The following is a 54,259-nucleotide window of genomic DNA, read 5'->3' as shown; positions in this document are numbered from 1 at the left end:
TTCTTATACTCTATGATTATTTTCTTCTATGATTCTTTGATGATTTGATCCTATGAGTCTTTGATGATTTGATCCTATGACTCTTTGAATATTTGATTCTAGTATTCTAGGATTCTTTAAGTCTACGATTTTTTTAAGCTGTGACTCTTTGATTCTATGATTATTTGATTATATGACCCCATGTGTCTATGATTACTCGATTCTATTTTTGTACGATTCTTATATTCTGTGATTATTTGCTTCTACGAGTCTTTATTATGTGATCCTATGACTCTTTGAATATTTGATTCTATTATTCTAGGATTCTTTGACTCTTCGATCCTACGATTATTCGACTCTACGACCCCGCGACTCCACGACTCTCGGAGTCAACGCCCTCGCTCGATCCTGTGGTTCAGGGCCGGGCGGGCGGCGCGGGCGGGCGGCGGCGGGGCCGGCAGGCGGCGCTGTGGGCGGGAGCGGCGCGGGCGGGCCCCTCTCGGCGCGCGGGGAGGCCGCGGCGCCGGCGCGCGGCGGGCGCCGCCCCCTGCTCGCCCGGCGGCGGCGGCGGCGGCGGCGGCGGGAGCGGCGCGATGGCGGACAGCGCCAGCGAGAGCGACACGGACGGCGCCGGAGGCAGCGGCGCGGGGGGCGGCCCGGCGGGAGCGCCGGCGGCGGGCGGCCCCGCGGCGGGGCCCGGCTCGGGGGCGGCGGGGGGCGGCTCGGGGGGCAAAGCGGGCGGGATCGTCATCTCGCCGTTCCGGCTGGAGGAGCTGACGAACCGCCTGGCCTCGCTGCAGCAGGAGAACAAGGTGCTCAAGATCGAGCTGGAGACCTATAAGCTCAAGTGCAAGGCGCTGCAGGAGGAGAACCGCGACCTGCGCAAGGCCAGCGTCACCATCGTGAGTGCGGGCGGGGCGGGGAGGGGGGGGCAGTGCCGGGGCAGCGGAGCTCCGAGGAGGGGGGGGCGGTGTACGGGGCAGGGGAGCTCCGAGGAGGAGGCGGGGTGGGGGTCACTGCCCCGTGCAGGGCGAGCTCCGCGGAGGTGGAGGGTGAGGGGGGGGTCAGTGCCCTGTGCAGAGCGAGCTCCGCGGAAAGGGGGGGGGGGGGGGGGGGGCAGTGCGTGGGGGGGTAAGGGCACTGTCCTAGACAGGGGGGGCTCTGTGTGCGTGTTTAGTGCCCCGTGCAGGGGCTTGGGTGGGGATAGGGGCAGTGCCCCCACAGGTTGAGCTCTGGGGTGGGGGGGTGGGGTCAGTGCTCACACAGGTTGAGCCCCGTGGAGGGGGGGGGGCAGTGCCCCCACAGGTTGAGCCCCGTGGAGGTGGGGGGGCAGTGCCCCCACAGGTCGAGCTCTGTGGAGGTGGGGGGGGGGTAGTCCCCCCACAGGTTGAGCCCCGTGGAGGGAGGGGGGGGGCAGTGCCCCCACAAGTTGAGCCCCGTGGAGTTGGGGGGGGCAGTGCTCACACAGGTTGAGCCCCGTGGAGGGGGGGGGGGGCAGTGCTCACACAGGGCGAGCTCCGCAGGGCTGGGCGGGGGGGGCAGGATCAGTGCCCCGTGGGTCGAGCCCCGCCGGTGGGGGGGTGTCAGTGCCCCGTCTAGGGGAGCTCCGCGAAGGGGTTTAGGGGGCACAGCGCTGTGCAGGCCCCGCTGTCACCGCGGGGGGAGCGGGGACACCCTTCTTGGCCCCCCTCCCTTCCCCGCGGTTCCCCCGCAGCCGCGTGGCGCGTCCCCCGGGGGGGGGGGCGGGGGGAGGAGGGGGGTGTTTGGTGTTCCATGAAGTTTCTCAAAAGTCGAGATTTTCTGTGGGTAGCGGTAATCCGCGGGGATTACGGATTATCCGTCCGAGAACAGCGAGTTGCGGGGGAGCCCTGAGCCGCGAGGAAGTGTCCGGTTTGTTTGTGCTGTTTCGTTACCGAAGGGGCTGCTTGAAAACTCATTTTAAAATAAAACCCCTGAAAAGCAATGGGAGTAGCACCCCCCCGCCCTGTCCTGGGAAGAGCTCGGCTACTGGTTTATGAGCACCGAGAGGGTAAATTGGAATTTATGGTGGTTTTGTGTGATGCTCTTAGATATCGATCCTTAGTAAAGCACATAGGAAAAATACAATAAATATGACATTGTGTTCTTCCATATGAGTTGAGAGCTTAGGAGTTTTAGTGGGTTTTTTTTGCTAATTCAGCGGTTAGAGAGATCACTCAGGAATTGTAATGATTGTGGCCTGCTTGCAGGCGAAGTAGGTAACGTTTTTTTGAGAGGAATGGTTGGACTCGGTGATCCGGTGGGTCTCTTCCAACCTGGTTATTCTATGATTCTGTGTTAAAGGCCGATTAAAGGTAACCCCAGTGCTTGTATATGCTGTCCTGTGCACCCTTGCCAGAGATTAATCCCACTTGCGTGTGCTTTTTCTCTTCACATCTGATTTTTTCATGGGGGTTTCTTTATTACGAGCGTAACGGCTATTTTATTGCTAATCAGTTTTTTTTCATTGTCAATATATAGCAAAGAAATGGAGCTCGTCTAGGCAAAGCTCTCATCTGTTCCAGTAGTGAGCATTCAGTGTGTAGCAGGATGTGGGCCGGAAGAGTGCACGAAATACAATACAGAAGTAATTTATTCAAGGATGACAAATATAGTGCTAGTCAGGGAAATGTGTGCTTTGTTAATACTTCACGAGAAGGGAATGTGTCTTAATTAGGTAGCAGTGGAGTGCCTTCTAATGTTGAAAGGGGCTAAGACATCTTGTCAGTCAGACATTTTCTCTTTGCCTGTTAGAAAGGTGCAGCATCTTTCTAAGCCTCTGGTAGGTGTATTGTTTGTAAACAACTTGGAAAAAATGTATGTGTGAATTAAAGCTCTTTTAGCCCTGTGTCTGGGGCCTAATTACCTTGTATTTTCATCGGATTTTAATTTATGGAAAGGAAGTTTTTTTTCTTAAATCTGAAACTCGGTCTGCGTGTTTTTGGCATCTTGGATAAAGAGAGAAAAGGTGTTAGACTTTTATAGCAACCTGTAGGCTCTCTGGGAAACTGGCGCTTTTGTAAACACTCTTTGGTATGCTAAACTGTGTGCATGACAGAGTAAACCACTTCTTATTCAGCAAGTGGCAAAATAATGAATGCAGAACATAACTTTTTTTTTCAGGCCACCAAGACTTTCTGCTGTGGTTTGCGTAGCCCATAATGTAAACACATTTGCAGTCAAAATGCTTTGTTGTCTTGCTCTAGTACACAAGTGACTGGAGATGAACTTTTTGGAATGTTGAAATGTGTGCCATTTCCATGTAAATGTAATTAAATAGAAAGTTTCCTGATTTTTCTCCATTGTGACCCTAAACCTTTGTGAATTTGCTCCTTTGCCAGTCAGCTCAAGCTTCTTGCTGTGTTCCTGTGCTGGCAGGCAGGCATTGCGCACCGGTTTCCTGTTGTAGACGTTCTAATGTCACGAATCAGCTTTGATTTTTATCAAGTGATGAGGATGAGCTGTGAAGCGCAAATGAAGCTGTCAGGTAGCCAAAACAGCAGGTGAAATGACTAAACCTGTGTGTGGTAGGTGAGGGTGACTCCTCCAAGCATGCGGCTCTTCATCTGCGAGCCTTTTGCTGTCCCTTCGTTTGAACTCCTTTGTGCAAGTGCTGCAGAGAGTCTTAATTTTCCTTAGCTCCTGCACTGCCTTGAATAGTTTTGAATATTTTCCTTCCAGTTTTACCCAGTAGAAAGCAGTCTTCTTCCTCTTTCATCTTGTATCTGTGCTGGTGTAAGTGTTAATGTGACATCTCCCTTTTTTCTATGTGTGTTCATGGTATAATCGGTGTTGATGTGGATGTGTAGGATTTGGAATTCTAGTAGCCTGCTGCATAGGAACCTATTCTGTTTTGTAGTTAACCCTTGTGTCATAGAGTTGAAAATAGGTGCTAAGTATAGGAGACCTATGTTAAGCAGTTGCACTTGGAAAACTGAGGGAGAAAAGCTGTTGACTTGGCAGGCTTTTATGTTCACTGATTTCTTATGAACTCTTGTCTAAAACGTGTAAAAACAGATGCTACTTTAATACCGAAATCTGTAAAGCTGTCTTGAACCAAGTGTACCTCTGAAAAGGTATACAAACTGCACTCCTCCCAGTACCCTGAAATGCAAACAAAATTATGCCGTGGCTTGTGTGCAGGACTCTGAAATTAAGTAAATATGCATGAGAACTTTATCTCACCTTCTATTATTGGTAACAAACTGGGGTAGAGAGAGGTGGGGAAGGAGCTAGGTAAATTTGAAGTGTTATCTAGCAGTGCAAGTGTATTACATTACATTACAGGATGCAAAGTTTAAGATCGAGTATTAAGAAATAAGTGAGATCACTTGACCCATTTGCATGGAGTTTGTTTGTATGTATTTAGCAATTTTTAATTGTATGAACTCATGGTGTGTTTCTGCAAGATCTTTTAGGAAACAGCAAGGACGGTGTCTAGTTGAGAGAAGTCACACATCTGAAAATCTAAGATACTATGTGTTCGTAATGTTAGGGAGCTAGATTTGATTATACTGATAGGCCACCAAAAGTCAATTTCCTGTATGAGCTTAAATTTTTTGAGAAAAATGTCTTCCAAGGAAACATATTTAATAGACTAGGTCTGGGACAGAATGACTTCTGCAGTTAAATAAGAGTACATTCGATATGTCTGCTTTTCAAAACGTTGAGTTGTTGTGTGTTCAGGTGGGTGTAGATAAGTCTTGGTTGGGAGGTTTCTTTTGAAATTGGTAGAACTTTGATTTCTAACTTCTTTTTAATACTTTTCAGTGTTTTTAATGTAGCCAAATCATCCTATTTCAGTGAAAGCCGTGTAAACTTTAACAGATACTGAAACATTTTGGTTTTCTTTGTTATTATTTTGATCTGACAGGCCTTGTACAAATAGATTGCTCTTAATCACAAGAAGAGTTTTAGTCCCTGATTGCTACAGGTATGTACATGCTTGTTCTTGGGTTGTAGATTCATGCAGTAATTTAACTCGTGTAAATTGGCCTCCTATAGTCAGGCATCTTCTGTAGTGTTTGAAAAATAGTGTGATTGTTCTGCTGTTTATTTTTTTAACTGAGATGAAGATAATGTGTTTCAGAAGCCTTAATTTAAAGCTGTTCCTGCTCCAGAGTGCTTGATGTAGCAGTTCTAGTGCTTGGTAACATAGATTTTACGTGAACAGCTTCTCAGGGTTTTTTTCCCCACTATTTGCTTTGTAGGGAAGGGAGTTATTGTAGAAATCCCAATTTGCAGTGCTGTGTGAATCCTCAGCAGGATTCAGATGACAGTCATCCGAGATGCCAATGGCATCAGTAGCACTTGGATGCTGTCTTTTGTGTGCTTGCTGTGAATTATCACTGTGTGGTAGCGACTGCTACAGCGCTTGCTGGCAAGGGGCGCTGGGACATGGGACTGCTGTACAGTGGCAGTATTTTACTGCAAGACCTCTCCTACCCTTATGTCTGTAGCTAAACCTGTCCTTCTGCCCCTTCCCTCTCAGCTTGGCTTCTTTTATTCCCAGTGTGATAGCAGGGGGCAGCTGAGTCTCCTGGTTTCTCGGTGTCCCCTCTGTTTCTGCAGAGCAGTGTGAACAGCCTCCCACCAGTTGGGAGAAACAATGGAAGAAAAAAAGGCTTACTCAGCTCAGATTTCCTCACCCCTACTCACAAATTCTGAAGAAATTTACTTCCGATAACAGCAGTCTCCTGAAAACAAACAGGCTTTCTGGGAGTTGCAGATTGGAAAATTTCTGTGTGGTATCATAGCCTTGTTACAGTTTTCTCAACAAACAATCAGTTGTAGATGCTGGCGATAAATATCATTTTAGCATTTTGTTTTCAAGGAAGTATGGGGTGGGATTTGTGTGTGAATGCATGAGATACACTGATGTGGGTCTTTATGGAAAACATTAGCTCAAATAGATATTTTTGGGAAGGGAATGGGTGTGCTATTTTGTCAAAAATCGCCTGAAAAAATCATAGAATCATAGAATCACCAGGTTGGAAGAGACCCACCGGATCATCGAGTCCAACCATTCCCACCAGTCTCTAAACCATGCCCCTCAGCACCTCATGATTTTTAACAACTTTTTTTTCTTTTCTGGGGCCTGCACCAGAATTTCAAGGCAGAGCACCTGTTTCAGTACAGGTTGTCTGTTGATAGTAGAAGAAAGGGCAGGATAGGATGAATCAAATATGAGCCTTTTAAAAGTGCTCACTGAAGGGCAGGGGGATGAATGAAAAAAATCAATTAGTAGCTGTTAGAGGTAAAAAGCAAAGCAAGAAAGCAGAGAGATTAATATTTCAAAAGAGGCGAGCCTGTAATTTACTGGTGTGAAAGAGGCTGACTTGCTATTTTGTGATGTCTTCTAGAGGTGTAAGAAACCTGCTGGGGGCTTTTGTATCCAGCTATTGTGTCATTTGTAACTAGTTTGTAGCTAGACTAAAACTCAAAATAACTGATTTTAGAAATGCTTTGCTTACCTGCTTTTTTTGAATACAGATAGTATTGATGCTAAGATTAACAAATTAATGCTCAAGGAAACTCCATCCAAAATTTTTCAGGAAGAGCAGTCACATGGGGAATGAGTGTCTTTCATTTGAATTTTACATTTGCCTTAGTTTCTCAAGAAGTTTCTGTTGAGCTAATACAGAAGATCCATAAAGGAAAAAGGAAGCTTAGTAATATGCCTCAGTGTTAACTGTTTCGGCCTTTAGGCTAACATGGTAAAAGCAGTGCTACTTGCCACACCGCTGGCAGGCTAATTGTAGAAAAGTTTATTATTGTCAGCTTCCATTTGGTAGTTACGCTCAGCCACTAGCATATTGAGTTCCCAGGGAAAACGTGGTCGATGCAGCAGTGACAGTGCATCACCATTTGTCTGTGTTGTAGGCCTGCTTCAATGCTGTTTAAAAAACAAATGCCGCCCCCTAAAACCACAGGGGAAAGCTGGTAATGTTTCTGTGCTTTATAGAACTTGATTCGTAAAGTTAATAAGTGAGAATGCTTGAACACAAGTGCTTGTGGTGTCAGGGAGTTCGAGGCTTCAGAGCATTTCTAAATCATCTGCGTTAATTTGCCTCACATCTTAATGTTTTTCTGAGTTGTTGCTGCATCAGATCTCGTAACTTACCTTGTAATGTGTCTTTGGGAAGGGTATTCAGTTTATTTTGAAGACTCATAGAGGTGAAGAACTGTTGTGCTTGGAAAGGCTCTGGTGTCCTGCCTCTGGTCAGCTTCATTAAGGCTGAGCCATTGGTTCCTGCTGTGCCTTTTGGCTTGGTAAATGAGTCTTCTGGATGCTTTGTTTTCTCCTTATGAAGCCATAGGCTGTAACAGGCACCTTCGAGTTTACATTGACAAACTGAGCTAAGCTCTTGGGTAATCTAATGTGCTGGATCAAAAATGATGCAGGTATATGATGTGCTGATCTAGTCTAAACACACTTTCCTCCTTCAAATTTGCAAAAATGTTTCTGATAGCTTGGTTTGGAGCTGACAGGTGCTAATTTTCTTCTTTTCATGCAGTATCATCAGTTGTCTTCTGTGAGGTTACTGTTGTGTGTTCTGGCTAATTTGGCTGAAATGCAGTTCTATTCAGGCCCGCGTTGTATCACTGGTTGTCCAGCAGCACTTGATTTGGTGCTAGTAATTCTGGAGCCATAGTCCCAGGAAGGATATTTTCCTCTTCTCTGTAAACTCTGTTTTTCTTTATAAAAAAGTACCAACCCCTTAAGTTTCTTGCCCCACCATGTATCAGTTTCATCAATGCCATGTGGAGAAGTGAAGCTGTGCTCTCTCTGTAAGGCCTTGGGTAGCAGTCTGTGTCGCAGCTTCACCTGTGAAGCTGATATGGAGTTGTTGTTTTTTCCTTCTCTCCATGTCCATTCTCTGAGAGGTTGGTCTTTATTTCGAAAACACAGCTTTAGTAGAAGTCTTTTTACTTCCAATGAAATAAAACATGAAGGTGTGTGTTCTCTAGTATTACTTTTTACAGTCACGCTAATCTTGGTTTCCCAGAGTTTATTAGAAGTGGCTTGCAGCAAGAATTTTGATGCTATTACATGCTAGTGTGAAATTTCTAATGAAATTTCCCACTGATGAGTATTTTTGAGGTCAGTAAGCCACTTTGGAAATCCTGGTGTATACTTTGACTATTTTATAACTCATTTTAAAATAAAGTATGTCATGTATTACCAAATCAAAACCTCATATGGGTGCCATATGCACATCCTACACCTTCACTGTTATCTTTATTACAAATAGTCTTTGGCTGAAAGATGAATCTGTGCTTATCTGCCACAACCTGTTCTCTATAAACCATGCTGAATGACCTTTTTTATGTTTCTGTCCTTCGTATAGTTAATTAATTTATTTCCAGTGTTGCCATTGGGTTGATACCAAATTGTGATAACCATCTATATCTTGCTTGCCTTTAAATGTTATGCAGCAGCTCTACTTTTTTTAATCTGTTACTTTATTGGTGTTCCCATGTTTAATAATAGTGGAATGTCTTTAGCCAGTAGGAATACTGGTATATTGCTCTGAGTTACTTTGGGAATGGAGCTGAAATAAGAATTGAGATTTTTAGAGTACGTTTGGGAATTTTTCATAATGCAGATTTCTTGGTGTTTCTGTGGGTTTGCTCTTCTGCATAGTAATTTTGCTGTTCTCTTAAATGAACATCTCATCAAGGTTGTATCTTGAATTGTGCATCAGACCTGGTTTATAGTTAGCTTTTATTTTTTAATTTTATTTTTATTTCAAGAGTTAATGTTGGATTTGAACATTTACTGGGACTCATGGCCATTCTTTATTAGTTTATCTCCGATGGTTTAGAACATTTTGAAGGAGAGAGTTGTTCTATTTTTTCTGCATTGTACACCTAACAGGTTCACACTGACTTACAGAATAATATCATAGTAACGTGTGCTACTGCTGTATAGCTGCTAGAATTTTTTAATGATTTTTTTCACTGGTGCAGTACAGATCACTTACGCAAATGAGTATTCCCAATACCAAAAGTGTGGCATCATTCACAACTGCTGACTTAGATGCTAAAGATTTTTTTTAAATGTTGTAATGCTAATCTCAGTATTGGAAAGCTAGTACGGACAAGACTACAGAATAATTTTTAAATCCTGGAAAGTTCGCTACTTCACTTTAGTTGTGGTTTTGACTGTACAGGAGTTTGAATTTTATTGCTTATTTCAAAGGATGAAGGAAAGTGATTTGATTTTATTTTCTTTCCCAGAGTGAATGCAGGGTCTGTGGTTTTATTGCACTTGTTAATCCTGTTTACTTGGTCACCTTGCTTACTTCCTCCTACTGCTGATACTGACTACACTTAAGGTGGAAGTTGTTGTTTTCAAAGCCCTTAGTTCTAAGTGTTGGTATGCACAGAGTGTATCTTCATCTTATAGACTATTAGTGCTAAATCTCCGTGTGTGTGGCACACAGCTGTGTTGAACAAGCTGACACATCTGCTAGAGACTTCAATGAAACTGTTCATTTTTACGCTGCACCTCGTAAGGTCTACTTGGGTGGGATTTCAGGTGGGGGCTGGAAGACCAGAAAGTGCTTGGAGTGGTCGCTCCCTGGCGGCTGCAGATGAGGGTGGTCGTGGTCGAGCAGCAGGATCTGTGGGGGCGCTGAAGAAGGGCAGAGTGCTAGTTTCTTAGAAACAGATCTTGTAATGTGATTGGGATGAAGAAACAAGGCCGTGTTCCTCCATAGGAGTGAAAGTTGTCAGCAGTAGACATCTGATGTATTTCAGCATAGCTTGGTGAAAGCAAGTGAGAAAAAACAGTTGCTTTGCTGCTCTTTTTTTGGGCTGGGAGGTAGGAGGAAGTTGCTGGGTTTAGCAGCAGAGCAAGAGGTGAATCCTTGCAACCTTAAAGAAAAAAAGAAGAGCTGAAGGAAGAGAGCAATAGGGACAAAATGTACAAATTGAATTGTGAACAGTATTTGGGATCTAAACAGGATGAATGCAAAAGAGGCAAAGACATACTCTAGAAGAGAGGCATAAAATGCAGTACAAAGCAATTTCCCATGGATCTGTAACAGAAAACATTCGTGTGATGCCTTTCTTCCTGTGCAGCAGCCTGGGGATGTCTAGAGTGCAACATCTCAGGTAACACTTCTTTAGTCAAGTCCTTCTGTCTAACTCAAGAGCTGTCTTAGTTTTCATTAGGTGGGCAGTTATTGTGCCATTTCAATGTATGGGATGAGAATAAAAGTAAAAGTGAAGGCAAGACGTTTGAGGAGAACTGTTCCACAGTAAAAAGGCAAGTGTCTAAGTAGGAAACTCCAAAGCACAAATTACAGATGTCCATCCAGATTTCACATCTCTTTGTGCTTGCAAAGACTCCTTAGTGAAAGCTAAAGCAATGTTTACAGAAACGTTGAAGTAGTTTTTAATCCTGACACTTGAGTTTGTAAATTTTTTCAACTTCTCAGTTAAAATAAAGACATTTTAGGCTAGTTGTTGCCCATGGGAACATTTCATTAAGCTCCTCGGAGTCCTCTATGCCTTCGTGACTTCCATTGCAGCAGTTTTGTTCCTGGGAAAGGGAGTATTTCCTCAGCTCATTGACTCATACTCTTAATTGATGAACAAATTCGTAGGATAAGGCCTTTTCTTCCCCTTTCAACTCTGACTTGGACTTTGAAATTTTTTCTTCTGTGCATTAAAATTACACTCACTCTGGTTTTCAGTATGGGTTGATGAGGTAGATGAGTATCTCTTTAGCTCCTCTGTAGATCAAAACAGCCTAGCAGTGTTTTAATTCTTTAAACTGCCTAAAAATGTGATGTTTCTGCTTATTACTGTAAGGCTAAGGTTTTTTTAGTTCCTTTATTGTTGTTGGTGGCAATCATATTTAAAACTCCTACCACGTATATAAATTCCCACAGTGATACGCTTCATTCCAGAACAGAAGTATAAATGCTTCTTAACAATCTTCGTAACAAAACCCAACAGTGTTTAATGGGCTGTAGCATGAAGTTATGCTTCGTTCTGTGTCTTACAGTTTAATTTCTGCTTTCAACAGAGGATGTTGGAAGGGGATTTTTTTGGTAGTGGTGGGATTTCCACTCTGTTTCCCTTCACTTTCAAATAAAGAGCTACTTATGTATTTTGCAAAATGTAGGGGTTTTCAATCACCATTTTTCTAAGAGCTTTAAACACTAACTGTTTTTCACGTCTGTTATAATGAAGAGTAGAAATTTTGTCCTGGCTGGTGTTGCCAGGCATTGATTCACTAGACAAAATCCTTGTCCTCACAGACCCTGAAATCCTGGTTGGGTAAAGAGGAGGGACACCTTCAGAATCCTTTTCCAAGGATAAATTTAATCTGAGATGTAAATCTGCAAAAAGACTCATTTTTCTCTGAAAATTGAAATATGTAACTGGAAGTTCTTGCTCTGTGGGTGGAAAGGGGGTTAGGAATCTCCTAAAATTTTCTCTGTTAGATCTGCTTCTCCAGTTCTGTATGGGGTGAATGTTCAAGTATGCTTGTATTCCCCCCACATCCTACAAACCTCAGAGACAGAGGGTACAGAGCCAAGGAGTTGTTTTTTTCACATTCCACTTCATTGTTTATACACTAAATTGATAAACTTGTTCCTTGATAGCCCGAAAGAGATTGCTCCTCAGATTGCCTTGGTATGTACTGCAAGATGTCCAAACTGTAGAGAAGGGAAAAAATTAAATAATACTCCACTCACTGACTCCTAGGAAGAATAAGTAGAAACATTTGTATGCTGTGGTAGAGTTAGAGCTGATATGTCTTTGTGGAAAGGACAGCGTGGTGTTTACTTCGTGAATGTGTTGGTTTGGAACGAGATACTATTATAAACTATTAATACGGTGAATCAAGAAATTAAATGTTGAGCATTCATGCTATAGTTTGAAAACCCCAGAACTGGATTTGGTAAGATAGTTCCCCCTAGTTTTAATGAATCTAGAGGAAGGCAGGCTGATGTATTATTATTATATCACAGGTTTTACACACCTGTAAGAAGGATCTACAAGTGCTGAAGGTCACTTGGATCTTGACGAGAAGGATGAGGAGTGCACGTGCCGTTCAAGTTCAAAACCCAGTCTGGAAGTGAGGAAAGTTGCAGTCTTCTGCTGGGGAGCAGGGAGGGTTGCTGGTACCTGTGGATGCCACGCAGAGGTGGTCTGACACCTTCTGCCTGGACAGGCTGGGTATAACAGAATTGTACTTTGCCTCTTATATGTGCTGATGAATTAAAACAAGTGTTTCATATTTGCATAATGGTAAGGATTTACCTTATGAGCTACATAAAGTGAAGTAGGATTTTAATGAGGATTTTTTTTGGGGGGGCAGGGGTTGTCTTATTAAATCTCTGTTCCCTTTTGTTTGTGCTCTTTTGCCTTTGAATAAAGAAACGATTGTGACAGTAAAACTACTTTTAACAGTAGTTTGCTGTGGTTGCATTTTAGCAGAAGTTTGTTGTTTTAAAACACAGCTCAGTGCTTGTAAGCACCAACATATACACGTCTGTGAAATGAAGCTGAGTAGTAAATTAGTCTCCTAATAGTCTATATTCCTCTGCTGAATATTTTGCCTTTTATGTTCTGAAACTCAGGAGTGTGCAATATTGAGTTTACTGGTCAGTCCAGCAAAATGTATTTTGTCGTTAACGTGTGAGTACATTGAGGATAAATGGTGATTTATCAGTGGATGGGAAACAGGAAAAAAATGTATTTAAAGCATATTAGCTTAAGAAGTATTTGTGTTAGATGTCTGATGTTACAAGAGTAATTCAGACTGATTTGCTGCTGTACTGCATTTCTCGTAGATTCTAGTACTGAGTGGTGGTGTTGCTGAGATTTAAACTGTTGTGGATTATTAGTTCTAAGTAGCATGACAGAACCAGATTACATTAAACTTCAGTATTTTAGATGCAGGTTAAACAGAACCACAGCATTTTCGAAGGATAATAATTCTAATTATCATGCAGGGTATGGAAAATAAATTTAAAACAAAACAGTATATGCTGCAACAGTAACTGTAAGCAGTTTGATATGGGTTTTTTCTGTCTTTCATGTCCACAATCCTCCACATTCAAAAATTCAGGCAAACTAAATACAAAAGAACAGGTCTGCTTCCGTGTATATGTGTGTCCTTGTTACATTTTTCAGCAGCTTTTGTGTTGCAGCTGAACAAAAGCCAAACCTGTTCCACGTGCTTCTGTGTTCTATTTGTTTTACACTTATTGATTAACTAGCAATCTAAAAGTACAAAAAAATCTCTAATAAAACTATGGTGTCACTGGCAGTCAAAGAGTAAAGCAAAAGCTTCTTGTCATCAATGAAATATTAATACAGAGAGATGTTTAAAAATTTCGTTCAGTGTTTGATCTGACAATATAATCTTATTTTCTGTTCTGGCTGTCTCTGTTGAAGTAAAGCTTCAGTTAGTCAGGTACAAACTCACGAATCTGGGGAGGGAAGACCCTAGCAAAGCACACACCTTGTGCTGGAGCAGTGTTGCCTGACCTTTGTGCTGAGAATGGGCCCTTGTCTCTGCTGGGCTGAGAAGAGAGCTGAGGAATATGGCCCTGTTCTTACTGCCTTCTGCACTGTGTTTGCACATGCAGTTCTAGTCCTTCTGATGTGTGTTTTTAAGAAATATTTTGCTTGTATGCAGTTAACTCGGAGTCATAGAGGAGCCGGGCTTGTTGCTTGCATTTGCTGCGCTCATTTTACATGTGTTGGAAATGCGCTGCTACTGAAAACACAAGTGCAGGAATTGTAGACTTCGTGTGCCTGTATAGTGATGAGATGGAGAAACTGCTCCGTGAAATAGAGCCATTTGGAAAGGTCTGTGGGCTAGATTTAATTTTCCTGCTAGGTCATTCCTGCCTTGGCCTGTAACTTCTGTTGGCTCAGGTTACAGCTCTGGTGCATTGGAAGCAGAGACTCCAGCCCTGATAACCGTCTGGGAGCTTTTCTACATGATGATGTTTAAGTGACTGAAAAATAAGTGCTGTGAAGCGTGTGTCTAATGAATAGTCAAATTGTTAAGGTTGTAACGCTGAGTGCTCAAAATAGGAAATGCTTAAATATAAGTTTGCCCGTACAACCTTGCTACCTTTCCTTTGTGGTGCTTTATTGCCATATACTCTGTAATTACATTAGGAGTCACATAACAGTGCGTTGTCATGGTTGAACTGCTAAGTAAAAATTATTTGAGGGTTGATGCATTTTCTTTAGACCTCATCTTGATATTTTATCTGTCACAATGTTTTTTTTTCGTGTGCTACAGTTTTCTGAACTGTTTGATACTAGTATTTTGATAATAAAACCCTTGAAGAGAGACACTTGTTTTTATCTGTTTATCTATTTGGAAGAAAGGCATTTTAATTATATTTAATTACTTTAAATTCAGGAATGGACTGTATTAATTGTAAATTTCGAGGGTATTGGACCTTTTTTGTAGCCAACCAGATATATTGATTTTAAAAATACTATGTTTGTAAAATGAGCCTGTTTCCATAACCTGCTTATTTCATTTTCACCACTTGTGTGTTTTAGTTGTGCAAGACTTCTGCAGGTCAGCATCAAAATGCAGAGAGAGCAGCTGTTTTGAGTGTTTAGAAGTCTGAAGTGGAATGGAATTGCATACTGTCAAACAATTTACTTCATTCCTGATGCTAAAAGTTTATTTAGCATTACAAATACTACTGAACTTTTGTGTTTAGGAAGCTGGTCAATTCTCTTTTGAAGTACTATTCCTCCTGTGACTTTCCCAGCCACAATACGTATGCACCCACATCTTAAAGGTAACAGTATTTCAGAGAAGGTCTTGTAAGGCTGCATGAGTGATATTGTGCTGAAAACATCTGTTCATGGTTAAAACTGACTTGGGAGAAAAATGTGTCGTGTCATTTGACTCAGCTTATTTCTCTAGGCCATCTGTGTCCATTGCAGATTCATGTGGCAATATGCTGGCTTGTTTGGTAGGCATCGAGTGAAAAGCTTGCTGTGACTGGAGTTAGCAGTGTTGTGATGGAAGCATTTCGACATGTCCAGGCAAAACCTAATTGACCTCCTTTTAAAAAGGAGGGGAATAGAGGGGTTGAAGGGGAAAGATGTTTTCTAACTAGAAATGGAGATTAAAAGGACCTGTATTTTAACACTTCAAATAATTGCTTATCATATAGATATTCATTTATTATTGTAATGAACAGTTATCTTTTTCTTCCTCATCCAGCAGAACTCAAAATGTTATAGGAATTGTGTTGTGAGGCAGATCTGCTTGTGGCTTTAATGTTACTTGATAGGTAAGAGTGGCTGGGTTACCAGGCTGTCATGGTTTTAGCCTGGTCCTGGCTACATTTTGGCAGCTAAACCCGTGAAGTTGGGCTCTCGACTCCCTTCCCCAGGGAAAGGGGAAAGGAAAATGAGAGGAAAGAGACTTGTGGGCTGGAAATTAAAACTACAGCTTTAATGAAACAATAATAATAATGAAAATAATTACAAAGTAATAAAATATATCAGATTACGCCCCCACCCCTCGATGACTGTACCTCACCACAAACATTGCAGAGCAGACGTTGGGGAATGGGTCCACAGCTGAGCTCAGAAACTGGATTCAGGAATGCGTGGAAGGGGAATCAGGAGCAACCAGGTGGATGAGGTCCTCATTGGATGTTGGCCATTGCAGAAGAGAGTTGAGAACCTTGTGATCTCTCTATTTTATACTGAGTATGATGTATATGGGATGTAATACTCTGCTGGTCAGTTTAGGGTCACCTGCTCTATCGTCTTTCCTTGCAAGTGCGGCCCCCTTTTCCACCAGCTTGAGAATGACCTTGGTTGCTGTAGGAATAAATATAAGCATTAGCCTTTTTGCATACCAGTGCCCCATGTTATCACTTTGGGAGAACAGTGTCTCAAAAATATGTAGTATTTTTTCAGGGAATTAAGTGAGTAATTTACAGCAAATGAGTTAGTCACAAAATTGACTCTGATTTAGCTCAAACCGCAACACAAGACCGAAGTGCAATACTCAATATTTATTTTTTCCTCAGTTAGTGTGTTTTGGTAAGCCTGTAAGGTGTTTATTTTTTCAAATAAACACCCTCACACACCTTTCCTTCTCATATACCAGGTTTGTGTTTGTTTTTTTTTTTAACAAAAAAAAGCCTGGCAACTTGAGGTTCTGAAGAAAACATACCAAAGTACTGCTTGTTTGTTTGTTTTCAAAAGTATGGGGCTTCTAGGAGATACTGTATACCCAAAGATAAAAGTGCATGGTTCTGCTATTTGTGTAGGTCTGTTACTCCTGTCTTAGAGAAGGGAAAAGGGGAAAAAAGATGGGGGGAAAGAAAAGTACTTTTAATGTCAGAACCAAGAAGTTAACCCTGGGTGTTGCCATAGATTTAGCAGGAAATCACACTACAAATTGAACCCAGGACATGAATTCCAGGTCCCCACTTTAACCGCAAGATCGTTCACTCTCTTTTCTCTGTAGAAGGGCCAGTTGGTTGAAAAAAGTACCTTTTCTTGGGTGGAAAGCTGCACCCGGGTCACACAGAGGGTGTGCTGCTGAGCAGTGTCAAGGGTTGGCAGTAGCATGAGCCTTTAATCTGTGAGTTGCTGTTAACTTTGCTCTTGAGAACGTTTTTTTCCTAGCAAGTTTTTTGTCATGGTTCATGTTTCTCCTTGTCTAAAGGCACATTGCATGCAGTGTGGCTGTTTCAGGTGCCACTGGAAGGTTTGTAGGAAAAAATAGCTCCAGTCTGGGAGAACTCCAGTGTAAAGCGTTCCCCCCGTAAGGGAACATTATCAGCGCACTGGACTGTTTATTGCGTTTGTAGGCCAGTAGTTTTCCTGTTTAAAACTGGTGCCAGAAGGTACAGCCAGAGCAGTAACTTGTTTGTACTGCTAGTGTGTGCTTCACACAACTTACATTTTATTTTATGCAAGAACTGCATATTCTAAAATCACACCATGGTAACTTTCTGCACTTCACGCCCTTTTTACCTCATGATGTTTTTTAGTAGGACTTTTGGAAAGGCTGCTTTCTGAAGTGACAGCTTTAGTTCAGTGTAACATGGGCAGCAACTGACATCATCTCTTCCTGTAGCTGCTCCAAGCTTTCAGTCTATATTCAGGAGCAAATATTGAGTTTCTTGTCTACTGCAACCAGATTAAACTGCTCTTCAGCTCCATCTGCAGGCTGATATTGTGCTTAGGGTCCTGTCACCAAACTGCACTGTAAAAACATGGATGAATGGTAAAGAGGTCATGGAAACAAGTTGATGTTCTGTCAGCGTGCAAGCCAGGCATGCTTGGCATCTGGCTTTCAGGTGGTAAAGTGTAGGTAACTGGAGCAGTTTGTGAAACAATTGTAACTGAAATGGTGTCTGAAGTAAGAGCTGAAACTAAAATGCGAGAACTTGTGCATTTCAGACCACTGATAATGTTGTGCTGATACTGACTAAGGACTAGGTATAATTGTGAGTGTTGAATCTGCTTAGTTACCGTGCAGTATCAGGAAGGCTCATGAAGCTTCTAAAAGAACCAACCAGGGGGACGAGGCAGCGTAGAGTGCTGTGATTATTATTATTTTTCCTTTTGTTTGACTGTGTTCAAGCTGGTGCCTCATCAAAAACACTGAATTTTGCTGCTTCATAAAATAGAGCCACTAGAGCAATGATTTGGAGTATGGTCCAGTGATACAGAAAGAGAGCATCCCACCATAAGCAGAAGCTGCTGCATGTACTGTGAAGCAAGAGGGCAGAGGGAAATCCAGCAATGTGAACTTGATCTGCTGAAGGTTTATTTACAGGAAGAGTGACTGAGAGCAGAAAAGTATTTTAACGCTGAAGTTTTCACAGTTCATGCTAGTGCATGCAGCATGTAGAAAAATAACTTCTAACGAGATTCACTTCTGAATATGGTACTCAGTTACTATATAAAGTGTAAGAGAAATATGTTTAATTCTTTTGAACTTAGCTCATTGGATTGTAAGCTCAGGACATGTTTTTACAACACTTCATGCATCAGCTCTACCTAGTGATCAGGATTTCACATGCTACTGAAATAGAAATCACAGGGGATTTTTTTCTAGAAAATATTAAAGGTTTTCTGTCCTTTATGTATATGAGGTGCTTTTACTCCCCTCTTCATTCCTGATTTCTTGCAAAGTAACATGATAGTCTGCCATTTATGGTCTTGGCCACGGTAGTTACAGATTTTCCTGAGTGGTTGCATCTATGAAATGCTCAAAGTTAGCTATACATAGAGTTTTGATACACAGGAGAGAAGTAGACTGTGGTTACGCACCAAGTATGTGATGGAAGTAGATTGCTTGGTTTAGGTTTCCAGAGATTTACTGATCAGGTCTTATCATGTTATATCACTCAATACCTTAGCAATTTATTTTGTAATATGCTACACAGAACAGAGGGAATTGCAGCTGGTGTTTTTGGATGTTGACTGTGATATGGATAACAGAAAAAAACAAGAACTCTTTCCCTCATAAAATACCTACTGTCTCTTTATTTCCACGCTCTTTCTCTTTTTTTTGCTGATTGTATCAGAACCTCTTTTCAAATGTAGGTGCATAATAAAAAGGCAGATTATCCATATGTAAGCACGAAATACATGCATCCAGAATAATATTGCAATGAGAGAATCTATGCAGGAGAGAATATTAAAAACTGATTTTTTGATGACTGTTTTACAACATCAGTTTCGTTATGGGCTGAACGAATAATGGATTTTAAGCAATATTAAGATAACTGAATGATTTTAAGATAATTGAACTATCTTCAAGTATTGAGTAACAAGATGAAGGGAAAGCTTCACAATGAAATTATGTGGATTTAGAAGAAATATGGTAATGCACCATATGCTTATTTGCCCAGCCTTAATAATCTGTGATGTTTTTTGACTAAAAAGTTTGTTTTGAAATTTCCAGCCCTTGGGTAATTGAAGTAGGTATTCATTGTATTAAATATGATGTGTGGACATCTGGAACTTACACTTCATACTTAGATTTGTAGGGTTCCTTTTGTTTGTTTGGTTGAGAAATGCATTCTTTGTATAGTGGAGGCAGATGTAATCATACTCAACTTTTCCTTTGAGCCAGTGGAACGCAAGCTGGTGTCCTGCGCGGTGTGGGCGGAGTAGTTTAAACAAGTATAAATTGTGGCTGTTCATTCTTAGTTTTCACATGCCAGCGCTCTGTCGGTGTGATACACCAGTTTAGGAAGTTTCTTCTTTAGGAAGAAAGAGAAATGGGACGGGGGAGGGAAAATATTAGTATTTTAATGTCGTCTTGTGCCTGTACTGGCCTTGCTGCCTGGCCACATGTTCGTGTTCGCCTAAGCATCCATCGTTAATTAAACATTGGGATGTGTCTATTAAGTGTTGTGCAGGCTCCGTGCTGTAGTACTGTGATTTTTTTAGATCTTTTGATTCGTGCAAAACTTGAGCAGAACAGATCTATGCAAGTTAGAGGTGAATAGAAATCAAAGTAGAAAACCTCCAATTCTTAGTTTTTTAGAACCACAAGCTTTTTAATATAATTTTAGGTAAGCTTTGTCTGTGTTGCTGTCTTTTATTGTTTGAACCATTGAAAAGCAGACATCAGTAGAAATCCTGTGTAGTGAAGGCAACAGAGGAGTGGATTTTGGAACAGCATGCGTGAATTTTAACAATTTGAGGACAATGAACTCTTGCAATTTGACTTGTTTACTCTGATCCAGAATGTCTCTAAAGACGTAAGATTCTTTGTAGTTCTAAGTAAAGCCACATTTAGAACATGATAGATGGTGATAGAATATTAGAGAGGACGTGCTGTGCAGGACCTAAGCTAACACACTGTGCCAGCTGTGCCAGACCTTTGTTTTTATTTTCTTTTCCCCTTTTGTTGGGTTAGTGCCAGTTACGCTGGTGAACAGGAGGTGGCAGATAGGTAGTAGGAAAGGGCCAGGAAAAGAAAGCAATGGAGATCGAAGAAGGCACAAGAAGGCAGAGGTAAAGATTTGAAGAGAAGGGCTTGATGGAAGGAAGACTCAACTGACAAGTTTCCAAAACGCTACTTTCAATTTTATGGTATTGGTGATATCATTCGGAAAATTTACAATTGTCCTATTTTTCCACCAGACTCAGTAACTTTAAGTAACTTTAAGTAACTTTTCTGATAGGCATGGAATTGTTTCATGGACTACTAGGGACTACTATATCATTCCAGTTAAAATATCACTGACATAATGAAATCTTTGAAACATTTTATGTACAGCGTGTATAAAGGGATGGTTATTTTGGCACTTATTGGGCAGAAGATTATGGAAGCTAATGTTTCAGTACGTTTCTGGTTATTCTTCTGTTTCATTTCTTCGATTTTCCTCTGTCAAATTTTACTAAAATAGAACTTAACTGAGTCTTTACGTATTGTAAGCTATAAGCTGGTATCACTTTGTTAGAAACAGGGAAAATCACAGATATGCAGTTCAAGTGATGTGGATTTTATTGCAGGGGATGAAAACACTCCAAACACTCCTCGACTCTACATTGCCTTATTTGTAAAAGGTGCTGGCTTGGGAATTCTGTATTTCTGTCATTCTGTTGTTCTGTTTATACTGTGGAATTGAGAGTTGGCTCTACCAATTTGTAGCTGTGATCTTTCATTTGCCCATGTGAAATACCATACGTACCTTTTAGAGCAGACTTGGAAAAGATAATTTGTCTTCTATTTATCAAGTTTCTAATTTGTACATTAAAAAACCCCATAGAAATATCTGACCTGTAGGGAATTTGAGGGAGTGAGTTCATGGGCTGGCTTTCTGTGAAGCAGTGCTTAGGCTCTAGAGTAGCTTCCCTCTTGTGAAATTTGGAAATCCTCAGGGTAAACCACATGGCATTTTTTAAAGTTGACGTTGTATGTAGTAAGTAGCAGTTCTGAGAAGTAATACAAGTATTTTTTCCTGGGCTGGTGATTGGGTAGAAATCCTTGTGAGACGAGCTGTGCTGCCTGCAGCTTAGAAGCAAGGCGTATGTGGGTGAAAATAAAGGCATCATTTGACTCCTAGAAAGCAGGGTTGCAGTCTAAGGGATTCAGAAAGAAGACGTGGTGCTGAATGCAGCCATCCTGGAGCTGTGCTTCAGCTCACCATGGAGAACATTTAGAGAGGAGTTTGGTTTTGGAAATAGAGTAGGTATCTGTGAATCAGTAATGCCTTTGTGAGGTCCAAAGGTTGGGGAATTTGTGCATTTGGTTGGGGGAAGCTTCTTTAAAGCACCAGTGTAGTTTTCCCAAGCTGAAAGATAGGAAACAAAAATGGAATAAAGGTGCTTTAGTGTTAGGAAAGAGGATGGTAACAGCATTTAGATCCAGGCTACTGTTCTCCAGGAGATGGGCAAGATTAAAAAAAAAAAAGAGGTGGGACGCATTTAAATGGGAAAGATATAATTGCAGCTTTTAATGTGGAAACTTGCTCTTTTTTTTCTTTATTTTTTTAAACTATGTCTTTACTTCACAGCAAGCAAGGGCAGAGCAGGAAGAGGAATTCATCAGTAATACTCTATTTAAGAAGATTCAAGCTCTGCAGAAAGAAAAAGAAACACTTGCAGTAAACTATGAAAAGGAAGAGGAATTTCTCACTAATGAGCTCTCAAGAAAACTGATGCAGGTAATTAGTGCCTTTACTGAAGTTTCTCCCAGGAGCCTAAGGACCAACTGGTGGCTGAATGTTTTTGTTAGAGCGACAGCAGTTAGAAGGATGCGGTCAGGTTGTAGCCGTTGTAAAGCTGACTCTTAAAATACAAGAACTGCAGTTAGTAAGTATTTTTTAATATATTTCTTTAAAAATTGCGTCATAGCATTGAGAACCTCCAAGTTTTTATAGAGATGTGAAGAGATGGAGGTAGCTTAAAGTAAATGTTGACTATCTTACAGAGGGAGAGTTACTGATTAATTTAAAAGGTTAGTGAACAGGCACTTTTTTGGAGTATTTGATATTTAACAGGAGTCCTGAAATATTAAACTTTATATACAAGGACGTGCAGCAATGCTTGCAGGGAACATTACTGCTAAGTTTATCCATACTTTTAACAAAACAGTTGCTTCTCTTGAATTAAACACATCAGTCAGGTGCTAAAAGTAAGAAGTTGTACTTGCTGGGTCTATTAATGGCATTACCCAAGTTGCTAATTTTTTTAAAATGGGTAAGTATTTGTTGGAAGTGTTGTACATCCCTGCCCTGTTCTGTTAGGCCTGCATAAATACCTGCTTTTCGCCTCTGTAGAAGACAGGGTACTAAGTTAAGTGAGTTTTTGGCGTGATCCACTGTGTCTTTTTGCATGCCATCACATACAAACTTTGTCATAAAAAACTAACCAGTTTTGTAGAACCTGATTTGTATGTTGTAAGCATTTGTTATGTTCTGCAGCTGATGACTTAAGGCATGTTTAGCCCTGCAGTCAGGAAGTACATTGGAAACAACATTAGAGCTAATCCCATCCAATGCTTTTGTTACTGGAAACTGGGACCTCTATGACTTGGTCTATTTGATGCCTATTATCACATAGTAAGTAAAGTGTCAAGATAAAATATCCTTGATCTGATATTACTGTTTGCCCTTGGTGTTCTTGAGGACTGACAAGACTGTTTCTGAACAAGATGTACCTTTGCTTTTGAAGTCATACATTTTTATGAAAAATAGAGAAGCAGATGGCACTAAAATAGGGATATTGAGTGTTCTTTTGTAAATGAAGTAAGATGTAGGTATCACTATAGAAAAAGCTTTCCACTAAAGTTTCTTCCAGTACAAAAAGAAATAGTATGTTGAGCAATGTTTGATTGAAGGGTTGTGTAGAAATCTGTTACAGAACCAAGTTACCGGGGACTGTACTATACACTGTGCAGAGCAAAGCAAAAACTTACTTTAAAGTGAAAGCATGAATTAAACTTGTTTTGGCTGAAGAGTTTTGAATTTGTATAATGATCTTGCATACAAATTTGTACTGCGTAAGTATTGCAGCAGCTAAATTGCTGTATCTAGTAATTACTTAAAATGCGCTTAGCCTTTTTCCTAGGATTCAACTGAGATTGCTTTAAAACTCCATCTTTAACAGTTCTTAAATTACTAATATTATGCAAAATAGGTTCACACATTACAAAGAGAAATATAAGCTTTGTGTCAGCCTAAAACTAAGATTAATTTTTATTCTTTTCTGCCATAGACTTTCAGAAAATATCCTTTGACTGTTGCACCAAATTAAGAAAAAGGTGACAATCTACTGTTCTCAAAATGGCTAAAGGGGTGCCTTATTGTCATGTATGAAGTCACGCAAGGACATTATGCTGTTTATCCACTGGAAACCCTTAAAGGATGTAACTTCATTCTCACTAGTGAGAGAGAGATTCAGAGAAACACGTATGTCAGAAACAGAATGCTAGCATAAAACTGGTGCAATTGGTATTCCCTTTTGTACAGTATATGGAGAAAATCTGAATTTTTTGATTCAACATCGTCCTGTGAATATTAACCAGCTTTCAGTAGGCAAGCTGCAAATTTGTGCTGAAAGAAAGTAACTACATAGTTGTAGCTATGATAATATGGAGGTAAAACTCTGAGCACCACCTGTTTTTATTAAACAGTATCTCAGCCAAAAGCCTTACTCTTCATTTCGTGTGGCCTTCCTGTAAGCCTCATTTAGCATTTTATAAAACATGATTATGTCAACCAGAAGATTTTAAGAGGTGACCTGTGTTCCAAACTGTTAGTCCTAAACCTGTATGGTTTCTCTCAGCATCATTAAGTAGCAGTTTTTGGAAGTAAATCATGAGTTTGTCCTCTATATAAACATTAACCCTGCTTGCTTTTAAAAGAACAGCTGTCAGCATCCTGTCAATGCTGGTGGTGGTTGTGCCTGTGAAGGGTGAGTGGCGTGGAATATCTTGCTTCACCTCTTAACTGTAATACACAGAGAAGATAAGGGATATTTCAAAGCTCTAGTGCAAAGCATCTTTTAAGCTGTGTCAGAGGGATCTGCCTGGTCAGCAGGTTTTGCAGTCCATACATCTGGATGGCTTTTCACACCTTTACAGTGGATCAAGACTTGCAGTACGGATGGAAGACTTGTTTGTTTTAAAGCGAAAAGTTTAATGCTAAAACTGTTATTCTGTTTGTGTGCATGCTAATGTAGATCTCATTTTGTGGCGTGATGGTCTTTGATGTGATAAACTTGCTGTGAAATGTGCAAAATGTGTATTAATATATTCTCCTAAACACTTGTAATGTGGTCAGCAACTTATAAATTATGCAAAGGCAATGGTCCCTTCACCTGAAGAGCTTCCCTGTAGAATTAGGAAACATTTGAATTCTACAGTATGTTTCCACATCAGTAATTTTTTATCTGTATAGTGATGATGTATTTAGTAGGTTAGTATTAGAATATCGGTGACTTGCAGGCAATTGTCTGAAGTAGCAAAGAACTGAAAATAATATTGACATTGCTCTTTGTTTTCTGAAAGATTGTTGTTTGAAAGTTTTGTTTCTTCAATTATGAATTCTGCCAGATAAAAAATCTGAGAAGAGAAGCTCCTGGTAATACAAGTAAACGCATTTTGTGAAAAGGAGACCATCATTAGTACACGGCACAGGATCAACTTATTATTTCTTACAGTATCTCTACTAGTTTAGGATAATCTTCCCATTACACAGATGCTAAATTCCTGACTAATGCTTTTCAGACACAAAAAAATTAATATAATTATAATTACAATTTACTTTTTTTCATTTCCTGAGATTTGTGAGTGCCAGTACTTACCATTACCTCCTGGAATGTAGCTATTAGAGGATGCAAGACTGATGAGGCTGTTATAAGGCTAATGATGAATTGATAAATGCCTTCTTCCATTTTTGGTATCTTTGCTCTGCAGAGAATTCTAGCCACATTAGATGCTGACTTTTTAGGATGATGACCAGTAATACAGTAGTCTGCAGTGGAAGCATGGCCATTAATTGATTGCTCCACTGTTCTTTACTATTTGAACTTAAACTCTTAATCTCTGTGTTTGCCAGGCAACATTGGCTTGACCTGGAACAAGACTTCCAGAAATTCATGCTGTCAGACTTTGTGCATCAAATGGCTTCTGGCTTTTTGCATGACTAAGAGGGGGAGAAAAAAAAAGGCATATAAATCTGTTTTGTCTAAGACTTTGCCTTTTGTCACAGAGGGAGGGATGGATTTCTCGTAAACTGCATATGATACACAGTCTCTTAATTTTTCAAGTATTTACTAGCCTGTGGCTGTGTCATAATTACTACCATAGCATTCAGCTGAAAGCTGCCTAGCAGAGAGACTTTTTTCATCGTGCCTGTGTGGTTTTTTTTGCTTTGTCAAATGGTCATTTGTCACTATTGTAGGGGCTTATGCATCACATTCAGAGTGGCATCTGGAATGAGCTTCCAGAATGTTAAAATGTTTTAAATGTGAAAGCTGTCTGCCAGAGCATTAGCTGCAGTGCTCCTTGCTAACAGCCTAACAAGAATTTTGCAGTTCAGCGTGATGTGCGTTACTGTTATTAACAGAGGGTTACGTCAGGTTTTCAATATTGTAAGAAATTAATTTTGAAACGCTTTATGCTGGACTGATTCTAAATGTATACAGTGGCACATAAAAGAAGATGTTTTCACTGGAATAATAGTCTTGCATTTGCCAGACTTCCTGATGCCATACCAATGCTTGATAATACCCGTTTATAACTTTGTGGCCTTATTTTTTACTACCTCTAGAGTCCCAATAAATAGGTGTATACTTTTACTAGCTAAATTTCCTGTTTACCGTAATTTTTTATTTTCTAGGCTGTATGCTGCAGAGATAAAGGATCACATACCTCTCAACAGAGCTTTTGGAGAAAACAAACTTTTCATCACATACATTCCTGATAAAGTTCTTATAAGCCTTATGTACAGTCACTATATTTTCTCATGTTCTTACTCTAAATAATATTTTTGCCTATCTCACTAAGTCTCTGGAAAGCTTGGAACAGTATTCCTTGATCTCTAGTCAGTATAGAATGTTAGTAATGTTTTGCAGAGTATCATTAGAAGTGTATTGATGCAGGGTCTGTTTTTGCAGCTGTGGACATGGACTGTTTTGAAATTTAAATTAGTAGATCTTGAAAATTTATGTTTTGTGGAACAAAGCTTCTCAAAAAAGCACTTCGTAATATTGTTGGACTTACAAAGTCAGTTACCCTTTAAATTGCACAATGGTCCTTTTCAAAATCAGATATATTTCTTTTTTTCAATACACTTAAATTTTTGCAAGTGCAAATTGATTGACGTTTGTGTCCTTGAAAGTATAATGTTACGATGTACCAAGATAATAGCATAATGTGTAGTCATGCAGATTAAGTAATTTGGAGGCTATACAGAACTGTTTCTCATGCCAGTCTGATTCCTGATAATTCTTTCAAAAATTATGTCTGTAAACATAAGCTGTTACCCTTCCTGCTCTCTAAAATATGATGCGTCAGCTTAAGAATGCAAATGTGATTTTTGCGGAGTAAATGGAATCAGCTCATCTATCATTTATTTGCTGAACTTCTTATGCAAAGAGGAGGCAAACTGCTGATACAAATTGTTAATAAATAGGACTTTCAGGATGCAGCAAAGGAGGAGCTGGGCAACTTTTGAGGACTGGAATACTAAAAATAAGCTGTTCAATAGAATGTACAAGGTTGTAGTTTGGGGGATTAATGAGAGTTGGTTTTTTTTAAGGGGAACTTGATCCATTAGCTCTGTGATTTCATTAAACTCTTTCTGCTATCCCAGAATAAGCCAGTACAGTAAGGAGGAAAGGTAAATGCGGTCCTGTATTGTATCGCAAAACCTATTTCTGTAGAGACAAGGATATTGTGGTAGTTGCATAGGACTTACCTGAACTAACACATGTACTCTTTCTGCTGCTGAGCTTCGTATTTGACAGCCCTGTTCTGACTTTAAAGCATTAGCTGTCTCATACCAAACCCATCTGTGATCTTATGTAGCTGAAAATTGCTCCAGTGTCTCTCCTAGAGCTTTCATGTGCAATTTAAGGTCTGTAAGACAATTGTCATCAAGGTGACATGATCTAACACTTTTTTTCCTTCTCTTTAGCTGGCGGTTGTAGGTGTATCTGTAAACAGTTGTTACTGCAATTGTAATTAATTAAAAACAATTTGAAAATCTTCTCTTACTTAGGCAAAATAAACACTATCCACCAGTGTTTTACCAGTGGATATTTTCTCTTTGTTAGCAATTCTGTTTTTCATTGTTAGGGTTTTTCGTTTGGTTTGGTTTGATTTTGTGATCAAAGCCAATAAAAGGGAAAAGTTTTCCTCAGGGATGAATGACAGACACCTTTAACGTATTCTGGGGTATGCTATTAGTAGTTTTCTCACACTTTGAATAATGAAGCTGAAAAGGGTGAAGGGAAGTAGCACAAGTTTATCAGAATGTCCAAGGCTTTCGTGTTATAATCCCTTTTAGCACTCAAGGGGAAAGTGTGTGTGGTTTTCTTCTTATTCCCAATTGCTTTGCTTTCTGGTGCATTTCTGTTAACATCAGAATAGAAGATATTCCTATAATACATCTTTCTTGGCTTCATTTAGTAGCCTTCTGATCAGCTGGAACGGTCCTTCGGCTGCAGTATGTTCACACTCGCAAGGCAGGGTTTAGTAAATCCTACGCAGCAGCTCAGATCTAATGAGTAAGCCTCATCAGTTCACATGTGATATAAATTGCAGTAAGCTTTAAAAGGACTGATTTGTTAAGTGAGATTGTGCTATTGCAGCTCAGTTTGTTTTCAATAATATAGTAGTTGCATTTGCATGAAGCACATGAGAGTATTTGTTTTTAAGTTGGTTTGAGGTGCCTTCATACGACTGTATGATCTGCCTGACTCACTGGCCTGTCTGCAAATGCCAGCAGTCTCCAACCACACACTTTGTTAGCAGCATCTGGCTTTAGGCTGAGTAAGAGATTCTGGCTCTGTGCCTTTTCATGCAGTTTAATTTGCTAACTAAATATAAGCTGATTACAGTAACTGGCTTTGGTCTCAGTTTTTAGTTCGGTAAAAAAAAGCATCTAGCTTTTTTAATGAAGCAAAATGAAGATTGATGAAAGTGCAGCTGCTACCTTGAGCTAGGTTGTAATCTGTGTACTGTTTGCTCCTTGGGCTCTGGGCTCTGTGGCTGTCTTCAATCTTAAACTGTAGCTTCTGCATAGAGATGGGGAAGGAAAGGAGAGGGGTTTGTGGGGTTGTAAAACTGAATAATGTCCTTTTCTTATTAAACCTTTTTTTTTCCAACCAAGCTTAAATCCAATACTGAAGTAAAAAACTTCAAATTTTTGATTACCAAAAAACACAAACAATATTTTGATTTAAAAGTGTGAATATAATTTTTTCTTCTAATGAAAATATCACTTAGCAGCCCTGCATATTCTCACACAAGAAATGAAATGGCCTTATTTCCAACTAGGCAGTTAAATAAAATTTCCTAATCATTTGATCAGGAGCTGCCAGGATTATTACAGTGATTGTCATGTTGAAGTCTATGTGGCTTCCTCAAGTGCGTGAGAGGTTCCATGAGCATCAGTGGTTTTGGTAAATATACTGTAATTTAATAAATGAAAGAAATAACTCTCATTTATTTTATAATTACTAATCTGATGTTAATTCTAATTTCTGAAAAATAAAATCTTGAAATTGATAAGCCCTGAAAGCACAGTTAAACTGCAGACTTCTCCCATGTGTATCTTGCCAAGTATTTACTGTCTTCCACGTCTGTCTTTTTACTGTCTTCCACGTCTGTCTTTTTACTGTCTTCCACACAAACCTTTCTGCTCTGAACTCTCTCAGGCTGCACTTCACAGAACATTCTGTCTGTGAAGCAGTATAAAGAATTGAATTAATGAACTAGTGGTATTATCTTGTTTTAAAATCAAAGTCTGTTTCTTTACTATGGATATCCAGCAACCTCAACTTGTGTCCATGGCTGTGAGGTAATGTCTCCATTTCCTCAGATTTGCCTCACACATTTAAACACTATGATCTTACATATTTCTATGTAATAGCCAGGAGAACCAGCATACAAAATAATCAGGTGGAAAAAAATGCCTGCAATTTTCAGTGGATGGTCAGAGCCTGTTGTAATTACACCATTGTCTTTTGGTGACATAAGTCAAATACACGTGTTCATGCCATGGTGCTAGTCACACTGTTTTATCCACAGGAAGGCTTAGATCTCTGTCTCAGAGGGATTCCATTGACTTTAATATTAAAAATGATTGCCAAGCCATAGTTTATATTAAAATGTGGGGAGGGGCTTCTTTCCATCTGCTTGAGAGCTTTGAGAGTGTTCCAGTTTGAGAAGATTTTTTTCATTTGGAATACTAACTGACAAAAAAAAAAATCCCATGAGTGTTAAGAGAATTTATAGCATTGATTTGAAATATCCAGTGTTCTTATGTCATCAAAATAGTTTGATTCTTGATAGCATAGGAATGGAAATTAGATTTATTTTTTTTATACAATCTTGTTGCAGAGCCATTTCAGTAGAATGACTTCAGTCATGATTTTAAGCTTTCAGCTGGCTGGGAGAAAGAAGTGCTAAGACCTGCATTTTATGCTTTGGATGCTCTTTGGGTGATGCGTTTAGATTAAAATTAATGCTTTTGTGAACATTACAATAGATTTTGGTTTTTGAAATGTCTGTAATTTTTTTGTGTTATATGAAATGTATCTATTTTGATTTGACTTCATTAAATATTTGGAAATACAGTTTCCTTCTATCTGCTTTGTAAACAGAACAGTTTAAAATGTTGCTTTTTGAAGATCTGTTGGGTGAATTGTGCATTTTGAAGTCTCTTTAGAAGAATTATTGGTAGATAATTTAATGTGCAATAAGAATAAACGTGTAAATGTGTAAAAGGTGCATAATGTTTCATACATTTGTGTGTTTTAAAAATACTTTGATGTCTCTTAAATTTTTAGCTGCAGCATGAGAAAGCTGAACTGGAGCAGCATTTAGAGCAGGAACAGGAATTCCAAGTGAACAAACTGATGAAGAAGATTAAAAAACTGGAAAATGATACAATTTCAAAGCAGCTCACTCTGGAGCAGGTAACTCCTTTCTTGCAGAACGGTATGACTGTGAAACAAGGAATTCTGAGGAAAAGAAAAGGAAACAATAAACTTGCTTTGTATTAGATTTGACTTAATTTTTTCAGTATGTAAGAAACTAGGCAGTATCAAGAATATATAAAAGTTAGTTTGACTTATTATTTATTTTGAGAAACATTAGATCAATGTTTTTTCAAGGCCATTATAACTTTTATGAGCCTTGCTGCAGGCCTTCGTGTCTGCTGGACAGCCACGAGTTTTGCAGATGCAACTTTCTTGTAAGGAATGCTTCTTATTGGTGACTGTCAGCTTCCACACTCATGCTGCTAGTGAGAAAGACTGTCACTTCTGATGATGGCTAAGCACAACAGTGAGCAATATGTATATGGTCTAGTTTTGCTCTAGGTCACCTTTTTTTGGCAGCTTCGATAACACGGGACTCTAACTGTGAGATGTCAGCTGTGTGTATGCTTTAAAAATTTGAGATTCAACGACGGCCAACTCCCTTTCTCCCTAGACAGTTATGAAGATTGCAGAGACAAAACACCACTTGTTTTGGTCATGCTTCTGCTGGCAGTGTGGAGATGGGGACTGCTCTCATGTCTAATTTTAGGCATGTGCGGCAAAGCATCTCAGTGGCATTAGCAGGTGTCCTTTTGACTTAAAAAACACACTGATGAAACATGTAGGCTTGTTAAAGAACTCCAGCTTTTCTGGATTGCAGAAGCCCAGTAATTTGGGTGGTGTAAGCATAGTACACCGTTTCTGTGATTATTTTTAATCTTCTCATCAGATACGGAACTTTTTTGTTGCTGGTAATCTGAATTTCTACCAGGTTTGTATGATTTTCCTAGTGCTGTTGACACTGTGAATAATGTAACTAATAGCTGTCTAAATGATGAAATGGGTTTTCTTGATTCTTTTGCTGACATTGGAACAAATTGAAAAACAGGAAGGTAGGAAGAAGTAGCTGCCAACAAATCCTTTCATCAGCATGAAAATTTAACATGAGCTTGAAATAACTCTCTTAGCCACAAGGTGGTGGTAGCGGCCCCTTAATCAAAATGCAAAGTAAGCCCACATATTAAACTGTTCTAGTCCTTGAAATGTTAGCATGAGCCACAGCTGAAATCTTAATGGTATTTATTTTTTGTGTTGTTGTTATGGGCAGACTTGTGAAAAAATAAGATGTGAAATGTTCACTACATTTGAGTATTAACTATAGATTATTCAAAAAGCATGGGTGCTTAAAGGTCTTTCTCTCAAATATCTGACTTTGAAAACTTACTTTGTTAATGAAGATATCAAATTTGGCTGTCAATATTACTTAAAAATTCCATGCATGTTTATATGTAATGTAATGTATAAATTTGTCTTCTGTTACGATAAGGTATATAAACCTTAAGTTACTTTGAACTTCAGAATGCTTTCTTCTCTTAAACAATTAAAAAACCCAAATGCTCATTGTGCTAATTAACCAGTTGAAGCAACAGCCTTTGGGGCATGTGCTGTACCTAGCAAGAAAGAACCAAAAGTTGTTAGCAGAGCAATGTTTCCTTTATTGTATGCATCAGGAATTAAGGAAGACAGATTGTCACAATGCTTCAGCATACCCTTTGGGACACCTGTTAAAAAGGGCTTGGAAGGATTACTTCAGCAATGCTTTGAACATAATCTAGGGCTACAGTAGTAGATCTATCACTGCAGTCAGTGAGGAGATAGTTGCAATGTATATTCACTAAACTGTTATTTTTAAAATATGGAACATGAATTCTCTGTGCTTTGTGTCCTTCCTCCTTTGCTTTCTTTCCTCTGAGCTGTTTATGCCGGAGATGCTCAGTAGGTAGCCAGTTTGTGGTGGCAGTGATGGTTGCATTAAATGAATTCCTGAATAAAAAAATGAAGTTGGATCTTGGGGTTCAATGTGACCTGACTTAATTTTCTTAAGTAGACTTCAAGTGGCAGAAAATTCTTTTCTGAAGCCTAATGATGAAGAAATTCACAACGTGTGACTATTTTGTTAACTGAATGTCTTGGTTAAAATGAGCAATAATGGGAAATAAGAAATAAATAGCTTTCACTTTTGTCCTACAGAGGCCAAGTTGTGTGGTCTTGCTGTTACTGTTCTTAATTGCTTTTCCATTTCATAGAGTACAGTGAGAAAGTAGAATTGATGCAGTTAGGAGATGAGAAATAAGAACTACCCTGCTAATAATTATCTTCTATGTCTGCTTCTATGAAAGGAGAACATCAGGAAATGTGTGAAATTGGAAAGATGTTCTTGGAGAGGACAAAGAATTAAAGCTAAAGAGGGGGAAGGGTAGAAGAGAAGCAGAGAAGTAAAATTTGGGATAGTGGGCTTAGGCAGAGATCATATTCAACCTCTGTTTTGGGAGGAAACAGTTGTGCTTGTTAGTAAGTTGGCAGGAAGACTGAAGAAGAGATAATCCAGGAATGCACAGACAGTGGATATTTTAGCTGCATTTGAAGTAAAGTAAGTGTACGTGTGAAAGAGGGAGAGGTGTCAAGAAACATAGTTGTATGGTGAGGAAGTTTAAAAGAGATTTTTCTCTGCCTCTGAAGGGAAGATTACAGTCCAGAAAGGAAGCAGTGCTTCCTTGTTTCCCTGTTGTGATGGTAAAAATTAAATTATGTTTGATTGGAATGTGACTCTGAACCCATATAGAATAACACCAGTGTTGAGAGAGCTGCAGGTTTCGTCTTAAGATACAATCTCATCCTGCTTATTAGTTTAGAATATTGTCACATTCACAAATTCATTCACTAGATTACATTTCAAAGTACATCTGAAAACTACCTTGTACAAAGCAAATATACCTATTCTCTGAGTTCACAGCTTTGGTCAGGATGTTGCAGTTGCTTCTCCTGTAGGTTCAATTCTAGGTGGTCGTTCTCAGAGCTTTAATATCCTGACACTGGAAGGAACTGGGACAACACTCAATATCAGGAAAGGAAGATACTTGTTTCCAGTGTGTTTTCATATTGCTGGAAGTAATATGGAGTTTTAGATTTCTGTTTCACAAGCTAGGTTTATTTGGTGTTTCATCAGAGCATGTCTGTCCCTTTAGGGCGTGACACGAGGCTCAGTTGCATGGTTCTATGTTTTATCTGCTCTTATTAGCTTGTAGTGGAATCAAGAATGTTTGTTCACACAGTAAGTGAATGGGAATGATGTCACGTTTTTACTTTTCTTTACCTTTGTAAGGTAGAAATACTTTTTATCTGCTAGTAGGAGTTGATACAGTAACAGGGCAGTTCACCTAGTTTTTTCTTTCCTATTTTTGTTATGTTGTTCCTTTACCTATCACAGGGCAGGCATGGCCTCTCTTCCATTTCTGACTTAACTGTGATTCTTCCACTAAAAACATCAAAAATTTTTCAAAAGAATAAATGTTGGTAGAGTGGACAGTAAATTCAGTTTGAGCTTCAGAGACACCTAGAGTGGAGGTATGTCTTTGAATAGCCATGTCATCAGTGACCATGTCTTCAGGTTTCAAGGTCCTCCTTATTGGCCAGAGACAACAAGTTCTCTGAGAAAAAATTCTAGTAAGATGACAGCTGTGCAACTCCTGAACCTCTTGATTTTTCACTGGCTCTGACCAGTATGTTGCTCCTGATTTTTGTCTCTTCATCTTCTTCTTGCTATCATAGATCATCACATAAAATGTTATTGTTACAACAGTGATCTTTCCTGATGACAGTTCCTTGCAAAAAAAAAATACTTCCATCATTTTCATTGATTGTTTTCCTGTTCAGCTAAGACGTGAGAAGATTGACCTTGAAAATACTTTAGAACAAGAGCAAGAAGCACTAGTGAATCGTCTCTGGAAGAGGATGGATAAGCTTGAAGCAGAAAAACGGTTTGTCTTGTTGCAGTGTGTTTGTTACTGTGGGGGAGAGATAATTTAATACATAATGTTCTGGATTAAATATGTTAATCCCTATCCCATAAGAGTTATTTAACCTATGAAGACCTGGGCATTAAAGCAATTGTAAAGCTCCTTATTTACATGATGCCGCATCTTTGATTGCTTCAACTACGTGAAACTAAGTAGTATAAGAAATGGACTGGGAAAGCTGGAAGGAATCTTTTAAAGTTTTTCAACTGCTGATAAGACTCTCTTTAAAGCTCCTGGTTTGAGGTCAAGTTTATATTCATGGCCCAGAGAAAATAACATGGTATTTTAGTGTAGTTGTTTTCTTCCCTGTCTGCTCAAAGAAGACTTCAGCTTTTTCTTAGTGCTTTGCATTCATGTCACTGAGACTTCCTGCTGCTGCTTCAATAAAAGTTAATACAGCGAGACTTTGTATTCCTGGGAAAGCTAAGATTAAAAATATTTATTAAAGTGACCCCCTCTTTAATGTCATATAAGAGCTCTGGGTTTAGGGAGATTAGAGGAAGAGAGAAGAGATGTTTCAATACTGTATTTTCTTCTGCCTTTTTAAGGACACTTATGTTAGTGTGACTGTGTATCTTGACTGGGGCCTCAGAAAATACCTGGACCTAGGTGAACTGCAGGTTTTGTAGTTTTATTTTACAGAGCCCTGGTGTGTGGAAGGTGCTCTAAACGGCTACATGTGATATTCCACAGTGGTAAATCTGTAGCAGAATTGGTCTTTGGTGGGACTCTTTGTGCATCTTCGACATAAAGCCAAACCATGTCTGGTTTAATTTTATCTCAGATTGTGTGCCTTCTAAGAAGGAGCTATGGTGGAATCAGACCATGCTTTGTTACCACGTTGTGTGATATGCGTGAATAATTAGGCCATGCCAAGTGTTGTGCTTGCGTAGCACTGTCCTGCTTTTCAGGGCAGAGTTGAATCTGGCCAGTCAATGTGTTTCTAGTGAAGAACACTTTAATTTATACATTAACTCCAAAAATCATCATTTAGAACACTTGATATCTACCATATGCTTCTTTCATTATAAAGAAGTTTGTCACTCCTGAAATTACAACCGGTTATTTGAAACCTTTACTATATGGAACAGCTTTCTGTTTTGGGATTTAAAGAAACAGGGAGGGGGAAGGCTATTTGACTATGCTTCAGAAAATATTCTCTTTTGTTAATGGTGAAACGCAGAAAAGCTTATATTTGACCACAGACATCCTTGTCTCATCTTTTCATCTTGAACATGTTTTCTTCTGATGTAAAAATTCATAAAAGATTAAGTTAATTTCCATAGAATATATTTTGTGGAATAAGTAGTATTTGAGTATAAAACTGAGGTAACTACATGTAGTGTTTTTCCTGGAATCTGTGCAGAAATAATTGAGATTGTCAGTATCTGAATATGTTTAGAAAATCCATCCATGCTTGGGCAACAAATTTTCCTTTTTTTTAAATTTTGAGTTAAAATAGAAAGCATTATAAATCTCCCCAAAATTATCTCCCCCAAACCAGTAGTTAAAATAAGTCTTTTATACCTGTCAGAATCCTTGCAATGACTTTCTGGTGATTTAAGGTCTTCCTTAGAATTGAAGGTAAATTTTGAACTATTTTTGATACAGAATTTTGCAGGAGAAATTAGACCAGCCAGTATCTGCTCCACCATCACCCAGAGACATATCAATGGAGATAGATTCTCCAGAAAATATGATGAGACATATCAGATTTTTAAAGAACGAAGTGGAGAGGTTAAAGAAACAACTGAGGGCTGCACAGTTACAGCGTGAGTAAACAACTTGGTTTTTATCTTTTAATTTTGTGTAATGTAAGTTTTTATATATACTTTCATGAGTTTGTATTTAAGGTAGAAGTGAAAAAAAATAGGGCAGATTTGGATTAAAACATTTTCATAGTTGCGGTATTATTGCTCATTGATGTAGTTACACCACAGACTGTTTTTTTTAACTTTACTAGAAGGTGTCTGGAAGAATCAACAAGTATCTCTTTAATATTTTGGGCCAGAAAAAAATGTTTCCTTCTCTTTGTTCTTTCTGAGATTTAGCAGTATTTGAACAAAGTTTTTCAAAACATAGTGTAGGAGTCGTGGTATAAATTAAGAATTAGTCAAAGAACGACTAGCAAAGTAAAGTTCAGTTGTATTCAAGAATTTCACTTGTTAATTATTGCAGCTACCTTTAAATAATTGGCTGTAGCTGTGTTAGTCAGCTATTTGATGTCACAGTACTGCGGAATAAGGAATCTTGTCTTGGTTTTACCTATGTAGGATTGCTTTGAAGGTGGACAGAATAAATAGTTGTGTAGAAGCCCTTATGATTCTGTTGTGAAAAGTGTCACAGACCCTCAACCAGAAGCAGGAAGGGTGCTTTCTTGCTTTTCCTTTTCAGTAGAAGAGGCTACAGCTCTGAGCTCACGGTCTCAGCTGGCAGGAAGGCCATCTGTGCCTTCCTGTGATATTTGCAATGCCAATCCTTCATTGCTTCATGCTAAATCTAAAATTTGTATCCAGATTCTGCCTAGTTCCTGGTCAGCAGCATTGTATTTCAATTGATAGGTAACTGGATACCCACCCATATAGACAGAAACAACAGGGGGAGTGGGAAACAGGCAATATTCTCCCACTGTAGTGTGCTGGCCTTGGCAGACCAACTGGAATATTTCAGTCGCCGTTTAGAGAAATGGCTTGCTGAAAGCAGTGGCCTTCCTTAGAGATAGATGGTGGGGGACCTGTCTTTTGCAGAGGCCTCATGTGCAAATTTGTGGTATTAATAATATGTGTCAGTTTAAAGAAGATAAGGACTATGAATCATTGTACTTGCCAGTTCTGCACTGCAACCTTCACTTACTGAACCTCAGAATGAGAGCAAGGCCTTGGATCTAAGTACTCTCTGTACAGATCTAGCCCAATTAATTTAATTTCTATTGTTCTTTATTATTCTTAATTATTTTAAGTGGGGTCTTTTTGGATTATTGGAAGAGTAAAAATTTAGAAGCATTTAAAGTCAATTTCTCTTTAAAAATAAGACCTAGGTACTTTTTCACGTTGTGAACATATTAAACAGAACTGCAATATGAGTAGCAATACTGATAAAAATGGTGAATGTGCTAGCCTGAAAGCAGATGATGAAACTGAAATACAGTTTGCATTTTAGCGTTTGCAGTATGTGGTCATTAGAGAGCCTCTGGTATTATTCATAAATGCTTATCAAAATCTGCTTACTAAATTCTGATACTGATATAACATTTTGTGTTCTGAAGCACTTCTAGTCTAGGAGCTGTTTTGGTGTAGCAATAATTTTAAATAAGTGGTATTGTTACATTAAGAAGTGATATTTCCACAGAAGAAAGATAAATCCTGTGTTATTGATAGCTTGAGAGCCGTGTTCTAAAACAGGAATATTCTTTTGACTGGAGGATGCTGCATAAAGAAGTGATCACAAAGCATGATGAATTATATTTTTTTTAATATCAGGGTATTAACTGTAAAATGATCAAACATTATAAAGCCTCGCAAAATACATTGTGCGTCATAAGTCTTCATCATGTGTTCCAATTCATTTATATAATCTTTTAAGGGACGTTTGCTGAAGTTGTTTCGATTTGCCAACTCAAACCTCCCTTTAATGTAAAGAGTAAATCACTTGCTGGCTTTTGACACCAGTACGTATTCTGCTGGCCAATCTCCATGATAAAAATATGTAATTGAAAGAATGCTATAGAATACATATAGGTAGCAAGTGTCAACCAGTAAATTTTTTTTGTAGCTAATGTCTTAGGGATGAGAATTTTGAGTGGTCCATCCTGAGCATTTTCTGTACTTTCATTCTTGAAGTACTGGAGTAAAAGTAGGCACAATGTATTTGCCTGTCTGTGAAACTGAATTTTAATAAAATCTTAGCAAAAATCCAAATTTCAGATTCGGAGAAGATGGCACAATATTTAGAAGAGGAGCGACATATGAGAGAAGAAAACTTGAGACTTCAAAGAAAATTACAGAGGGAAATGGAACGTAGGGAAGCACTCTGCAGGCAACTGTCAGAAAGTGAATCCAGCTTAGAAATGGATGATGAAAGGTTTGTATTTTCTAGCCATCCAGATATGTTGGCAATTAACTTTTTAATCAATACTCATATTTCTTTTTCAATTTTATAGATTAAGTATTTATAGAGATAACCTGTACATGGTTTAATATATGTATCAAATTTCCACTTGGTCCAGGAATATCATTAGTAGAATAGTGTCAAAATTGTGCAGAAATTGCATTAGTCTTAACAGTGAGAAAGAAAGTACTTGTATGTGAAGATTGCTTAGGGTTTTGATAATGTATATGGAAATAAATATAGCTGTGGGGTTAAAATTCAGGATAATTTGATTGTAATACCTTTGTTTTGCCCCTTAGTTGGTAACTGCAAAGAATTCTGTGAAGGTAGGAACAGTGTCCTTGGGGCTGATTTGTTCTTTGCAGGAAATAAAATGTGTTCAGCCAAACACAAAGAGATACTGTGTGAAGTCTTAGAAAGAGGAAGCATTTCCAGAACTGTTGCATTGTTCTCAATGTCCAAACCGTAACATCCTTGATTTTTTTTTTTTTTTTCTCTCTACTGCAAGCTGTGTTGCTTACACTGACCTTACAGATAGCCTTGAGTTTTCCATGGCTTTTATATGATGCCTTTTAGCGTTTTCTCACGTCATGGTCATATGACTGTTTTATCTCTTGAAAGAGATTTTTAAGTACACTTCGAATAAAATATTCTTATTTCTTATCAAATGCTCATTATTTGGTTGAAATGCTTTACATTATGTTGGATTATTGTGGTCTTTTAAAAAAAATACCTTAAAAAGTTACCCCATTCTGTGTATTCTTCTGATATTGAGATACTTATTCTTGGGTCATCAACATATTTGTTATAAGCGGTAATTTACCAGAAACATAGTACCAGATATTTTGTTTCAAGCAGTGCCCATAGAGTTCAAGATACTGTTTTCATTTGCATGCAGTAGTAGGCAACTGACATATTGCAGTAGTGGCTGATTTCAAGATGCAGTGAATGCTATATAAATTGAATTGTTAGAAATGCAGGATTCTGGTGTTTGAGTCTACTTTTATTAGCCTAATCTTTTCTGCCAATATTTACATTGTAATGGAAATACAGTCAAAATCTAAATCTATGGAATTACCAGTATTAATCAAAAAACGTAGAGTATCCTGGTTTTTTTTCCTTACAATTGTAGGTAGTGATAATCCATACAATGCAGGAAAATTTGATTAACTGTTCTGTACTTCTAAGAAATTTCATTGTCGTGTTGATTTTCTTGGTACTACGAAGACATGACAGCATCACTCTAAAACAAGTATTTGCAGTGTAAGTAATAGAAGTAGAGGAAAGGCGAGGCAGGTATTAAGAGTTAGTCTAATGAGAACTGTGTAGACAAAGTAATTGTGGAACTACATACAGTAATATTTTTAAGATGTGAATTTTTGTCGGCTTACATTGTCTTCCTAAAAATGATGGTGGTGATGGTTCAGATCTCCATTTTTTTCAGTTGCATTCTGTTAGCTGATGGTACTTAGTTTTTGTAGATAGGGGTGGATGAAGTTGCTTTATTGAATGCAAAATACACAGCTCTCCCAGAATTTCTTCCCCATGATTAGCAGTTGCTTTGTCTTCTCAATCCTCCATCTTAATCTCTGGACTAGTAGGGAAATATCTGAGACTAGGCAGCATGCTAGCAGTGTGCTCCTAACCTGATCAGGTACTAGGAAGACTTACAGGAAATTATGTAGACTAAAATAAATTAAATCTCACTACACATACTGTCTGCCTTACAAGGTACTGCTTGTTGCAGAGGTAGCCTAGTCAGTTCGATTTTGCTAACCTTGCCTCTGGTAGCTCTTTAGAAAACTAATATTTAATTAAACTTTAATTTGTCAGTTTGTTAATTTTCTGTTGTTTTCTATTGCAGCTATTTTTATTACATGATCTGCCCAAATTTAAACCAACTTTGGTATCACTATATTGTGCTGCCTGTGTTAGCTGTTGTGGCTTAGTAACTCTGAATGTCCTGATTAGAAATTAATAAGATGCAGTATTAAAACATGTTTCAAATAGTTTACGAACTGGCTCACAGACCTTGAAGTAGTCATCATACTGTTTTCTATCAAACGGAAATATTTTTAGTGCTGCTCCATGTTGTGGGTTTTTTTTCTGTGATCTGGAAATGTAGCTACTAAGAATTCCTGAGCAGCACAGCGGTAGAAGGGGAGACAAGTAAGAGTCAAAGGGCTGTTGGTAGTTAATTTTGTGTGCTGCTTTGCTGTGTCTAGTAAAGAAACAACAGCTAAATGCAGTAATGTAAACTCAGCTGCACTGATTTGTATCCATATGTGCAGGAGACAATGTGCAGGGAAGCCTCTAATCTAGACAGTGACTTAAAAATCTAGATGAAGAGTACATAAACAAATCAGCTTGAAAGTTGCCAGCCTACTGCTGTGGAAAAAATACATAAAATTACAGTAATTACGTAAAAAGCAGTAAATGGCAAGTAGGAGTGATTTACATGATTTTTGTCTCCCTTTATATAGGACTTGATGGCTGTGAAGAAGCTTCGCTGTATTCAGTGAAGTACAAATAAACACCACTGAAATTATTACAGATGGGGAAGAAGGCCTTGTCTGAAGTTCTAATCTATTCAGTTTGTCACAGTGAAGCGCAGGAGGTGTCTTACAACACAGCGCAGGAGGTGTCTTACAACACAACGCAGAAGTATCTTTGGTGGGAGAAAGTCCTGGGTTCAAAACATTGCTCTGGTCCAGTTACAAAAGACGTGATGAGCAAATGGCTAAACGTTGAAACCAGCAGGATTCACGTTGAAACAACTTGTGAATGCTTTAATGATTTTTTTGCCCCTTTTCATGATTTCAGATTAGTGCTGAATGCACTCCAGCCAGACAAGCTGTTGAATTCAATGTAGAATTGTGTGTAAAGTGCAAGAATGCAGTATAAGTCAGATTGAATGACACGATTTTTACCTCTGGCCTTAATATGTACTATTCTAATTGTATGCAACTTGTACAGTTTTAACTGGAAATGACTAAGATAGAGGCAGCAATTTCCATTGAAAGTTAAGCCAATATAAGAACATTCAACGATGACGAGAGTTCATATCATGACTTCCTAAAGGTGACTGGTTCTTCATGAATCTAATGTGATTCTTATGGGAATTAAAAAATCCCACAGTGAAACATTTAAAACATGGCACATTTTAAAAGTTTTGATCTCATTATTCTTTACCTTTTTTTGTTAGGTATTTTAATGAGATGTCTGCACAAGGATTAAGACCTCGCACTGTGTCCAGTCCTATCCCTTATACACCCTCACCAAGTTCTAGCAGGCCTATATCACCTGGTAAATATTTAAATGAGTTTCTAAAATTATTGTATGCATCATGTAGTAAGGTACCCTATTAATATATTTAGGTCAGTAGTCTTTCAAAGGTAGTCTGGATTAAAAAACTGCATTGTAAATGTAAAAATAGTTTTGCCTTGGATGTCTTCTAGTGCACCATGGTTTTGGATAGTTCTGGTTTACAGTGTGAACAGATATTAGAAATTAAGGGCAATTATCACTTGATCTTTCATTTCTTTTTGCTCTTTCTTTTTCTCTCTTACTGTCTCTCTTTATTTTTCTTTTTCATAGAAGTTGCCCAATGGGATATGTAGTTCAAACAGATTTCTAGAGTTTGGTGATGAGCAAGCAATGAGACTGCTACCGTACTGAGTCAAAAATAAATTAAAGAAATTAAGAATTCCTGTCTCCAGTAGTTCGTATAACAAAGGCAAACTAACCTTTTCTAGGTTTTTAATTACTGAATATAGTTTTGAAGTCAAAGGAAATGTATTTGTTACTAACGCATTTATTAACTGAAATTTAAAATCCCTTAAAATTGTGCTTGGACATTAATTAATAGTTGTTGGTCGTGGATGTTATACGGCAATCACAAACTCACTTCTGTGTAATGAAGTGAATCCTGCATGCTCTGCCTTCCCAAGGTCATCTTTAGAACCTGCTGGACAGCCCTACAGTAGGGGCACATGAGATGTGCTCCATATTGACACATTCTGCAAGATGGGATTGAGGCATTTATTATACAGGTCTGCTAGAACGTACAAAATTGTTTTTAAATCTTTAATTTTCAAGGTTGACTATAGTTTTTCAGAAAGACTCAAAATGATTTTTTTCCAGGTGTTACAAAAGGAGTGAGCATGTGTGAAAACTAGCTATGGCCATGAGTCACATTACAGTGTTAGAGATGAGCATTGTAATAGTTTTTCAAGAGGTTTTGGGGCCTTCTGAAATGAGCCAAATCACTTGATTTTTGCAAGGTATATTACCAGGAGAATAATACATGTTTTCTTATCCTTTTCCTCTATCTGAGCGTACAGGAACGCTGCCATACTGACAACTGTTCTGGAGTTACTACTGCAGGTGTTTGTGCCCTTCTAGCACGCCCCAGGCTGCCACACTAATATCTATAGTTGGGAAGTTTCAGACATCAGAAAAGTAGAAGCACCAGTTGTTAGGGAACTAATAAGATCAATGGGGAATTTTGTACAGCTGTCTGAGTTAGATGAATGCAGTAATGGATGAAAACAAATAGGTTTTGAGAGTACATTGTATCTAAAATAGCAGAGTGAGATGCTGTCAAAAGTACCAGCACAGAGTAATAAAGCAGTTATATTGGTGTCAAGTTATTGTATTGCCTAGTATATTTCATTTGGGAAATAAACCTGAATTTGTGGAAGCATCCTTTGAAGCAAGCTGGAAACACTGTAATTTCATGTGGATAGCTGGCCAGGTTTAACAGGTCAGATTTTGGCTCCTAAATCCCAGAGCCTTTTATACTAGCATGGCTTGAGATGCTGCTTTTGAGGACTCCTTCAAATCGAAATACTTCTGAGATTTCTAGCACAGTGCATAGAACTTTGAAGACATTGGAAGTTTTGCTACTTCTAGGCAGCTGGGAATTAGTGTAACTAATTTTTTCTCCCCCTCAAGGTCTTGTCTTGTTAATGGTAGGCACAAACACAGGTGCTTGCAGTTAAGGCCAGAGGTGGGTTGTGGTGCCTACTGTAGCTGCAGTGGCACTGTTTTGCATTGATTTAGTGTTGAAGAAGTGTGAAAACTGTTAAATCTAGTGTGCTTTTATAAAATTTTAATAAACCTTCAGAGATTGTTTTGGTCATAATTCTCCAAAACAGTCGCGAGTGTCTAATATTAAACAGCTGAGGAAAGTCTTGTCTCCTACCTTACTAATATTTTTATCAGAAAGCAATAGTGCTTTGGAAAATGGGCTGTTTTGAGAAATACTCAAAATAGAACATTTCAAGGTCTGAACTTTAAGCACTTAGCAGCTGCTGTTTGTTTACCTTCATTAGGTACGCAGGTACATTTACATTTGTAAAAATTAGTTGTTACAGAAAGGAAATATTTCAATGGAAGAATTAGACATTTGCATTTTTGAATACTATTCTTTCCTCAATGTGGATAAAGCAGATTGTAATTTTACATGTTAGTTTCTAGCCTAGTCCAGCCAGTAACTCACCCCAGGATGTTTTAACTTCACAGCCCTAAAGATCTGTGAGTCCCTGCCTGTAAACACTGAGGTGAAACAGGAGGGAAGTCTTGGGTGCAGACCTGGTTTGCCTTGGAGGAACCACCTTCATGCAGTTTCTTTGTGGAAACTCCTGGTGGCCCAGCGCTATATGGCTTTTCTAGGGACAACCTTGCTGCTTCTTCAGACTGTATTTTGTTCAGGGAGCCATTTCCTCTGAGGAGAAATGAAGGGCTGAATGGAAATATTTGTGGACTAAAACTAAGCTGCCGAGGAAGATTTACACCATTTATGTTAAATGAAAAATTAAGTTTATCATTGAGTAATGTATGTTGTGAAATATTGTTTGTTACGAGAAAATAAGTTAATTTTACATCATTCTTCTCAGTACAATGACTTTTGTTTTACGTATCTAATCTGGCAGCAGTTACCATTTCTTAACCTATGATTGATTCAGAACTAAAAAATTTAAGAACCCTCACACTGGAGTTTGTAATATACACAAGAATGTTGATCTTATCTTGTTTTGGTAATTTTTAGGTCTGTCATATGCAAGTCACACAGTTGGTTTCACACCACCAACTTCACTGACTAGAGCTGGAATGTCTTACTACAATTCCCCAGGCCTTCATGTGCAACATATGGGACCATCCCATGGTATTACAGTAAGTATTTAAAACAGTAAATACTTGTTACCAATGTAGTTTGGTTTATAAAAGTTATGATTGCTTGTCCTTAAGATTTTTTTGCAAAAGCATTTTTGTAAATGTTTGGTTTTGTCTCCTTGCTCCAAGATATCTATTGCTGCTTTCTTCAACCTTGATTTTCCTCTTCACCCCTCAGAAACTGATTCTTTTTTGGAGAACCTTATTCCTTGCAAAAGAATAGGGTGTATTATCATCTTAAGGGAAGTAATAGGTATCATCTTATGGATCAGCAGGCAGGATGTGAGAAGTGATGTTCTAAGGTACTAAGCCTATCCCAAGAAGTAAAAACATTGCTTTCATTTTTCTCCTAGTCTCCACCATCTGACGGATGAGTCATCTGAGGTTGCTCCAAGCTCAGGTTTTCTTCAGGATGACACACAATGCTACCACCATGTCACTGTAACAGGCAGTTAACTCTTGTTTTCTGTTCTCATTGGCAAAGAAGAAAGTTAATATAAACATTTGTTAGGACAATTTCTCATATCTTTCAACTGGATTTGTTTTCTTTTTACCTCTGATGTTTGATGGATTTCTACTTAACCATGTTTCTTTTAAGTGTATGTGGAGTTTAATGAACAAACAGAGCCTAAATATTAACCATTTGGCAAAATACCTTGTAGTTGTTGTATCAAGAGCGTTTTGATTTTTTTAACAGGTATGGTAGTGTACAAATATCCTGCAAGGTTTTTGCATACACGTGTCGTTCTCAGATGTGAAAGCATATTCCTATAGAATTTTTAGTAGAATGCTACAATGTGGCTGCTTCTAAAATCGTTTAGGTGAGCCTGCAAAGGTAATCATTAATTTCTTGAGCAAAGTGGTGGGAGTGTTACAACAGTGGAAAGAACAAGAGGGAAGCTGGAGCTCAGCAGGAAGGCAGAGTTCTGATCTGGGTTCCACCCATTGTTGTGCGTTGAGTTAGTCTCTGAAATGCTACTATTTCTGAAACTGTAAATTAACTGGTGTCACATTGAGTCACTATAAAAAAGGTCATCTTCAAGGTGAAGTACTAATTGTTTTGAGAATGGTGTTGATAAGTAGCTCTTGATGTCATCTTGATACTGAAACTGAGTCCCTTCATATTATTAGATGTATGCAAATGCAATAAATGATTTCAGGTGTTTCAGAGACATCAGTTAGTTGTCAAGAACCCTTGGTTTTTTGCATAGAGCATTAATCTACTGTACATAGCTATGCAGAAAAGTAGATACAATATACGTTATTTGACTAAACTGCTGTTTGATTCTTGACTCTTCATTTTTTAACTCTGTTACAGAATAAATTGACTTTACCTGTAGTGCATTTGGTGTAGTGCTGTAGTCATGCTTCTTACCAGAGCCCTTCACCTTTGGTTGGTTATTAATTGTGGGGTGGGTTGTCATGCCATGAGGTTCTTGATTGTTGCTAACTGCATTGGTAAGTAGCGAACACTTTAGTTTCGAAAGTGCAGGAGTTAGTGTTATGCAGTGTAATTTAAATTATTACATTGCTAGCATTAAGGAAGATCCCCCTTCACCCTGTTTTTTAAAGATATAGTGGATTTTAAATCTTTGCGCTTAAACATGCAGGTTGTTGAAAATATGTAGTTTCTGTTGAGGGGAGCTCTCTAACAACTGTTTCACTCCTGCGGCTCAAAGGGTTGTAATCTTCTTTTGTTTTCCAAAGAACAACTTATATTATGCTTTAGTCTTGTTCTGGTGCTCAAGACTAAGAGTCTTTCAGAAAGCAAGCGGTCCTGGGCAGACTCTCTGGCATTTAAAACATTCCCGCCCACGCTCAGGTACCTTATAGTTGGACTTCTTACGCCAGCAGTGTAAAGTTAAAGGTTTGTCAGCACCTGGTTGGGCAAGCACAGCTGAGTGGTGCTGTCTCTATAGCATCTCACGTTTCTGTTTAGGTTGCTGGCCATCATAGGTAAATTTATTTTCAGGACATACGTCTTGCGTTCATTTCCAGCAAGCTGACAGGAGGAACGCTTGTTCTGTTTGATCTCGGATGTACTTGCCCTTTCCTTTACTGCTCCATTGCAGAGTAATATTTATTTTATATAAAAGTTGTATTGTGATTCTTGTGATGTTTTGAAATGGATTCTTCCCACGTAATTGCTCAGATTTTTTCGTCTTGTGTTTTATTTTGGAGGTTTTTTTTTCTGTTTGCCAAGCTCAGTACTTTGGTTAGAGGACTTACACCTAAAACCATGCAAGACTGTGTTAAACATAATTTCAATATTTGTTCTGCAGAGGCCTTCACCACGAAGAAGTAACAGCCCTGACAAATTCAAACGTCCCACTCCTCCTCCTTCTCCAAACACGCAGACCCCAGTGCAGCCACCTCCGCCACCACCTCCACCACCTGTGCAACCTACGGTCCAGTCCGCAGCATCGCAGTCAGCCACTTTTCAACATTCAGTGCATCCCTCCTCTCAGCCTTAGTGCATGTGCTCAGCAGTCTGTATGTCAGAAGTGGACTCATAACATGGAGCAGTTTACTAAAAGCCAAAGGCTTTCTCGGCATATTTGGATTTGACTTATTTGCACTGAGGTTATATAGGCTTCACTGTTAATTGTGTTGTAAACGTTTGTATAAAATGCAGCCAGTGTTGTGGGTCTACAACACTAACTTAACAAAGTTTTCCATCAGTGTTTACTTGAAATACATGTATGTCCATTCTCTGGCTGGAACATTTGCTACTCTGTTTGGTAATACGGCATTATGTCGTTTTGCTTGGCTCCAAAGCTTCCTTTTCCTGGCTCTTAGGTTTGTAAAATTAAAGGGATACCTTTTTATATTTTTTCATGACAATTTGCAGAAAATTGAAGGCATGATGGGCTATCTGATAAATTCTGAAAAATTACATTGTTTACCAAGCTTATGGAAAATCAGCACTACGTTTCAGTCATTTGAAATAACAGCTTCTTGTGCAAAAGTGAGTCAGACACCCTAATCAGTGCCCGAGACACATACTCCATTGTATTATGTAGTAAATAAGCTTAATACAGCACACAGGACACATCCATACTTCTCCTGTTTAAAAGCACCTCAAATGTATGGTACAGTCTGAGTTTTACAGTGAGGGAACTGGCTTGTTGGAGTCTGTGGAATGTACAATTCGTGGATCTTAAGAGTTTTGATGATGTCACTTGACATTTACATTAACCTGTAAGCTGCCCATACTGTGTGATCTTTCACAATTAGCTTTGGTGAGTGGGTCCTGCCCACAGGTTACTGATAACTGATTAAAGCGTGCTCTTTGATTTTTTTGCTGCAGAAGGCGATGTGATTGTAGAGAACAGCTGACGATAATTTTTTTCTTGTTAAAATATATTAATTGTGATTCCCCTGAAGCAAAGTTTGAACAGGTATTCTAAATGTTCAAAAGTCTGTTAGAAAATAAGATATAAGATGAGCATATAGGAGTATATTGGCATGACAGCCAAAATGTTGTATTGCTTGGTAGAAACACAGTACAAGAAAGTAGCACAACATGGCACTAATGAATGCTTATTTAGCAGCCTAAGCCGGTACAATGTATGAAGAAATGTATTCTGAATACATTCTTTCCATCATTTAGCACAAATAAATTGGTTTCACTTTGCAGTGGAACAAAGTGTCACTTCTTGATATTGACATTTTAGTTACATTTTTCCTGAGGTTCCTGTTGAGTACTGAGGTTTATATATTATTGATAATTTTAAGTGGTTTACCTCATATATATGGATATGTGGGCCATGGAAAATGACAAGAGAATGTTTATTTTATGAGAATATGTATCTGGCTATAATCAGAGCAGAACATGAGTAATTTATCTTTTGTTTACAAAAGCTAGTTTGACATGCCTAATGCTTTATTAAGGACATTTTTAAGAAAGAATTACAGCATTCTGGTAGTGTACTAACACTTGTACATATATTTTCATGTTTGCTGCTCACCTATTCAGTAAGAATTGCAAATTGAAAATCTTTATAAAATTAGTGCTCTAAATCAAAATAGTAAGTTAAAATAATGTTGTAAAAGGTTCTGCTTAGACAAAAATAGAATTTCTTCACTGTGGCTGTGTAGTTTCAGCTCTGAGAAAATTTAGAGAAATGCATATATGTCTATTACACTTCTTAAACCAATACGGGATCAAGTGCATTATCAAATTACGTTAGTTATGTTAGTGACTCTCCAATCAAGCAATTCTCGAGATTGTGACAGACCTAAAATTTGAGCAGTGCTTCCATCTGAAAATAATTGACCATAGCTGATACTCACCTTTCCACAGAGGAAACTTGGCTGTGAGCATCATAACTAAACAGAGCTCCTGAATTAGTGGTAGGATTGAATGTGAGAAAATTAGAGGCAGTCAGAGGTGAGACTGAGGTGAAGATAGGATTGCTTTAGTTTGATCCTTGTCCTTTTGTAAACATAAGACAAAGAAAAAATATATTCTTTTATAAGTAGGATTCCAGGTCAAGTATACCACTATTTAAAATGGTGCCCTACTTTCTGAAGTGCTTTGAGGTTTTTGGACGCATGGCTCTATAAGTGTGAGGTCATAGTGGTGGTAGTATAAATGCAGGGGAGGGGGAAAAGGGAAAGCCTTTGACAGTGTTGTTTTAAGATCTTAAAATGGAAAATTGCCTAGAATAATTCACATTGGAAGCATATTCCAAAACTGAATTTGTGTAACCGAAGTTCAGCTGCTGTTATTAAGTGTCTTATTGAACTCTCCTTACTATTCCAGTGGGACCGTTACCAGAGGAAAGTAAAGAACTGACAAATGTATTCTAAATCCTGAAAGTGTAATGAGGCACTAAGTTGGCCTTACCTAACTAAGAAGGTTGAACAAACATTTGCTTGCAATCAGAATTGTTAAACTCTGTTTGTAGACTTTTGAAATAAGATGAGGAATTGTGCACAACCATCTCCTAATAAATGTAAAGGATTTTCAGTTTTCCTTGTGGATTATACTTATGAATTATGATTGCGCAGCTGTGATTTTATCGCATCTCCTGTGGACTGGAGAAATTCACTTGACAGTGAGGTCCAGCTTAGCATGAGTGGTTAAGTGCTTGGTGTCTTTATCTCAGAAGCACCCGGGTGGGTTTCTGCTGTCCATCTCATTATTAATGCCTTTCAGTTGCACACTGCATCATCACTAGTTGTGTAGGGCCACAGAAGTGATTTTTACTGCGGGTGGGCATTTTGTAAGTGTACCTCCTTACAGCTAAAAGCGTTAAAAAAACCCCAAATCCTTTAGTTGTTTCAGCCGTGCTTTCCTCTCTGACAATCAAGCAGTTTTCTTTTTACTTTTTCTCTCAAGGGATCTGGCATGGACACTGGAATGCAGCTGATATTCTGTAGAGCATTAAGAGTTTGTTTTATCCACGATTTGTTCCAGGCAAGTTCTTTGGAAGAAGTGGGACTGTTCGGAGATAGTCTTCCAGCTAGAAGCCAGATAAGATTGTTTTAATTACATGTACTCCTCTGAGAGCATATTCCCAAGGGCAGACAGGACTGTCAAGAAAGCGTCAGTGTTATTTCTATTGGCAGTTGCGATACTGGTGCTGAATGGGACAGGATTCTTTTCCAGTTAAAATGTCTGTGTCCACCCATCTTTGCTGGGTAGAATTGCTGTGCACTTCAGCTAAATGAAAAACACAGTATTGGAAGCGATGGAAATGAGAAGGCTTCCTGCGATCTGTGTGAGTTGCACTGCTGACAGGAGACAATTTAGACTTTGTATTTTGTTAAATAAATGGAAAGTGATCGTGGAGACAAATAAAAGAGCCTTGAATACTTTGTCCATCAAAGAAGACAGTCTCTCATCCTCAGTATTATTTCTTACTAAGAGGATGCATCCAGGGGACCTTGTTTAAATCTTGTAGTGCTTTTTCTAATCCTAACGCTTACTTTTACAAGCAATGTGAGTCCTAATACTGTTCAACTTTTTGATGTTTCCTTTTTTGTTTCAGTCATGGCAGTCTATTTCTTTTTGATCCTTGGGAATCTACAGAGCATGGACTATGCAGACCATATTTCTCCAGTTCAAGCCATCTCATAAGAAACCAGAAGGCTTATGAGTGTAAGCTATAAAATTCTAATACACGTGTATGTTACCACAACCTCCTTGAGAGGGGAATGATCTGCCCTCTTGGAGAAAGAAAATACAGCCCCTGCTTGCTAAAAGAACTGTATGCATAGAGACAATCTGGTTTCCTCACTTCCCTGAGGAGCTGGATGCCTCTCCCAGCCCTTTTTTGGATTTGGACTAGAGTTCTTGATCTTTTAATTTTTTTCTTTTAATTCCACATCTTGCTGTAATAAGTACTCAGGATATCCTTCATGTTCCTTTTGGGTAATAACCACTAGTCCCAGAACAGACAGAGGTTAAAAGTCATTGCTACTTTGTGGACCAGAGGAAGTCATTGTGTATGCCAGACTGTGGCTTTTATGATGCAGTTGTAGTTCAAGTGGGAGGTTTTTTTAAGCAGCTGTTGCTGGTTTTGCATTGGTCGTGTGCCCCAAAGAGGATATAAAACTATGGACTTTGGTGCTGCATTAACAGACAGCTGCTAGGTTAGGGAGAATAGTGCTTGTTCCTATTCAACTAGTTAGGCTCCAAAGAAAAGTACTACCTCATCTTTAGGTTGGGATAATGTGGCGGAAGGGTCAGGAGAGATGTTGAAGCTGTTCTAGGATTTGTTCTGGATATATTACCTGGCTAGGAGTCTTTCCTCACTGGAACTGGGCTCTGGAGGCTATAAAGCTTTTGTAGAGGAGTAGAGGGCAGTTAAGGACAGATGTTTGAGGATTGAGTTTGAGAAAATCGTGTGTCCCTGTAGTAAATTGCTGCTCAGAATACTCTGGCTAGGCCTGGGAATTGCCTGTACTAAAACTGTAACTTTTTTTTGTGTGGTTTCCTTTCCAAAAGTGCTGTGTTGCAGTTCATTGAGTTCTTGGCATTGGTATTTAACTATAAACCAAAAAGAGCAGTTCCTCTTTCCACAGAAATATTGGAAATAGTCTACATGCAAAAGCGAGATTTCTCACAATATAAATTAATACTGTATCTGTAATCAAAGGTGTTTAATTCTAGTGGTAAAACCTAAGCTGTCCAGGGCACTTTAGTTTGTGATTGCTGACTTTTGTTTTGGCAGGTGTTTCAGATGAAGTCTAAGCCTCCTGTGGAGGAAGAAAAAAAAATCACCTGACAGCTGTAGACTGCTCCTTTCCTGCAGAAATACAGCAATTTCCTCAAGTGCAAGTAAAAATGGAACAAGCATCCTTCAGCTTTTTTTACCTTGGTGATTGCTCTAGTGTATTTAAAGAATATATGAAGCCTCGTTATACGCTGGTTGAGTGTCTAGCTGGTTATTCCTCTGTTTTCCTGATCCTAGCGAAGGAAGCCTGTTCAAATTCGGATCACGTTTATAAATCCACTGGTTAACAACAACTGTCAAAGTGCAGATTTGTTGAGCATGAATCCTAGAGATGACTTTAAAAGCATTACACTGTGTTGGCTTGAGTTGGAGCTTATCGTTGAAAGAACCTCAGATACAAAGAAGCTTTTCTTAGCAGGTTATATTTTATTCCTGTATTAGCTGTATTATTGCTTTGTTGTTTATGTCAAGGTGTTTACATATATTTGTAATTGTTACGATGTGTCTGTAATCAAGCTCATCTGTGCCTTCATGCGGACTTCCAATAAACACTTGATTTTTTTTGTATTTACTTATATGGAAGACTATGGGGTGGATGTATATTTCCTTCCGTCTGTCAGCCTGTCATCGCTGGGTAAAAGAGGAAGAAAGTGAGAACTAGGAATCAGAGAAGGATATGTGCTTGTCTTTGTTGTCTTTGATTTTTGTTGCCCCATTTGTGATATTCTCACTTAGATGGCTGAGTGGGGAATCTGGGGATTGTCCTGTTTGCATAATAAAGTTTACATAAGAGATGCTCCTCACTTTGGATTAGGTGAATGTTCTTTTGTTTCTATCTTGGAAGAATGTAGCTGTATTTCTTGAGCTATTATTGTGGGAGAGTTCCAGAGTACCTTTCTCCCTCTGAATTAAACGTGTAATTTTAACCTTTTCCACCTGCCTTTCAGTGAGAGCTTGGGCTTTCTTTGCCACAGCAAGAGCTGCAGTATCTTTTGACCTTAGTAGGCCTGCTTACCGTAAGGGTACTTTCTGATGACCGGAGGGGTAGGAGAAAAAGAGTTTAATTTTTTTTCTGGTTTTTTTCCTAAGCTTATAAGGACAGAGACGCATATTTGTACAAAGGAAAACTCATCTTAGGTGTTTTGAGTCAAAAGCAGTATACAGCTGTATAGCTACATTTCTCATCTGATATTAAGTATGAGAGAAAGAGAAGGCAAAAAAATGTTTCCTTGCCTGTGTAAAGGGGTGTGCTGCATATCTTGTAGCTCAGAAGAAAATGGTTTTGGTATTTCTTTGTACTCTCAAAGGTTATCGTATCTTCAGCTTTTATTAGTTTTTCTTGTAATCAAACCTGATAACATTTAAATAGTTCTATTGTTGATGGATTCAGTAATTTTTTAATGTAGATTTGTCTTAAAAATCCATTGTGAGTTCTACTGTCTTGTCGTCTTTTCTTATTAATCATTTATTATATATTAATCAATTATTATATTTAATAATATTAAAGCATTAACCAAAATGAATTTACAGGTATCTTCTTAAATTGTAGTCAGTGCTTTCTTGATATTGGGACATCATATTAACCATTTTTAGAGAGAAACAAAGGAGAAAAGCAAGGCATAGTATACTATAACTGCAGTATTATAGTTGAATTGTAAACTTTATATTTGCAGCTGATTTGTAAACTTTAGATGTCTAAAGATGATGTTAGCATTTGTGACAATTTTGTGCATACTTTGTCATCCCTTGTGAATCTGGTTTTATCCCCTTTTTGTTGTATGTGTTCATTCACTGACTTAGTGCAGAGCTCACCTGTTTGGCATGCTCAGTAGCTTTTGGAAGTGGTGTTTGCTGCGTCTGGTTGCATTGCCAAGTTTCTGGGGATAGATCTTCAAGTCCCAGTAACACCTGCACTTCTCCTGTGCTCAGTGTCTGAGTCTTGCTAAACTCATTGGGTGGATCCACTTGTCCCCCCCTTGTTGCTCAGCTGCCGCTCAGGCTTTGCTCTGGTCAGCACAGACCTCTCTGCATGCAATGTAAAGCCCACCGGGGCATGAAAGGACATAAGCGAATGCTAATCTAGCTGATGCATGTTACTCTGTGTTCCTAATATTTCTTAAAATGCTTTGTTCTCCTCTCTCCACTGCTGCCAAAGCTGAGCAATTAGTAGTTCTGCTCATCTCTTGAGTGCCCTGCCTGACCCTGACACAGCCGTGTGTCTGTAAACTGGATGGATGAGCTGCTGGCTGTCTTTGCGCGTCATTTGTTTTCTCTCTGACATTTGTCTGAAGAGAAGTGAGTTGCTTGAGTACTTCCAGAAGATCAGACTCAAAGCGAAAGTTGATGCATGTTATTGGTTTAATTTCAGGTTGCGTTTTCCTGGTGATCTCCCTTTTAAAGGATGGCTCTTTTGTATTCTTTCTGGTGCTTGTACCCCTTTGCAAGTTTCCAGCATTGCAGGAGTTAACTTAGAAATTCTGTCAAACTGCTGAGAGCAGGGGGAAGAATGATGTATTGCAAAGCAAGCAATTTTAATAAGCCTAATCCTTCCTATATGTAAATATGCTGGCTTAGGTATCAGCGTTTCATGTGAGGCCATTCCACACCTTTCAAGGTATACGGTGTATCCTTCAGCCAAGAAGCAAGAAGAGGTTGAAGTCAATCCTGTGTTTTCCAGATGGAGACTGAAGGTATGTATTCAGACCATTTGTTCATTTC

The 54,259-nt window shown here is 38.8% G+C and overlaps 1 protein-coding gene across 2 annotated transcripts; it reads left to right on the top strand.

Annotated features, from left to right (window-relative positions):
* Positions 1 to 547: 547 nt before the first annotated feature.
* CCDC6 (coiled-coil domain containing 6) lies at positions 548 to 52,123 on the top strand. 2 transcript variants are annotated; one of them, XR_011337999.1, is made up of 10 exons: positions 548 to 881; positions 21,516 to 21,665; positions 30,022 to 30,150; positions 33,928 to 34,031; positions 35,682 to 35,842; positions 37,994 to 38,150; positions 41,383 to 41,483; positions 44,230 to 44,354; positions 44,708 to 44,802; positions 46,637 to 46,772. XR_011337999.1 is itself a non-coding variant. In XM_069864180.1 (9 exons), exons 1-9 carry the CDS (start codon positions 573 to 575, stop codon positions 46,826 to 46,828), a joined length of 1,428 nt encoding a protein of 475 aa, XP_069720281.1. In that variant the 5' UTR covers positions 548 to 572; the 3' UTR covers positions 46,829 to 52,123. The 2 variants fall into 2 exon arrangements, 1 of the variants encoding a protein (XP_069720281.1); XM_069864180.1 differs by lacking the exon at positions 44,708 to 44,802 and having other exon boundaries at positions 46,637 to 52,123.
* Positions 52,124 to 54,259: the final 2,136 nt, after the last annotated feature.

Source organism: Phaenicophaeus curvirostris, chromosome 9, assembly GCF_032191515.1.
Source record: "Phaenicophaeus curvirostris isolate KB17595 chromosome 9, BPBGC_Pcur_1.0, whole genome shotgun sequence".
NCBI classification, from domain to species: Eukaryota; Metazoa; Chordata; class Aves; order Cuculiformes; family Cuculidae; genus Phaenicophaeus; species Phaenicophaeus curvirostris.
This window is presented reverse-complemented; position numbering and strand designations above follow the sequence as displayed.

Excerpts from the sequence above, each read along its gene's own strand:
- CCDC6 (XM_069864180.1), top strand. The coding sequence starts at position 573 with ATGGCGGACAGCGCCAGCGAGAGCGACACGGACGGCGCCGGAGGCAGC. Across the intron at positions 34,032-35,681 it reads AAGCTTGAAGCAGAAAAACG|AATTTTGCAGGAGAAATTAG; the intron begins GTTTGTCTTGTT and ends TTTTTGATACAG. Across the intron at positions 35,843-37,993 it reads GAGGGCTGCACAGTTACAGC|ATTCGGAGAAGATGGCACAA; the intron begins GTGAGTAAACAA and ends TCCAAATTTCAG.